Source organism: Lepus europaeus, chromosome 3 (assembly GCF_033115175.1).
Source record: "Lepus europaeus isolate LE1 chromosome 3, mLepTim1.pri, whole genome shotgun sequence".
In the NCBI taxonomy this organism is placed as follows: Eukaryota; Metazoa; Chordata; class Mammalia; order Lagomorpha; family Leporidae; genus Lepus; species Lepus europaeus.
In genome coordinates, this window is record NC_084829.1 from 49,522,083 (window position 1) to 49,594,171 (window position 72,089).

General features: G+C 37.2%; 1 protein-coding gene across 1 annotated transcript; it reads right to left on the bottom strand.

The window, feature by feature from the left end:
* Positions 1-10,184: 10,184 nt before the first annotated feature.
* CRISP1 (cysteine rich secretory protein 1) lies at positions 10,185-37,240 on the bottom strand. Its single transcript, XM_062187525.1, has 7 exons — positions 37,175-37,240; positions 28,414-28,542; positions 24,833-24,923; positions 23,233-23,378; positions 17,646-17,743; positions 13,831-13,919; positions 10,185-10,312 (listed from the first exon to the last, which is right to left on the bottom strand). Exons 1-7 carry the CDS (start codon positions 37,238-37,240, stop codon positions 10,185-10,187), a joined length of 747 nt encoding a protein of 248 aa, XP_062043509.1.
* Positions 37,241-72,089: the final 34,849 nt, after the last annotated feature.

The window sequence follows — 72,089 nt, forward strand, 5'->3', positions numbered from 1 at the left end:
CTCTGTAATGGCTTTCCTATCACTTCTCATTCACAGAAATTTGGTTACCTGAAACAATCCACGTAGAATATTATAGTCAACTCAAGAATCTTAAATACCCACATGGACAACTCCAATCAATTGTCACAGTCCCTTGAATTTTTCCTGTTTTAAGCTTTTCCTAATAATCTTTAACTTCCCCACTCTCATGGTCACCTGCTCAATAGCAGGATCACTCTAAACATCATAATAACTGGGCCAATTATTTCTTTGCCTGAACAGCATTTTCTGTATAACCAGGTTGCTAAGGTCATTAATCCTCACTCAACATAAGCTAAGCGTCTTTGGTCCTGGTACATTCACCCTATTCATCAGGTCTCTCTCCCTAAACAACATTATGGGAGTCAATTCAGGACTCCCACTGTTTGAACCATCACCTGCTACCTTTCAGGGTGCACATTAGTAGGAAGCTGGAATTGGGAGTGTAACCAGTACCAGAACTCAGGTGCTCTGATAAGGAATGTGGGCACCCCAACTGCTAGACCAAATGCCCACCCCTAATTTGATCTGTTTCACTTAGCATTTGAAAATGTAAGTACCACCACTTTCCTATTTTCCTCTGGCTTCAGCATTCCTTAAATTTTTTCTTCTTAATTATAGTCGGTTTACTAGTATATCAGGCCACTTCAATTACCTGGTGAATTTAGAATGAATTATATATGAGTCACATGCTATTAAGTTCTCTTGTGGAATATTTGCTGGTGTTTATCTGGAAAGCTTGTAATGGTTGTATCTGCTGGGCTATTGAAAAGATGAGATTTCTTTCTGTCTTTGCAATCTCTTAATGAATTATTGATGAGGCATTTAAATAAAATGCTTATTTAATTATTAAACACTTTAATTTTTTTATAAAAATGTTTATTATAAAATAAATGTTTTATTTAAAAAGTTTTGTTTTATTAAAAAATAAAGATAGCTGTTGTTCTAGAGGTATGGAGTTTGGCAAAATGAAAATGTTCTGGAGAGATGTTGCACAACAATGTGATAATAATTAACAACACTGTACATTTAAAATGATTTAGATGATAAACTTTATATTGCATTTAAAAATTATTTACTTGAAAGACAGAGACACATGGAGAGAGATAGAATGAAATCTCCCTTCTGTTGGTTGGCTTCCCAAATACTCACAGTAGCCACAATAGCCAGGGCTGGGCTGGGCCAAAATTAACAGCTAGTAACTCAATCCAGGTCTCCCATGTTAATGGCAAGGACCCAACGACCTGAGCGATTATCTGCTGGCTCTCAGAGTGCACGTTAGCAGGAGGCTGGAATCAGAAGCAGAACTCAGACTCAAACCCAAATACTCACTATGGGATGTGGATGTCCTAAGCTGTATCTTAATCACTAAATCAAATACCTGCCCCTGTGTTGTGTTTTACACCACAATTAAAAATTAAATTAATATGTGATGTAAAGTTAAATAATTTTTCAATTATAAAAATGTTTCTTTTTATATCACCTAGATTTTAAAGTGATATTATTGAATTACAATGTTATCAGAGGCATACTCATTTGAATCCCATTAGTATACCATTTAGCATTTTACTTCTGCTTTGTGATAATTGATGCTCTAGTCTTTAACAAGTGTTGAGATACAGACCCTACATGCCAACAGCATTGCTAACTGCCTCCCATATCTCCGTCTGGGACAACTTCCCATTTTGTATTTAAATTTGATATACATTCTAATATACTAAATATTCTACAGAATTCCAAGCACTTGAAGATAATTATTATTTGAAAAGTAATTTCTTTGTTTCACATCCTCAAATCAGAAACATAAGAGCTCGAAACATAATCTTTTGCAACTGAGATCTGCAGAAATGAAATAATTTCCATGTCTTTTCAGAAATCATGAATTTGTATATTTTTTCAGAAATCTTCTATCATCTACTTCTACCAGTCAATAAAATTTTTCACACACCTGAGTAATTAGATAAATTAATCATCAAAAATTTTGTAGGGTAGCATACAGACTTGAACTCAAATGATTTCTTCCAAAAGGAGTACTAAATGTAATGTGTGTATCCTGCCATCTTGTGGTCTTATTTTGGAATTACTTTTCTGGAAGATTTTGTTTTAAGCGTTAAGAATTCTGAACTTCAGGTTCAGGAAAGACTGAGCAAAAGTTTCTTTTCCATTTCTACATGAAGCCAATGGCTTCCAAGAGTAAAATCTCTGTGTTGCTTAACCATTTTCCTTTTCATAAAAATACTCAGAATCTTTAGGCTGATCTAAGTGTAGACGCACCACGTCTCTTAGTACCATTCCGTGGTTTGGGATATAGGATCTCAGAGTTGCTCTGTTATCATCTTTCCCTTAGCAGTGAGGGAATAGTAGCGTCCTTCCATGTTATGGAAAGCATGGTGTTTGGCATGTGGTCCCAACTATCTAGGCTTGGAACACATTTTTTAAAATTCAGTTAAACCTGTTGTAGCATTGTTGTCAGTTTGGATACCTTGAAAAAAAAATCTCATTATTTTTGTCTCAGTATAAATTTATATGGAACACCATCTATATGCAATGTCCTTATAATGGAGAGTCTAGAATGTTTTGCCTTTGTCCAGGAATAGTTCTGCCTTTCTTTACATATCCCTGTAATCTAGCTTGTGATTCAACAACCTAATTAGGTTTTTATCAGGAATGTTCTTCTTTTCCAGTTTTGCATCACACGTTCTCTCTCTCTCTCTTTCTCTCTCTCTCTCTCTCACACACACACACACACACACATGCAGTTTTAAGTTCTTGAGTCCCATCACAACAGGCCTCCCATGACAGTGTTCCTGGAACATACTGTGGGATTTTCCATACTGTGAGTAACTGTGCTGCTATATACACACACTTGATAAGTGTGGTCATGGAGGTGATGTTGAGGGGCACTAAAAAAAAGATTTTTTTTCAGTTCTCTTAGAGACATTTATCCTATGAAGCATACTTAGGGCACTCAAACAGGTTTCATCTTTGGAGTAAATTGTGATTTCTATTCCTTCTTATCTGCTACAGACATACCAAATGACAAAAAATTGGGAATTTTCTTTTTTTTTTCTTTTTTGACAGGCAGAGTGGACAGTGAGAGAGACAGAGAGACAGAAAGGTCTTCCTTTTGCCGTTGGTTCACCCTCCAATGGCCGCCGCGGCCAGCACATCGCGCTGATCCAAAGCCAGGAGCCAGGTGCTTCTCCTGGTCTCCAATGCGAGTGCAGGGCACAAGGATTTGGGCCATCCTCCACTGCCCTCCCGGGCCACAGCAGAGGGCTGGCTTGGAAGAGGGGCAACTGGGACAGAATCTGGCGCCCCGACTGGGACTAGAACCTGGTGTGCTGGCGCCGCAGGCGGAGGATTAGCCTATTGAGCCACAGTGCCGGCCAAGGGAATTTTCTTTGATAAAAACTTTTAGAAGACAAGAGTGGATGTATGGATGGGAAAATGAAACCACACAAACTAACATACTGGGTACTGGGCTTTCTGTATCACTATACTCCTGACCATATATTTAATATTCAGATTCACAAATATTCCTGTTGCCATTGGAAATGGAAAATATATGGGATTCTTAATCACTGAATATATTAGGAATACTTTATAACATCAAGGATTTGTCATTTCAAAAATTTTTTCTTCTACTTCCACTTCTTTTCTTACCTAAAACTATATGTTTGTGGATAGAAGGATTTATATTGCAACTTTTCAAATTATGTAATTTAATAAAATGAAAATAAAGGACCAGGTAATTCAAATATCTCACAGCAGCACACAGTGTTTCCAATCATTATATTAGAATCACAAAAATCTGAGAATGCTCAGATTAAAAGGAGGAAACATAGAACAACAGCAGGAAAAGGAGTATGAGAGGACTAGACTTTTTGAGATGGATACACTATGTAATTAAGACTTTGACAACCTATACCTTTCATCAGCAGGCTATGAGAGCTTTAACATTTTTCTAACCACCTGCATAGCATTCCACATTATGCATTATTCATAATTTGCTTAACCATTCCTCCATGTAGCTGTTTTTACTTTTGATTTTCTTATCATAAATAAGACCAAAGTAAATAGTAAACATCTATAGAGGAGCGGATATTTGGCTAGCATTAAGACACCTGTGTCCCATATCAGTATGACTGGATTCAATTTCCAGCTCTGGTTCCTGACTCCAGCTTCCTGTGAATATACATCCTGGAAGGCAGAGGTGGTTGAGTTTCTACATCCTACAAGAAAGAATTGGATTGAGTTCCTGGTTGCTGGCTTTAGCCACAGACTAGCCCTTTAGCCACAGACTAGCCCTAGCCATTATGGGCATATGGGGAATAAATCAAAGGATGGAAGCTCTCTCTTTGTGTCTCTCTCCTTTTCTAGAGACATGTTTTTGAATGTTGGTATTATAGTTAATACATGGTTTCATGAGAAACTGATGGATCAAAGAACATGTTCATTTATACATGACTTGATATTATTAAAGGGGTTTACACAGATTGTCTAATAAATTTTTGGTCCCACCAATGTTGCACAACAATAGCTGTTCATGTGCTGTGCTCAGATGGATAGATTTCATGGTATATTCAGTTTATTCCTAATTGTATCAAAATAGCTAATATCTATGAAGCACATTTGAAATACTACATTTCTCTAATCATTTTTCATATTATCTCATTTAATACTTAGAATAAACTTATAAAATAGATATTAAATTTATATCTGGATTATAGAAGACAAAAGAAAAAGATAACCCAAAGACAAACCAAATTGCTCCAAATCACTGGGCCAGTAAACACTGTATACCGAATCCACACAGTTGAGTGGCATCAATGATTTCCTCTAAGTCTTTAGATGAGTATAATGCACTTAGAAATAATTTATTTACTACTTTTAAGTGACAGATAGAAATTGGATATTATTTCTGCTTCAAAACAATTGGTTAATATTTATTCCATATTTAAAAAAATTTTAAAAAGAGGCATGATTAATTATTAATGAAGAAAGATGCTGCAAGGTAAATAACAGTTTTTCAACTCTTATCTATAATATGAAGTGATCTTTATGATGATTTCCCAAACAATGGTTGTGAGTCTGAATGTCACTGAAATAATAGCAGAAGGGCATACATGAGTGTATACTCCCCTTACCTCATTACAAAGTACTTTTCTTTCTTTTTTTATTTGAAAGTCAGAGCTACACAGAGAGAGAAGGAGGGGCAGAGAGAGAGAGAGAGAGAAGTCTTCCATCTGCTGGTTCACTCCCCAATTGGCCACAATGGTCGCAGCTGCGCTGATGCTAAGCCAGGAGCCAGGAGCTTCTTCTGGGTCTCCTATGTTGGTGCAGGGGTCCGAGGGCTTGGACCATCTTCTACTGCCTCCAAAGGCCATAGCAGAGAGCTGGATCGGAAGTGGAGCAGCCAGGACACAAATCGGCGACCATATGGGATGCTGGCACTACAGGCGGTGGCTTTTACCCACTAAGACAAGCACTGGCCCCTACAAAGTACTTTTCGTGGAGTCAGTGTATTAAGATGTGGGGATTGGGGTACTTTAGTATTTCACAATCTATTATGTGTTAGGAAATAAGCCAACATATTATTTAAAATTTTAGAATTCAAATTTATGACTTTATGACTTGCTTGCTTGAATTTTTTTAACACAAATATATCATTGCACCTCCCTCTTTCACTCACAAGAAATCTGTAAATTTGCTTACTGGCCTGCAAGGTACAAAAAATGTAATTAGAATCCAATTTTGAGAAATGGTAAGTTTATGTGTATAAAAGACATGTTGTAGTGTATGAGAGTTTATTTGGCCAATATATTACAGAAACTAGGATTACATGGCTATCTAGTATAAAAATCTAAGCAGTTGTGGCTGTTATTTAATAACTACAAAATCAAGTGCTAACTTTGTTAGCTAAGATAAGTCAAAATACCTGATAATAAAGAAATGAGCTGATTTCTGATTGTAATATATTTAATTTTATAGGAGTAAATTATTACTATGTTGATTAGCTTTATTGCAATTAATTTAAACTGTAAGTTGCCATCCCAGTTATGGTGTCTCAAGGGTGAATTGCTATTCTCTTTACATTAATATTCTTGATAGCAGTGTTGATAACAATTACTGAAAAGATAAAATAGCTAGTCAAATCCAAAAATACAAAGCAAAGATCATTCACCATAACCAAGTGAGATTTACCCCTGATATGCAAGGATAGTTCAACATACAGAGATCAATAAATGTGATACATCACATTAACAAATTGAAGAATAAAAACCATATGATCATCTCAATAGGTGCAGAGAATGCATTTGATAAAATACAACATCCTTTCATCATAAAAACCTTTAAAAAATTTGGTATAGAAGGAATGCTCCTCAACCCAATCAAGGCAATATATGGCAGATTCACAGTCAGCATCATACTGAATTGGAAAAAGCTAAAATCATTTCCACTAAGATTCAGAATGAGACAAAGATGCCCATTTTTATCACTGTTATTCAATGTAGTTCTGAAAGGTTTAGCCAGAGCCATTAGGCAAGAAAAGGAAATCCAAGAATACAAATTGGAAAAGGGGAAGTCAGATTATCCCTGTTTGCAGATGACATGGTCCTATATACAGGGGAATCAAAAGACTCTACTATGAGACTATTGGAACTCATAGACAGTTTGCAAAAGTTGCAGAATATACAGTCAACACACAAAAGTCAACAGACAAGGCAATGGCTGAGAAAGAAGTTGTAAGATCAGTACCACTCACCATAGCTATAAAATATTTAAATATCTTGAAATAGATGTAATCAAGGAGGTGAAAGATCTCTACAATTAAAATTATAAAACATTATTATTAAAGAAAGAAATAGAGGAAGACACAAAAAATGAGAAAATCTTTCATATTTGTGGATTGGAAGAATTAATATAATCAAAATGTCCGTACTACCAAAAGCCATTTACATATTCAATGCAAATCCAGTCAAAATACCAGGGATATTCTCAGATCTAGAAAATAAATGTTGCTAAAATTGATATGGAAATACAAGAGACCCCAAATAGCTAAAGTAATCTTATACAAAAAAAAAAGAAAAGCTGGAGGCATCACAAAGCCAGATTTGAAGACATACTACATGCAGTTATCAACAAAACAGCCTGTTACTGGCACAAAAATAGCCATATAGACCAATGCATCAGAATAAAAACTCAACTCAAAATGGATCAAGGATCTAAATCTATTATCTGATGCTAACAAATTATAAGAGGAAAATATCAGGGAAATTCTGCAAAATATTGGTGTAGGAAGACATCTTGAAGACCCCAGAAGCACAAATAATTTAAAAAAAAAAAAAAGACAAACGGGATTGCATCAAACTAAGAAGCTACTGCACTGTAAAGGAAACACTCAACAAAGGAAGAGGCAAAGGACAGAAAGAAAATATTTGCAAACTAGGCACCTGAAAAAGGATTAATATTCAGAATCTTTAAAGTGCTTAAGAAACTCAACAATATGGCTGGCGCCATGGATCAACAGGCTAATCCTCCGCCTAGCAGTGCTGGCACACCGGGTTCTAGTCCCGGTCGGGGCACCGATCCTGTCCCAGTTGCCCCTCTTCAAGGCCAGCTCTCTGCTATGGCCCGGGAGTGCAGTGGAGGATGGCCCAAGTGCTTGGGCCCTGCACCCCGTGGGAGACCAGGAGAAGCACCTGGTTCCTGGCTTCAGATCAGCACGGTACACCGGTTGCAGCGCACCAGCCGTGGCGGCCATTGGAGGGTGAACCAACGGCAAAGGAAGACCTTTCTCTCTGTTTCTCTCTCTCACTGTCCACTCTGCCTGTCAAAATTTAAAAAAAAAGAAAGAAACTCAACAACAATAAACAAACAATCCAGTCAAAAAATAGGCAAAGGACATGAATAGGCATTTTTCAAAGGATGAATTTCAAATGCCCAACAGACACATGCATAAATGCTTGGGATCACCATTCATCAGGGAAATGCAAATAAAAACTATAGTTAGGTTTTGCCTCACCCCAGTAGAAATGACTATCATCAAAAAAATCAAACAACAATAAAAGCTAGTGAGGATGTGGGAAAAAGTTACTCTAATCTACTTAGATCTGAATGTAAACCAGAACAACCATTATGGAAGACAGACTCAAAAAAGACAAATATATATTTTCTCTGAAATGTGGCAGCTAATATGGAATAAAAAATGTGTAGGAATTAAATGGTCACTTTGAGATATGATTGCCATTTTTAGCTTGTGTTTAATCTCTTGTGTTACTGTGGTCTTCTGACTTTTTATTTGCTGAGTACTATGATTAGTGGTTGAATTAAGCCTATGAACATAGGGTAGATTAAAATTATGTCCAAAAACTGATTAAGAGAGTGAGGGGAGCAAGGAAGTGAGGGAAGTGTGATTGTCTTCTTGGATCTGTACCAATGGATTGCATGAAATCTGTTCTCTTTATATTATTAAAAAAAGTTTAAAAAAGTATTTGCACTCAGAAAATGATATCCCAGATATGAAATCATTTATAATCCATTGTGTGTTTGTGTGAGCCAAATTGACTTTGCAGTAGGCCATTGTGTGTTCTCCAAATTCATTGAGTTCCCCTAAAAATCATTTACTGTCACCCTGAAACTCCCTATTCTCATCATATTTTATAGAACAAAGAATATATACATTTCTGAGTTAAGTTGCACTTAGTGGGTAATCGCTCCCCTATGATTTTCCCCTATGTGTGATTATTTTTTTCCCATTTGCAGGTTAATAAATTTCTACATTTTATCTCCATTTTAATCTGTTTTGTCAGTTTATTCTAGCAAACCTTTGGGGGAGGGGTGTTCCTCTCTCCTCCTACAATAAATTATACCAATTTGATATACTTAATATATGAAATTCAAATAAAAATTTAGAATGCTCTTGACAGGTTTATATGGGTGTGATACACATGGGATCAAATGGAAGGGCAGGGCTTCACACCAAGAGAACATGATTCTCAAATGGGCTTTTATAATTTGGAGAGAAACAGAATTTTTGAATCTGGAACAAGTACCAATTTATGATGTAGATGGAGACATAGCTTACTTTTAAAAAGTTTATGATATTCATTTTTATAAATGTTGAACTGAAATGAGTAAATTAATGTAAAAATGCAATTAGGGAACCAATTCATCTCAACTTGTTAAATAGTTCTATACTTGATTTCTCCCACATCAGATCCTTTAATATCCCTTAAAGTTTCAATGTACTTGAATACATCGGCCTTTATTTGTACTGTTCCACTACCTTGAAATAATCACAATAGCAATCTTGTTCACTCAAAAACTATACCTCATTCTACTCTTGAGACTTCCTTGAATTTCTAAACAGAATTTACTTATGTTCATTTGGCACCAATAATGTATGATTGATTGGTGTGTCTTCAAAGACTTATTTATTTCTCATATTATGCTATGTATAGTTTCTTTAAAAATGAGGGAGACAATATTTGCTATGTGAAAGCATCATATGTTGAAGGCAAATCAGGGCCAAATATGCATGTGGCTAAATTAATGATACAAAGTATTCTTTCCTGCCATACAAATATGTCTATGGACATGACGATGAAACATGATAAATTTAAACTTCCAATTAGGTAATACTCATTCTGGAAATTGAGACTGGACCCTTGTTTGCTTTGTGGATTTTAATGATTAATTTACAATAAAAACAAAATCAAAAAGTAAAGAATTTAGATATTCAGAGAAACATTGGGATGGAGACAATGGTAAAAGCAGAGAGAGTTAAAATCGGTAAGATGCTCCTTAATAATAGGTTTCTGTTGATGCACTCAATCATAATTCAACCAATCAGTTGAATTATGTCAACCTAGGAATTTTAAATTATATGATTTAAATTTCAATTCAGTGGCAAACTCAACCCTTTATTCCAGCCTTAAAGAAACTTAAAAACAATATTACTTTAGATGTATCAGGACAGGAGTGGCTGGCATTGATGAAAATATGCTAATGTCCATAAATGATTATGAAAAATTGGGATCATCAGCATAAATAAGATGAAGTGAAATTCATCTGAAGCTATTGAGGTAAAATAAGGAAAAGATTATCCAACAGACATCTCCTCATCTCCATGGCACAGTATAATTGCAAAAAACAAAAAGTTATTTTATCTCAGTGTCACAGTTACAAGAAGCTTTGCAGAATAATTGAACTGATGGGTGGCTGCATCCAAGATACTTTATTTGTGTCTCACAGTTGGTGCGTTCATCAAAGAAGAGACATGGGTTAGCTGCAAGAGAACAGTGTCTTTATAAAATATTGTCTTTTAAAAACATCTATTATTTATTTATTTAAAAGATTGTGTGATATATCCTTCTCCCCCTACAACACACACACACACACAGAAAGATCACTTATCAACTGGTTCACTTCTCAAATGCCTGCAACAACCAAGACTGGACTACACTGAAGCCAGGGGCCTAGAACTCAATATGATTCTCCCACATGGGTGGCAAGAACCTAATATTTTAGCCATCATCTCTTGCTTCCCAGGATGCAATTAGCAGAAAGCTGCATTGGACAGCAGTGCCTCAATGTAGAATGCAGGCATCCCTAATAACATGTTAACCACTGTGTCAAATGCCTTCCCTCATAAAGAGCAATTTTATCAAGAATAGTTAATTAGAGGCTAGTGTTGTGGTATAGCAGTTAAGGCTCCTGCCTGCAATGCCAGGATCCCATATGGGTGCCAATTTATGTCCCAGCCACTCCACTTGCTATCCAGTTCCCTGCTAATGGCCTGGGAAAAGCAACAGAAGATGGCCCAAGTGTTTAGGCCATAGCCACCTATATGAGATAGCAGGATAGAGCTCCCTACTCCTGCCTTTGGCCTGGCAAGGCGCTGGCTGTTGTGGCCACCTGGGGCATGAACCAGGGAAGGGAAAATCTCTCTTTCTCTGTCTTTCCCTCTCTCTGTGTAAATAAATAAAAAATATGAATAAATTCAAAAAATAAAATAAAAATAGGCAATTACATTACATCAGTATGAGGTAATTAAATATGAATGTAAAATAGATGATAAGTTAAATGACATCACCTATGAGGGAAAAGATAGAATTCTTATCTTGATAGTTAACAGGCATTTTCATCATAAAATTTTTAGGTATACAACTTAGCACATTAACGATGGATCATCTTTTCAATATACTGTCATTTTGAAACCATCAATGTTATTAGCAATATAAAATAAAGCAATAAGTTTCATTCATTAGTTTTTAGTTTATATAATATTGTATAATTTAATATTAAAAATTTTGCTTTGGATTATTAGAAGTAATATATACTTGATGTAAAAATTGAATGAAAAGCACATATTAAAGTTCATTTTAATTAACCCTAATATGATTTTTTCCAGCTTCTTCTCTTCCATAAACACATGCCTAGGTACATATCAAGTATATTCCAAAGCTGAATTATACACCAAATTTTCCAATTACTATGAAGAGTCCCAATGTATTAAACATTTATTTATTTATTTATTTATTTATTTCATATGAAAGGCAGAGACACAGAGACAGAAGTAGAGAGAGATATCCCAGTCTCTGGTTCACACCCCAAATGGCTTTAACAGCTGAGGCTGGGCCAGGCTGAAGCCAGAAGTTTAGAACTCAACCTGGATCTCCCCTGTGTGAGATAAGTGCCTATCTACTTGAACTTCCTCTTAAGGCGTACATTAGCAAGAAGTTTGGGTGGAGAGTTTAGCAGGGACTCAAACCTGCTAAACCAAGGTACTTTGATAGGGGATGTTGTAGCAAATGTCAGCTCCAAGATATTCAACATTTTAGAATTGTGGTAATGGCTACGAAAAATTCACTAAAGCATCCTTTAATCCAAGTTTCACTTTCAAAACTAATAAATAGATTTTTATATTTGGAAGCAAAGTTAACTAATTTTTCTTCCTCTTTTAGGATATTTTAAAAAATTTATATGAACTCCTGAATCCTGATAATGTGATTGTCAATTAAAAATTTCCCACTATTTCCTTTCTTTTTCGGTTATAAAGGTTGATCACAGTAAGCTCACAACACTTTTATAAGTTTTACACTTACTTTGGTGTGTTTTTCTCTATTATTTTATCCATATTCTTCTGTGACATATGCTTTCCCTTTCCTAAAATATTAAACTGACTTGCAGTTACCCAGATGGTTATAGTATATTTATTAAGGTAGAACTGGTGAGGGGTGAGTGTCATATTACTACCTAAGCCATTGTGTAGCTGATAACTTACACCTGGCTTTTTTCCTTATGATCAATAACTGTCAAGGTTATTACAACTCATTTTCTTTAATCAGCTTGTTGCTATCCCCACTTTATTCTGTTATACAGTATTCTGGGCATAATGATTTTTTTTTCTTTAGAAGTAAAATATTTTTCTTTGAGTCTATAAGATGTTTTACAGCATCTTTTCATTTATATTTTATTTTTACAATTGTCTCAATTTTATGACTAGAATTGTTTCATATATTATATTTGTATTAAATGGATTGTATTTACATAGCCAAGTCTTAAATTTCTATTATAATTTTTGCTCAATATATCTCACACTTGGAGTCATATATTTCCTTAATTTCTCATTTACTTAGCGATGATAAAAGGTACTCCACTTGGGTGCCCATCATATGTCTTCTATGTCATAGATAGGATCTTCCTGAGTAATAGTTCTCTCTTTCTTACTTTCCTTTACTTCTATTACATGACACAGCAGACATTGATTTTTTTCTTCTGGATACAGAAACAAAACAGAAAACAAAGCAAAAATCTACTCACTCCTCATCCTTCTCTCCCAAAGCACAGACGATTATTTGCCTTTTTAAAAAGAGAGATGTCTTTCTCCAAGTACACTTCTCATAAATGGAGTATAAAAAGTAAAATTGAGAGCAAGAGAGAGAATGAGAGGGAGAATTGGTAGTGGGAGAGAAAGAAGGAGGAGGAGGGGGAGGAAGAGGAAGAATGAGAGAAAAAGAAGAGGATAATAATATATTATCTGTACTTTAAAAGCCATAGAGACTCAGTAAGGTTATGGAAAATAAGCCTTCTTGCCTTCCGACTGAAATTCCTGGGATTTTATTTTGTTACAGACTTATGAAATTCTTCTAAATCAACTTTATTCTAGGGATTAAGGTTTTATATTTTCAGGGAGGCTCTTAAAAAGGAACTTTTTCAATCTATTGGAATTAACATGTAAATAGATACCTATTTGGTTAATACTTCACATGAAATGAGCTATACTTATGAAATAAAAGGCAGTCCTGTAAAGGAGCCATGAGCATCAGATAAGTTCTCACCTCACAGGTGTTTCAAAGGAAACAGAAGAATACGGATCCCTCCATTAGAAAAATCAGGGCACAATAAGTGGTTTGGCATTTAGGGGGTCCTAAAGCAGTCTGAGAATACTGATAAGCAAAGCCATGCACCTTATTTATAGACTGCAATAAGTAGAGCTCACAAATGTGTTAAAAGCAGAGACAAACTGCACTTACAGCATTTTATCCAGGTTAACCTTCACTAATCTTTTGAATAGAAACTCGAGTTCTCACACCTGCACATACCATTGCAACAGATTAAATCAATGGTCTGTGGTTACTATGGGGATAGGGGAAAGGTCAGGAGAAATGACATTGATATTTCCTGCAGTAAATTTGAGATAAAAGTTGTAAAAGCAAAAGTGTAAGATTGCCAATGATTAATATAAACATGTTTCCCAAATTAATGGATCAAATTTAAGCAAATTAAATTTATAATACTTACTACAAAGTTTATCATCACAGTGATTTGGACAGTCTCCACAAGGGGGGCCCTCCTTATAAGGCAAATAAATTGTCTCAGGATCGTTTCCCCTTAAAGTAGAAAAAAGTAAAAAGTTGTCTAATCTATCACCATAAAATATAATTAAACATTTACTCACTGCCAAAAACCAATTTTAAAATCTAATTGTGCAAACATACTTATAAATAACTAGTGACATTTTTTAAGATGAGTGCAGTATATCTAAACACAGACACAAACAAACATGATTTTTTAAGTACATACAACCAGCAACTTTGGTGTCAATAAAATATTTTTCAGGCAATGTGCACCTCTCTTTGTACACATTCTTCTTGTACTTAGTAATTTTGGATTGTCAAGTTCTAACAATAGGAGAGCTTTAGAACCAACCACAGTAGGATGCTGTTTTTCATTAACAATGTGTTTGGCAGGCCATTATAAAAAAAAAAAAAACATGGCTCTTTTACTTTTTCATTTTAAAAAATGTTGTTAACATGTAACACTTGTACACTTTATGGATAATAAAACATTTTCAATACATGTGTACAGTGGAAACTATCAAATTATTTGGTATTTTTTCCATTCTCTTATGTTTTCTTTATATTTGAAGCCTTCCAATTCCTGTCTTCTAGTTTTTTATAGAGCATATAATATATTTTTTGCCATCTATAGCCACCCCTCTATACTGTGGAACACTAGAGTATTTTTTTTCTTCTTAAAGTTTTATTTTTTTGAAAGGCATAGTTACAGAGGGCAGGCAGGGGAAGAAATAGAGAGAGATCTTCCATGAGCTGGTTCACTCCCTAAATGACCACAATGGCTTAGACTGGGCCAGGCCTGGAGCCAGGAGCTTAGTCTGGGTCTCCCATAGGGGTACAAGGGCCCAAGGAGCTGGTAATGCCTTCCCAGGTGCATTAGCAGGGAGCTGAAATGGAAGTGGAACAGCTGGCAGCTGGGGCTCAACTGGCACTCATGTGGAATGCAGGTGCTGCAGGCCATAGCTTAACCCATTACTTCACAGCACTGGCTCCAGCACTAGAGATTGTCTATCTGCGTTTGGATACTTGTTGTCCAACTTAACTTTATCCCCATGCCCCTGATCCTTCCCAGCCTCTAGTAAACACTATTGTTAGTTTAGAGTGACTTAAAATTCTACATAGGACATAGTTCCTAAAAATGTTAAGAAAATATCTTAAATTAGTTGAAGATGTTCTAATTTCATGAGAAACTTGATACAGGTTAGTGATTTGTGTAGAAACATACATGGTTTGCATAAAAGAGAAAAGTATATCAGCATGTATAAAATGAAATAAAATACAGGGGTATGGGCAAAAAATAGTAGATGAAAAATTTCCTATTCTGAGCTACTTGACATTTGAGAAAAGACAATTCTTGCCTGCAGCTGTCTAAAAACAAAATGTAGATAATTTTTGGTTCTTAATATTACTTAAACAAAAAAATACATGTTCTAGTTAAAAAATTTTAATCTGATATTTGTACTTTTGACATCTCAGCTGTTAAAATTTCACTTTACAAAATAATCTCTAATTTCAGTAAGAGACTTAATCAGAGGCTTGGATTAAGGTTGGGCTGAGAAAATTCTACATGCACAGCAATCTCTGTGTTTTATTTTTCTTTTTTCAGTATTAATTGAGGTTCACAACAAACCACAAACACCTACAAAATGTGCAAGTGATGTGTTGTAGGTTCAGAGATGTTACTGTATTCAGGATAAATTACATAGACAAAACAATACCAAATTTTTTTTATAATACCAAATTTTTAACTACCAAAATTGGATATAACAAGTCCAGACAATATCTCATATAGACACATGCAGTTATTATTCAAGTAGTCTAGTGAATCTGATAGTAATATTGGAGACCCCATTTGAAATTTAAATATTTTGTCATGTTATCAGATAAATCATGATCACAATTCACGCTGAACAACTTTTTCCTTGATTGTGTTACACACACAAGAGTCAGTCATATCACACAGGCTTATAATACCACAGTATGGAGGAAAGTCTTATACGTTTACCTAGAAAATACATATATCCAAACAAGACATGCAGACCTGTCATCAAGGGTCATCAGCAGAAGTGACATCAAATTGGAATTTTTAGTCAAATATATACTGCTCTGAATAACCTTGCTTTTTTGATAACTATCACTGGGGTCATCAGGTAAGGCCCTGCAGTTATCCTTGTCTTTATTGTGTTTCATAACCAAGTAAAAGGGACAGGGAAGCACTTATTCTACTCACTGAAGCAATCAGAATCACCTCTCTAGGATTTGTAATCAACATCTGTGAGAGAATCTACAACATGCAAATTTAATTTCTAAATGGAAGGCACATGAGAGTGCTCCAAAAAGCTCATGGAAGTGAGAATAAGATGTTTATTTTAGTGAAAAAGAAGTTTGAAGTTCATGTACAGTTTTTTCATAATATGTATTTCCCAGGAACTTTTTTTTTTTTTTTTTTTTGACAGGCAGAGTGGACAGTGAGAGAGAGACAGAGAGAAAGGTCTTCCTTTTCCGTTGGTTCCCCGCCCCCCACAATGGCCGCTGCGGCCGGCGTACCAGGCTGATCCGAAGCCAGGAGCCAGGTGCTTCTCCTGGTCTCTCATGTGGGTACAGGGCCCAAGGACTTGGGCCATCCTCCACTGCACTCCAGGGCCACAGCAGAGAGTTGGACTGGAAGAGGAGCAACCAGGACAGAATCTGGCGCCCCGACTGGGACTAGAACCTGGTGTGCAGGCGCCGTGGGCAGAGGATTAGCCTATTGAGCCGAGGCGCCAGCCTTTCCCAGGAACTTTTAAAAGATACCTCCATATGCTAATTTTGTAGCTGGAAAGCTAAGGGTAGGGAAGAATACTTGGTAGTTTTCTATTTGTTTCCTTTTAAAGACTATACTGTGCTTTGGTCCTTCTTAGTCTCCCTTGTGGGTTGCAGGGGCTCTGCTTTTCCAGGAACGTTACCAGGAAACTGGATCAGAAGCAGAGCAACTCAGCTGGCATTGTGATGTAGCAGGTTAAGCCACTGTCTGCAGCACCAGCATCCCATGTGGGCACCCGTTTAAGTTCCAGCTATTCCACCTCTTATCCAGATCCCTGCCTATGTGCCTGGGAAAACAGTGGAGTATGGCCCAAATGCTTAGGACCCTGTACCTACCCACATAGGAGACCTGGGAGAAGCTTCCGGCTTGAACTTGGCCCTGATATGGCTGTTGTGGTCATTCGGGCAGTGAACCAGTAGATGAAAGACTTCTCCCACCCACTCACCCACCCCTCTCTCTTTCTCTGTAACTCTGCCTTTCAAATAAATAAAGTAAATATTTCTTTAAAAAAAGAGCAGCTTAACCTGCTGTGCCACAATGTCAGTCCCAACATTTCTGCCCTTGAATTCTAAAAATATTGCTGTTTTGTTGAAGTAAATATCATTGTTTCTTTGCTTAAATTTGCTCAAAATAACCTTGCTTCTTTGTATGCATTACATCTTATTGGTTTTCCTTATGTAATAACTCCCTGAAGAATCAATGACAACAGCAAAACTACTGGTAATTCAGTTTGAATGCTTATATTCTACTAATGTGATATTATTTTATTTAGTAAAAATATGCTATAAAAATATAAAGACATGTATGTGTGTTTACATGTATTGCTAAATACCATTTATCCTTAAGATCTACACAATTGAGAAAATTTTTTTTTCCTTTATAACTTTTGAAAAACTAGATTAGGTTTCTTTAGGGGTATACATTTTCAAAAGATGTGCGAATCCAGTAACACATACTCATGGCAATAGTGACAGATGTAGAGATAGTGATATATCCTTTGTTGTCGGCACACTGCAACACCACAGCCAATGAGGTAAGAAGTGGCCCAAACAAGCTGTAAAGACAAAGGGATTATTTTATTACTCATTTTATATTTATTACTTATTTGATATTAAATGCTTAAAATATCAATTTCACCCTAATTAGAAGCGCGCATATTTGCTTTTAGGTTTGCTTTGAGCTTGCTCATTAAGAAGTCCTAGAATCATCAAGAGTCCCCTGTATCTAGAAAATACACAAACACATACATGTACATGGTTACCAATGACAGAAACCATGTGGGATAAACCAAACCATGTGGACAGAATAGGGTGGGTTGAAAATAGGTGTGTCTTCTCTATTTATTAACAGTTTATTTGTCTTTGGAAATACGTTGGATACTTCTAATTTAAAACACTCCATATCCCTTTTTTGTGGGGTACGTCTACCATACACCCTACACAACAAACAACTCAAAATGGATCTGGGATCTAATTCTAAGACCTGAAACCATAAAATTACTTGAAGAAAACGTTGGGGAAACATTGCAAGCTATTGACAAAGACTTCTTTGATAAGACCCCAATGGCACTGATAATAAAAGTAGAAATAAGCAGGATTACATCAAAGAAGATTCTGCACTGCAAAGGAAACTCAGCAATGTGAAGAGACAACCAGCAGAATGGGAGAAAATATTTGCAAACTACATATCTGATAAAGGATTAATATTCAGAATATATAAGGAGCTCAAGAAACCCAATAACAACAAAACAAGCAATCCAGGTAAGAAATGGGCTAAGGATATAAACAGGCATTTTTCAATGATGAAATAGACACATGAAAAAATTCTCAGGAGCACTATCAGGGAAATGCCAATAAAAATCCCAATGAGGGTTTAAGTTTACCCCTGTTAAAATGGTTTTCACACAGAAGTCAACAAACAACAAATGCTGGTAAGGATGTGGGGAAAAAGGTACTCTAATCCGCTGTTGGCAGGAATATAAACCAGTACAACCACTGTGGAAGACAGTATGGAAATATATCAGAAATCTGAGTTTAGACCTACCATATGACCCAGTAAATTCCCACTCCTGGGAATTTACCCAGAGGAAATGAAATCAGAATATGAGGGTTATCTGTACCTCCACGTTTATAGCAGCTTAACTCACAATAGCTAGGTTATGGCATCAACCCAGATGTCCATTAATTGATGACTGGGTAAAAAAATATGGTATTGTATACACGATGGAAGATGAAGATGGAAGAATGAAATCCTGTATTTCTCAACAAAATGAATGCAACTAGAGATCACTGTGCTTCGTGAAACAAGCCAGTCCCCAAAAGACAAATATCATATATTATCCCTGATCTGTGGTAACTAATATGCAGAGTACAAAAAGTGTAATGTATATGAACAAAATTGACATTTTGAAGTTTGATTATTATTTATAGCCCTTGCCTGTACTCTTGAGGAACAGTGATCTTTCTACTTACTACTTGTTGAATTCCTTATTTATTGGAGAGTTAAGCTTGGGACTGTAAAGAAAATTTGAAGCATGTCATTGTGAAGATTACAAGAAAAACAAGGAAAGAAAGAAGGGTGGGAGAGAGAGAAGGAGGGAGGGGAGGTTGTAAGTATCATTATGTCCTTAAGACTGTATATCTGAAATGCATGAAGCTTGTTTCCTTTTTATAAAAAAATTAAAATAAAAATTAAAGAATAGGATGATGTTCAAAATGAATAAAAATATTGCCATTTTATACATGAAATGTATATACACATTCTACTCATTTTTCAGATCACATTATCAAGTCTTTTCTGAAATCATTACAAGTCTATGTCAACCATCCATAGCTCAATGTGTTATTGGATTTAGTTGATTTATTAGATCTCACTAAGAAACATGAATGGCTAACATGAGCTCTAGCTCATTCTCTCCTCCTTGCCAACGGTATGTGGAAAATTAATTAACATAAAGAAGGCTGTTTGGTCATTACATGAAATCAAACCATGGAGGGACTTTTCTTACTAAACAGAAAATATGCATAGTGTAGGATGAGTTGGCTTTCAAGGCAAAGTGACCCAGGCTGAGTTCCATCTCTGCCATTTTCGCTGGATGGTACTTAGCAGTTTGTGCCTTGGAGTTTCATTTTCTCATTGGCAAAATGGGATGAAATTAGGCTGCACTCAAGTGATTGGAAGAGGAAATGCTTTCAGTAAGTGTGGTCACTCCTTCTCCCCACTCCTCGACCCTGCATAATACTGGATGGGCTTTCTCTCAGCTAGTCCTGGAGATTTTGCTCATTTTCTTTTCCTGTTCTTAATAAGGGTAGTTTTTTGTGTGATTCCCTTTAACAATTTTTTTTTCTACACAGAGAAAAGCTTTCACGGGTGCCAGTCTCTCTCCTTACCATATGGCTTTTAATTGCCTGCTAGTAAAAGTAGGTCTTTGCTTATAAACATTTTATGGGGTAGACTCAATGTTTGTAGTTTCCTCCTTCATTCTTCTAATAAATATATATTTCCCATATGAAACCCTGTTAAACACAAACTAAGGGAGCACATAATTAGAAAGATACTTTGATGATGAAAATACAGTAGAACATTTTTTGTCATGGCCTTCCTATACGTTAATTGGTAATGAAATGATTAAAATTAACCTATTCATTCACTCTTTCAATTCATATTCAAGAGAAAACTTGAAGATAGAACTTTTAGAATTAGGTCTAGAAGCACAAATAGTTTCAGAAAATTGGTTTTTATTGTATGAAATTTTTCTATGGACATATTAATTCATTCACACAGAGCTACAGACAATTGAAAAATGTAACTATTTAATAGTCTTAGATTATGACCAGATAAAGATGAGTTTATTTGATTGTTTTCTTAATTTCTTAGAAGCAGGCAGTGGAAAAAATCATTTGTATAAAATATGCTTTATTTTTAAAGCAGCATTGATTGGGTTTGAAGGAAGCAAATCAACATTGAAGATGATGGAATTCTGTTACTATGTCTGGTGACAGGGCTAATATTTTTGTGATGTATTTAGTAAATCTAGTTAACCTTTGTATGTATAGAAGATAACAATAGAAGTCATAAATGTGTCAGATTTTTACCTTTGTATATGTTTATTTTGTTTGTATCCTCTGATCACTTGTAAGAGTACATTATGATTAAATAATGTAATATTAATATTAATACTAATATTAATAGCTCCAGGGTTCCTGGCTCATACATTTTATGTTCAAAAGTATCAATATTATAAAGAAGAAAGCTACTTGCTAAAGTTTTATTTAGGATATCTCCATTGATATCTACAAGTGATTAAGTCTATAATTCTTTTTTTTTTATCTTTGTCAACTTTTGCCATCAATTTTAAGTAGGTTTCATGTCAAATATATTTTATTTTAAAATTTGTGAAACTTAACAGTGAACATATCTGAGTTTATGTCTTTGGGAACAACGGCTGTGGGTGACCCTGTGCCTGGCTGGGAAACTGCCTGCCTAGCACATGCAGGAGGTTAAGAGGGCATGTCACACCATGCCTACTGGGAAGGACCCTATGACCTGACTGCTGGTATGCAGGAGGAGCCCCAGGTGCATTTCCCCCACCCCTGCTTCATGTTACAGGGCCTTGTAATTGTCAACCAAGTAAACAGCTCCTGGTGTGGCCCAGACCCATAAGGACCACCTGGTAGGCTACATAGGCTACGTGACCTTTAGGCTGATGGAAGTGTAGAGGTGCCTGTATCGGCTTTATCCTAAAGAATTAGTATTGCCCTGAACTAGCTACTCCCTCTTTGCATGCCATTTAAAAGTCTGGACCTGATTGTTAATAAATGGACATGTTCACTGAAACTTGTCTCCTGTGCTTCTTGTCGAAGAAGGCCATTGCCCCACTGTCCCGACACTGCGGGCCTCACAGGACAAGTCCCAAAATGGCTGCTTTCCATTTTATTTTTATAATTATTTTTAAATAAGCTGTTTCATTCTCCATTAAGAGCTGGGACTGGTCCAAGCTAATGTGAGCAGCTCAGAAATTTTTAAAGGTCTTCTACGTGGGTGGCAGAGGTACGACTACATGATCTACTACCTGCTGCCTAGTAGAGTGCATATCAGAAGGATGTTAGTAATGAAGCTGAAATCCAGGCACTCTGCCATGTGATGTATCCCAAGTGGCATTTTAATCACTTTGACAAACTACTCACCAGTTTATCCATGTTAAGTGTTTAAATCTTTAGAATATTTGGCTAATTCATATTCTATTAGAAAATAATGGATTTTTTGAAGCAGGGATTACATTAAGTCACTCCTTCATGACTTCTCACTTCTCACAGGGTCTACTTTTAAGGCCTGATTTTATTTCTGTTCTGAACTCTTTCCACTCTACTATTAACCATGTTCTTGCCTTCTCTCATATCAATAATAGGTAATCTTAAAGTGAAATTCAGAATGCCTCTTTTTAAAAAATCTTAAAAAGAATAAAATACATAGAGATAAACTTAACCAATGACCTGAAATACCTGTATACTTGAGATTTAGAAAATATGTGTGAGAGCAATCAAAAAAGGAAGCAGAGCAAGATGGCAGCTAAGATGTCCAAGTGTTCCTCTTGCCACAAAGGTAGCAATTTGAAAAGCTGTGCATACCAAATACCTTCCCAAGAGCTAGAAAATGGAGGTGGAAGACCACAGTGCCTTGTATTCATATAATAATAGGAAAAAGACATATGAAAGAAGACACAAGGAAAGAGTTATTCAAAACATAGTTGCTACAACTCCAAAGAATATAAAATAGAGATACCTCCCACTTGGAGGATGGAGAGGATACTAAATGCAGACCTTAGACTTAACATCCAGTATTAGGCCCACCAGGATACCTGGTGATGGACAGAGTCCCACGGCCCTTACTTCTAAGAGTGATCCTGGATGCTATTTTGCCTTAAAAAGAATGAAATCCTAACACATTATAGAACATGGATGAACATGGATTTAAAATATGCTAAATGGAATAAGGCAGGCATAAAATGGTAGCTATCATATGACTCCATTTATCTGAAAATAGAATGATCATTGCCAGAATCATGGGGGAGGGAAGAATGGAGCAACACTGTTGAATGCAGAGAGAGTTTCAATTTGAGGAAGATTAAATTGTTCTTCTGGGAATGGTTGCACACCTATTAGAACATATGTAACACTACTGGCCAATAATCATGCATAATTTTAAAATGGTTACAATGACAACATTGTTACATACATTTCACCACAATAAAAATAAAGTTGAAAATGAGGAGATGCTCTGTATTACAAGGAACTCTCATTTCTAGCTGACAAATGAGTGTATATTTTATGACTTTGTGATTTTTCTGAAATATCATATGAATAAATAAGGAAACTAAGGGATTAAGCATCTTATCTCATTCTGTTCAAAATAATATCAGGAACTAGGTAAGTTTAGTCAATATTGCAATAAGAGGTAGGATGATTTTCAATTGTTTCTTTCTCACCATTCCCCCACATGATTATAGTTATTTAACCAATGTGCGTTCTTGCCTTCACAGGTTACCTGAGTGTAATGCCGAGTTACTACTTCATCTTGTGATATATATTCTCCATATTTGAAATTTTTAGACTCATTGTACCAGATTTCAATTACGTGGGACCATGAGTAAGGAAAAGGTGCCAGATGAATATTTTCTCCACAAAAGGTATCTGAAAGGAAGGAATTGGACTAGGTCATATTCTTAAAAAAATTGGAATTATTATACCAGGATATTTTTCTTATTTTTATTCTATGAAGTCTCCACTGATTAGCTAAGCAAATCTTATAAAAAGAGGTAAAATTGATTGTACCCCTGTCGACAATCTTCTTTCTCCTTGAGAATGAGCAGGTGGTGCTCAATTTGTTGAATAGTAACCGTAGAAGATGATGAGCAATCTTTGAAATCACATGAATCAACACTGCAGGGTTTGCTACCTTTTTTATTTTATTTTATTTTATTTATTTTTTTGACAGGCAGAGTGGACAGTGAGAGAGAGAGAAAGACAGAGAGAAAGGTCTTCCTTTGCTGTTGGGTCACCCTCCAATGGCCGCCGCAGCTGGAGCACTGCGGCCAGCGCACCGTGCTGTCTGAAGGCAGGAGCCAGGTGCTAATCCTGGTCTCCCATGGGGTGCAGGGCCCAAGCACTTGGGCCATCCTCCACTGCATTCCTGGGACACAGCAGAGAGCTGGCCTGGAAGAGGGGCAGCCAGGACAGAATCCGGTGCCCCGACCGGGACTAGAACCCAGTGTGCTGGCGCCGCAAGGCGGAGGATTAGCCAATTAAGCCGTGTTGCCGGCCCACGGGTTTGCTACTTTAAAGCTTAAACCTATGAAATAGAACGGGTTCTATGGCTGGAAAGCAGCCACACACTGATTTCATTATGCATGGACATTGCAATAAACATTTGTTGATTTAAGCATCAACTGATTGTATGGGTTCTTGATTGAACATGCATTTTGAGAATAATCTTTCTTTCTCTGGGTCAGGGAAGACCCACGTTACTAATTCACTGCTCAAGAATATTAAGCAACAATTCCCAATAATCTGTAGCTATGGATGATACATGAGTACTTATTAATTATTTTATAATAAAAATATTCTTAGAAATTAGATATAGTGATATCTAATTGTATAGAAACAACTAATTGTTTTTTAAACTAGTATGATTAATCTAATTCTCTATCATAAAGTAGGCTCATTTTTAAGTACCTAACAGTATTCCTCTAGGCAGCACATCGGAGTTGTATATGATACATTTCCTAGATATAAACACTGGCATTCCAAAATTAAAGCAATTCCAATGGTGATATAGTGGGTAACTATATGTAAGAAAAAGATTCTAATTATCTAGTTGTACCTAACACTTCTAAAACTCTGAGAGCCTTGATTATTTTCTCGTGATGGTAAAAGAATTTAAAATTTCACATATTCAGATTTTAAATGTTAATTACAATGGGACAATTATCTTTATACACAATTCAGTGCCACTCATGGGCAAGCGCAAATACAGACTAGATGACTCAGTTTACTCTTTCTGGATTACTTCACAATCCCTGTTTTCACTGCGTGTGTGTGTGTGTGTATGTGTTGAGGTAAAATAAGTTCTATTGACATATACCTACTTGCAAGTCTCCTGTCAACCACATCACTTTCTACAGTATCACAATACTTAGACACAGTTCTGGCATTTTTTGCAGGCTCTTCACCCCAACTCTGCAATAGGAAAAGAAAAAACATATTATTTAATTACCATTCCATGGTAAAATTCTAGTTTGTTATTTCAAAAAATACAAGAATTGGAAAGATATTCCAATTCTAGAACTGCATTAACTATGCATTAACTAAACATTTGAGATACATACATACTAAAAGTGAAAGAATAGAAAAAGATATTTCATGCAAATGGAAATCAAAAGAAAGTAGGAGTAGCTGTACTCATATCAGACAAAATTGACTTTATGACAAAAACTGCTAAAAAAGATTAAGAAGGTCATTATGTAAGGATTAGGGAATCAACACAACAATAAGATGTGACTATTGTAAATGTACATACACCCAATTTTAGAGAATCCAATTTTATAAAATAAATGCTAACATATACAAGGAAACATGAACTCAAATACAGTATTACTGAGGGACTTCAACACCCCTACTTTCATCAACAGGCAGATGAACGAGACAACAAGTAAACAGCAGAGCTAATCTATACTACAGACCAATAAACATATACAGATGCAGAATAAACATATTTTCATCAGTGCATGGAACATTCTATAGGATAGACAATATACTAGGTATAAAACAGGTTTCAACAAATTAAAAATATTTAAATCATATCATGTTATATTTTCTGATCATAGTGAAAGGAGGCTGGCAATTAAAAACAAATGAAACGCTAGAAATCATACAAATAAATGGAGACTGCACATTATGCTCTGAAATTAACAGTGAGTCATAGAAGAAACCAAAAAATTCCTTGAAATGAATTAAAATTAAAATACAATCTATCAAAACTTATGGGATGGAGCTAATGCAATATGAAGAGGAAAGGTATAGTAATACATATCTACATAAAAAAAGATATCAAAAGGACAATCTAACAATGCATCTCAAATCGATAAAAAAAAATCCAAAATTAGGAGGGGGAAAGAAATATTAAAAATTAGAGGAAAAATAAGCAAAATAGAAATTTAAAGACTGTACAAAAGATCAATGAGATGAAGAACTAATTTTTTGAAAAAATAAACAAAATTGATGAACCAATGGCACAACTAACCAAGAAAAGTGAGAAAATATTCAAATTAATAAAATCAGAGATGAAAAAGTAGATATTACAACTGATGCCCCAGAAATATAAAAAATTATGAATTCTTATGAATATGTATTTGCCAAAAAATTGGAAAATCTAGAAGAAATGGACAGATTTCTGGACATATATAATAAAACAAAACTGAAGCATGAAGGCATAGAAAGCTTGAACATACTAATAATCAAGAATGAGATTAAACTGGTAAGAAAAAGTCTCTCAACAAGAGTTAAGTACTGATGGCTTCACTGCTGAATTTTACTTACTTTAAAGAACTAACATCAATTATTCTCAATCCAATCAAAACAACTGAAAGGGGGGGAACCCTTACAAACTCTGTATATTGCCAGCATTACCTTAATTTCAAAACCCAAGAAATATGCAATCAGAGAGAGAGAGAGAAAGGGAGAGAGAGAAGATACTATAGACCAATATTCAATGAATACAGATGCAAAAATTCTCAACAAAATATTAGCAAATCAAATCCAACAGCACATCAAAATGATTATCTACCCTGAATAAGTGGGATTCATCCCAGGGCTCAACAGATGCAGAACAATAAATGTGAAATATAATATCAACAAAGTGAAGCATAAAAGACATAGTATTGACTCAATAAATGAAGAGAAAATACTTGGTAAAGTGCAATTGCCTTTCATAATAAAATTGTAAAAAACATGTGCTTGGAAGGAACATACATCACCATATCAAAGTTAATATGTGACAAACCTACAACAGACATCATATCGAAAGAAGAAAAGCTGGCATCATTTCTTCTAATATCTGAAACTGGACAAGAATGTCCACTCTCACAGTATTATTGAATATAGTTTTAGAAGTTTTAGCTGGAGCCATCAGGCAATCAATCAATCAATCAATCAAACACAGATAGGAAAGGAAAAGCTCAAATAATCCCTGTTTGCAGATGACATAGTTCTTCATTTAGGGGAACCAAAAGACTCCACCAAGAGACTACTAAAACAGGTGAGAGAATTCAGCAAATTTGTAGGACTCAAAATCAACACACAAAAATCAATAATATTGTTATACACCAACAACGATCTGACTGAGAAAGAATTTATAAGGTCTGTCGCATTCAAAATAGCTACAAAAATTTAAATACCTTGGAATGAATTTAACCAAGGAAGTGAAAGATCTATGCAGTGAAAATTGCAAAATATCAATGACATAAATATAAAAAGACAAAAAAAAAAATGGGAAAATTCTTCCTTGTCCATTGATTGGTAGAATTAATGTTACCAAATTGTCTATGTTACCCAAAGCCATTTTCATTTTGAATGCAATTTCCATGAAAATCCCAAGGATATTCTTCATAGAAGTAGAAAAAAAAATCCTAAACTCAATAATTTGTAAATTGGGAAAGACTGTATTAGAAGAATTAAATGAATTAATGTAACAACAAAGTGCTAGAAGAATGTCTGTAGAAAAATTATATGCATGTAAGCTATGGCATAAGAATGTCCATGACTTATTGATTTTATTATTTTGTTCAGACAATGTTTTGGATTTTAAGGTGGCTAAGACAAGAATTTCAAAATCGCTTTACAAGTCCCTTATTTTCTCCCATCCATCATTTGCAGGAGAAAGTTTTCCACTGGCGTCTCCCTCCAGAACCTACACTGTTTCCAACCCTTGCTACTCTGGGCCAGTCCAGGGTTCAGGGAAGTAGGCTGAGGTTGCCCATAAACAAGAGAGCTGTTGCTGGATAATAAATGTAAGGCTTATCAGCTCATATGCTTAGGTCTTCCCTAAAGTTATATTGTAGAAGAACACCCTGAGTTTATAGTAGAAAGGCCATTTCTCTAAGATTTTATGGATTTCAAAGACTAGAAAATAGATTTGCCTGTGTTTTTTTTTTTTTTTAAACTTAGATGCACGAACTGGCTTATAATATGGACATCTTAACTCTCAGATGAGTGTCTTAGCATTTGCCCATTGCAGACAACCATGAAAAGCCTAGTAACTTGTTAATACAGGTCTTCTGTGTGTACTATCAGCACCTGCATCATCTGGGAGCTTGTGATGCAACTGCATCAGCTGGAACCTATGCCAGATTCTTGGAGAATAAGGCGTAGAAAAGTGTGCTGTCTCGTGGTTCTTCAGGTGCTTCTCAAGCAGGGTAAAGCTGGAGAAGCCCTGTTCTAAGGCATATGAGTGAAGCTAGACTGCCTGGGTCAGTACTGTTTCTCTGTTGCTGGCTGTATGATTGTGGGGAAATTACTTACCTCCTACAAGCCTCTGTTTCTTCTGCTGCTGCCGTTGGTCTGCCATGACCACACGAATGTCCTCAGATGGAAAGTGCACAGAACTGAATAGAAACTCAGTGAACACCATTACTATCATTGTAATCACTCATGCACTGTTGTGTTTGCTTACCATCTTCACCATGTTGCTGGCTGAAGGAACTACTTCTCTCCTTATCTTGTTGTGCAGATTCACGATCTGTTCTTGGATAATTGGTGATTCAGTCAAAAGGCTTTTAAATCGGGCTCTAGCTGCTTTGTACTGTTATTAGAAAATTATCAATTATTGATACTTCTTTTGAGAGGATTTTGTCACATATATATATATATTTTTTAACTTTTATTTAATGAATATAAATTTCCAAAGTACAGCTTATGGATTACAATGGCTTTCCCCCTCCCATAACTTCCCTCCCACCTGCAACCCTCCCCTTTCCCACTCCCTCTCCCCTTCCATTCACATCAAGATTCATTTTCAATTCTCTTTATATACAGAAGATCAGTTTAGTATATATTAGGTAAAGATTTCAACAGTTTGCCCCCACATAGCAACACAAATGTCACATATATTTTTTTAAAGATTTATTTATTTATTTGGAAGTCAGAGTTACACAGAGAGAGGAGAGGCAGAGAGAGGAAAGAGAGTGATCTTCCATCCAATGGTTCACTCTCCAGATGACCACAACAGCTGAAGCTGCGCCGTTCCGAAGCCAGGAGCCAGGAGCTTCTTCCAGGTCTCCCACGAGGATTCAGGGGCCCAAGGACTTGGGCCATCTTCTAATGCTATCCCAGGCCACAGCAGAGAGCTGGATAGGAAGAGGAGCAGCCGGGACTAGAACCGGTGCCCATATGGGGTGCTTGCGCTTTAGGCCAGGGCATTAACTCATTGAGCCACAGTGCCAACCCCTTGTCACATATATTTTTTAAAGGCCCACAGACAATGTGAACTTACTGTTTGAATGAACATTGATCTTCAGTATTTTCAAATTTACATTTCTCAGTGTATTAGATTCCATTTTCCCATGGTCAGTTTTGAATATTTTAAAAGTTATTTATTCAAAAGGCAGAGTGACAGAAAGAAGGAGAGACAGAGAAATAAAAGATCTTCCATCTACTGGTTCACTCCCCAAATGACTGCAACTGCCATGGCTGGGACAGTCCAAAGCTAGGAGCCTGAAACTCCACTCAGGTCTCCCACATGGCTTATAGGGATCTAGGTACTTAAGCCACATTCTGCTATCTCCCAGGCTGCATTAATAGGAAGCTGGATTAGAAGCAGAGTTTGAACCAGCATTCTGGGGTGGGGGCATCCCAAGTGGTAGCTTAACAAAATGCCCACTCATAGTGTTTTTGTTTTTTGTTTAAAGGCACAGTGATGCGGGGGGCGGGGGAGAGTGAGAAAGAAGGAGGAGGAGGAAGGAAGGAAGATGAAGAAGAAGAAGGAGGAGGAGGAGGAGGAGGAGGGAGGAGGAGGAGGAGAAGGAGGAGGAGGAGGAGGAGGGAGGAGGAGGAGGTAGGAGGAAGAGGAGAGGGAGGGGGGGGAGGAGGAGGAGGAGGAGAAGGAGAACTTCTATCCACTAGTTCACTCCCCAGATGGCTGTAAAGGCCAGGGCTGGACCAGGCCCAAGCCAGGAACTTAGATCTCCATGTAGATCGCCATGTAGGTGGGCCATAATCTGCTGTTTTCTCTGATACATTAGAAAAAAACTGGATTGGAAGTGGAACAACCAGGACTTGAAATGGCTCTCATAAGTGATACCAGAATTAAGAGCAGTGGCCTAACCCACTGTGCCACAATGCTAGAACCCGTTCCTAATTTTGAGGATTTCTGAGTGTCACATTGATATTATACTAGTCTTCAGAATAAGAAGCTGATATGTCTGTGACCAGGGTTTTTAAAACCTAGAATTTATATTCTGGGCCATGTTGAAGCGTGTTTTATTGGGCAATAGGAACCACAATGGAGTATATCTTGAAATCACACATTTTACTGAATGACTTCCCTTCCTTGGCTCATTCTTCACCCCACTAGCCTCCAAGCAAGACTGCACTTGCTTTTCAAATAAGCCACTTGCACTTGAATCCTTGTCTAATGGTATGTGTCTGGGAAAATCGATAATCAGAAGTTCATTATTCTGTATAAAGCCTCAAATATTATTCACTCAAGGCTTTTTTTTTCTTTCTCTTGCTTGTATGGGAAAACATCAGTATCTGCAGGTGTGTATGTAAGAAAATATTAAAGAAAATAGAAATTCACCTAGAATTGTTATTTTTAATTTGTTAACATTTTACCCTAATGCTCACTAAGAAGAAAAATATATAACCCAAACTCTCTAGGTTAGCACTGTTTCTGAAACATTTTTGTTTGTGAAACATAACATGTATCCTATACTTTTTTAAGTGACAAAACTGACATAATATAATTTGCCTGATATATGCTCATTCCCCAGTTACTACAGGACTGTCAGAAAAATTCATGAACGGATACAATTCCAAATTATACCTTGATCAAATATAGAAATAGTTATTTGCCACTTGTTTATTATTTTCATAAATTCACTTATTTATAAGAGATGGAAAGAGACTGAGAGGAAAAGGGAGAGGGAGAAGGAGGGGAGAGGGGGACGAGGGGAGAGAGAGAGAGAGAGAGAGAGAGAGAGAGAGAGAGAGAGAGAGAGAGAGAATCCCATCTACTAATTCACTTGCCAAATGCTTGTATTGGACTGCTGCTGAGACCAAAGTTGAGAGCCAGGAATTCAATCCAGTCCTCCCACTTGGAGGCAGGGACCCAATTACTTGAGCCATCAGTTCTGGCTCCTAAATTCTGTATTATCAGGAAGCTAGAGTCAGGATCCAAAGGCAGGTATGCAACACAGGCATTCTAGTGTCTAAACTGCTAGGCTAGATACACACACCTGTCACTAATTTTACAAAAGTTTTAGAGTGTTGAGAGGGCATAAACAGGGACTCCAGAAGACCTCTCTAGAGACGGTAGCTTTGGATGTAATTTCCTAAAAACATTTTCTTTTTTTGACAGGCAGAGTGCACAGTGAGAGAGAGAGACAGAAAGAAAGGTCTTCCTTTTCCGTTGGTTCACCCCTCAATGGCCGCTGCGGCCAGCGTACCGCGCTGATCCGAAGCCAGGAGCCAGGTGCTTCTCCTGGTCTCCCATGCAGGTGCAGGCCTCAAGGACTTGGGCCATCCTCCACTGTACTCCCAGGCCACAGCAGAGAGCTGGACTGAGAGAGGAGCAACCGCGACAGAATCCAGCGCCCTGACCAGGTCTAGAACCCAGGGTGCCAGTGCCGCAGGTGGAGGATTAGCTTAGTGAGCTGCGGCACCGGCCCCTAAAAACATTTTCATATGGTGCCATTTTCTACTCAGTAAGTAGCTCTGGGCTAGATTAGAGAAGAGATTTGAGATTCAAAACAATCTACATGTTATTTTGGATTATAACTCATCTTACTCTTCTGAAAACCCTTGCTCTACTGAAAGTCATGTCATTTACTTCTGTCTCCTCATCCTTGTCCATTTATTTATAATTTCCCATTGTGATTTCTCTGTGATTTCCTCTTATGTATGGAAATTGGGTCTCCTGAAAAATTCATCCAGATTTCTGCTCTCCAAGCTGCTGTCTTTAGCCATTGAACTCTTCCTCCTTTAAGTTTCACCTTCGATCCCTTTCAGCTTCTCATTTCTATGGTCATCAACTATATTTCATGATCATTTCAAAATACCACAGCTCTCCCAGATAACTAGGTCAAATATTCCTCTGCTCAAAATTTCCTATCTTCTAAGTTGCTAAAATCAACCCCTCTGTCTTCAACATAAGCTAGTTTTCTAGCTCATTCTGCATTTTCTTTTTTAGTTCCATCTGGTCTTTTCTTTGTGCTATAATATGTCCTTTTATACCAACAACTTTTTCTAGAATTCTGATCCATCATCTCTCCACTCACTTCTAGAAATATTTAACCTGGGAACATGTCAACTTTGGAGAAGAGAACCAATTCTCCTGGGAGCACTGTCAGTTGAGCACTGTAAGTAAAATACTCCACAAAATGAGAAACATTGATTATCACTCCAAATTAGCATGATTACCCTCAAATTTTTCCTTCCCTTTACTGTTCAATTCTACTAAATAACCTGGTAAGTGCATTTACTTTTTCTAAAACACTATTATAATACTTATGTACTCTCTCCTATTCACATCTGTTTCTCTCAACAGATTGATAAATACCCTACTCTCCACAGTAAGTTGAAGCTATTAAGGGACAGCAGCTTCATCTTCTCTTGCCTAGCCCACCAGGCTACGTGTATCTGCCCATGTTCTTTTTTCTATTTTTGGGGTACTAGAGAATGGTTCATTTTTTCTAAAGTTCAGTTTCCCACAATCATTTGTATCATTCCATTCTTTTCTACCTTTCATAATCTCATATTACTCTTTTTTGTTCACATTAGGTTTATCTTCAATAACCCACTCTTCTTAGGTAATTCTAATAGTGTCTAATCATGATCATGATACTTATGTCTTAAAATAAACACCTCTTCCTTTACCTCCTTTTCCATTCAACTACTGTGCCATTTCTCTGTTGCCTCACCCTATTAAAATTCCTGTGATGATTGTTGACCTTAGCTTTCTACAATTGGCCACTGTCTACATGACAAAGTTTTGTACTCACCCTCCTCCCATTATTCCATTACAATAATAATTATATATCAGAATTGATCAGATCTTCCTACCAATCCCCTGCCCTCTGCCCCAAAGGAAATAAGCAATGTTTGGAGAAATTTTTGGTCATTGTGATGAGAGAAGAATGCTCCTGCCACCATGTAGAAAGATGCTAGGGGGCCGTGGCACACTAGGTTAATCCTCCACCTGCGGCTCCGGCATCCCATATGGACTCTGGGTTCTAGTCTCGGTTGTTCCTCTTCCTGTTCAGCTCTCTGCTGTGGCCTGCGAAAGCAGTGGAGGATGGCCCAAGTGCTTGGGCCCCTGTACCCTCATGGGAGACCAGGAGGAAGCACTTAGCCCCTGGCTTTGGATTGGTGCAGCGCCAGCCATTGCAGCCACTTGGGGAGTGAACCAACAGAGGGAAGACCTTTTTCTCCGTCTTTCTTACTCTCTGTATCTCTGTCTGTCAAGTAAATAAATAAAAAAAAAAAAAAGAGGCTAGGGATGTTGCTGCCCAACTTCTGTAGGGCCAAAACACCCCACCACAACAAAGACTTATCTCATGCAAAATGTCAGCAGATCTGCATTGAGAAACTCTGCATTTAAACAATTCCTAGTTAGATGACTGGCCAAGCTCAATTTGTATTTACAATATTTTTTAATGCCTGTATCCTGCCTGGTCTATTGACAGCTGGATCCTTTACCAAAGTTCCAGTGGAGACATACACTTTTTCGTGGTATGAGGGACATCATTTTTTCTTCACTGTCCTCTTGCCTATCAGACTTCTCTTCCTTCATCTGAAGAGACATGCTTACTTCTTGACTTCCACCAGCCTCTCAGAATTCATTAATACTTACTGCCTTTACACTCTCTCTCCCATCCCTTATCCAACTCTTCATAATCCATTCTACAGTCATCAATCAGAGTAAAGACTTCCAAAGACAGCACAATGGAATCACTTTTCTGTGGGAAGTCTTTAACAGAATATAGCTGTTAGAAGACACTTTATTTTCCGACTTCTGTTTAGGATATGCTTCCATATTTTTCTCTGTCTTAGTCACTGGGTTTTTCTTTCAGTTATCTCAATGTGCCAACTTCCATCATGCCTTAGAACATTGGCCTTCACATGTCCTTTTGATCATATGCACTGTTAAAGCTTGTAAGGCCAACATATCCTTTGGATTTCAGATCCACTATTTAGGCCTAAGGAAGATCTCTAATCACCTCAGATAAGACCAGTTGTGCCTGTTAACTGATCACAACATTGCCTTCAAAGACCTATTTGTGTATCATCTACCAGTTTCTTTTAGAAAACTATGTATCTTGGGAGCCTACCAATTTCCATTCAATGAGACACCCTGTTTTCTTGAAAACTTTAAAACTGTAGGACATTTAAAATAAGATTCAAGTCTGGTAGCCAGTCCATATATTTTTGACATGGAATATAGAAACATTAAAGCATAGAAATATTTTTATCATCAAATTGGAACATCTGACTATTTATTTTACATCAGATTCATGTTTAAGATTTGTGAAATAAATTAATGTTTGAGTTCAATGTATTTTTTTAATTAAAAATTCTCATGCCTTTATGCTATGAGTAAATTGTTTACAAAATGTTATGCAAATATCTCAATAATTCTCTGTTTATAGAATGTACAATATACAATGCCTTCCATTTTTTCATATTTATGTTTTGGATTCTTGGTTAGTAAATCAATCAGGTTTTGTTCCCTTGAATGAGCGGATTCCTAGCAATCTACATTTTGCTATGGGCTTTTAATGAGTGATACTGATTCCCTCTTATTCATGGCAGTCTACCATAGGCTGTCTCCTAGAACTTGAGCTAAGTGGTCTTCACTCCCTGTTTGTAGGTTTTATAGGCAAAGATATGTTTCTGACTATCTGCCTTTCTACTTTTCCTCTGGAATGGTGGAGATGCGTCAGGTTAGCTTTTTCATTCTGTGATGCCTGATTGCCCTTTCACATTGGATGGAGGTGGGGAATAGGAAGAGAATCTGAGGGAAGGAAGGGGAAGTTCTTGTCAAGACTCTAATTCCAGCTTGTCAGAGGTTGCTAGGTGATGGACAAGAATTCCATCTGGTCTATCTTTGGGGAACAGCTATGAGCAACATCATCCAATCACAAAAACACCAACCCTATAGCCTAAGGCATTTGGTGTTTCTTTCATCAATAAAATTAAGTGCCTTCCACCTTTACTTCTCTTACCTGACCTATGAAACTATTCATAAAAATGAAACCAATAATTTTCTATACCAAAGCCATTAACTTTGGCTTGTCATAAAAGCATTCTGGGTAAATTTATATGTATACACACACACAGAGACACACACACACACATATATATCTATATCTTTATGTTATTGAGATTATTTAAAGGTAAATAATATTGGCTGATCATAAAATATTAGGGAGCTACACCATTCAGTATTTTGCTTCAATTTTGTGATTCTTTTGGTCCTTATGTTACTAAGTTGTGTTATTCAGGACTCATATTTTGATTCCCTTGCTAGAAGTACCTCTCACCACTGTCTTTTTTAAAGATTGCATTTATTTATTTGAAAGTCAGAATTGGAGGGAGAGAGGAAGAGACAGAGAGAGAGATTCTCAATTTGTTGGTTTACTCCCCAGATGGTCACAGTGGGCAGGGCTGAGCTAGGCCAAAGCCAGGAGCCAGGAGCTTTATCTGGATCTCCATATGGGTGGCAGTGGTCTAACTACTTGAGTTTTCCCCAGGCCATTAGCAGGGAGCTGGATCAGAAGTGGAGCAGACATCGGGCTGGCGGTGCGGCTCACTAGGCTAATCCTCCGCCTGCGGCGCTGGCACCCCAGGTTCTAATCCTGGTTGGGGCGCCACATTCTGTCCCGGTTGCTCCTCTTCCAGTCCAGCTCTCTGCTGTGGCCCAGGAGTGCAGTGGAGGATGGCCCAAGTGCTTGGGCCCTGCACCTGTATGGAAGACCAGGAGGAAGCACCTGGCTCCTGGCTTTGGATTGGCGCAGTGCCTCAGCCGTAGCAGCCATTAGGGTAATGAACCAATGGAAGGAAGATCTTTCTCTCTGTCTCTCTCTCTCTCTCACTGTCTAACTCTGCCTGTCAAAAAAAAAAAAAAAGGAAGTGCAGCAGACAGGACACAAACGTGATGCTGGTGTCGCACACAGTGGTTTTATCTGCCACATCACTATACCGGCCACTACTCTGTCTTTAAAGTTGGAATTTTTCCTTTCTGTTAATTTCGATGCATTAGTTCTTGTTATAGTGAAGAATCTTATAGTGCCATTGAAGTATTCTGAGAATACTGACTGCCATGATTTGATCATGATTTGACCCTGATCTCATGCAGGAATATAAAACCCAAAGTCAAATTAATGGTAGTAAGAGAGTGGAAACTTAATCAAAATTTGGTATAGTTGAGACTTTTGGGGGACTGATTAAGATTGGATTAGATCATCAAAATGGAACACTCACGATTGAATTCCTGATGAGAATTTCATAATGAGAGAGTGAAGGAGACAGATCACAGATGATAGTGACAGACGGACACATCCATGCACTGTCTCTTGCCCTATGAAGCACTGCACACATTGGGACTTTGCCAACAGGATCGCTGTTTCCAGAGGCTGAACCAATGTGACCCATCCAATCTTGGATTTAGTACCTCCATATCTGTGAGGCAAAATAGCCTCTCTTCTTTATAAGATAACCTGCCTCAGGTATTTTGTTATGGTACTAAAGGGCTTGACTAATACATTTAACTTGTCCGGGAACTAACAAACAAAAAAACTAAAAAAAAAAAAAAACGTTGTTTCCTGCATGTATGAGTTATGAATAGACCATAATGAAGTAGTTCTTATGCTACATTATTGGTGTTTCAGTTTTTATTTTCTTATTATTATTATTCACCAGAGGAGTTATAACTAAACAGGCATGGTCCCATGAAACTATGCACTAATTAAATTTGCTTTAAAGTCTTCCTATTTCCTCATCATCTAACATTGACTACATGCCTTTACGTCACTATAATTTTATTCTTTACTCTGTTATATGGTATTAAGAATGGCACTTGTGTAATAGGGCTATTGTGAGAAATAGAGGAGTAATTGATGAATCATTGTTATAACTGTGCTTATAGCCCTTTTCTTATAAAGGGTTATATCTTATCCTTATCTATAAAGTAATTTTGAAACATAATTATTTCATACTCTTAAAGTCAAAACAGGCAGGAACCCAGAAGCAGCAGCCAAAAACAGGATGTATTTCATTGCCATCCCTGAAAAAGAAAAAGTTACACAATCTTATATTAATCTCAACTCAAGGGATGATATTTTGCAACAAACATTTTAAAACCACTCTTACACATGTTCTGTGAAAATGAACCCACAGGATTAGAACAAAGAAACACATACATTAGTTATTATTAGAGGGAAATATGGAACTATGGTGGGAAGGATAATGAGCTCCACACAATGTAAATTCCTTAATTTTTAGAATCCTTGAATATGTTACATCATGTGTCAAAGTAGTAGATGCAATCCCAAATGCAAATCAAGTAACTGAGATGGAAGTAGGAAGATTATTTTAAATTACACAGGGACACAACGTAAACTCCAAGGTGAACTGTGGAAGACTAAGTCAGAAGGGTAAATGCCAGCGATGCAGGATGAAAAGGACTACCCATCATGGCTGGGTGTTGAGTAGGAGAGGGCCACGAGCTATGGAAAGCAGTCCCTGTAAGTAGGGATTCAAAGAAACCGATTTCTCTCTAGAGTTTCCCTGTGGACACCTTGATTTTAACGCAGTGAGACATAATCTGAACTTCTCATCTTCAAAATTATAAAATAAAAGATTTGTGTTTTAAGAAACTGAGTTTAAGATAATTTGTGCAAGAGGAAATTTTTTTTAATTTTATTTTTTATTATTTTTTGACAGGCAGAGTGGACAGTGAGAGAGAGAGAGAGAGGCAGAGAGAAAGGTCTTCCTTTGCCGTTGGTTCACCCTCCAATGGCCGCCGCGGCCAGTGCGCTGCGGCAGGCGCATCGCGCTGATCTGAAGGCAGGAGCCAGGTGCTTCTCCTGGTCTCCCATGGGGTGCAGGGCCCAAGCACTTGGGCCATCCTCCACTGCACTCCCGGGCCACAGCAGAGAGCTGGCCTGGAAGGGGGGCAACCGGGACAGAATCCGGCGCCCCGACCGGGACTAGAACCTGGTGTGCCAGCGCTGCAAGGCGGAGGATTAGCCTGTTGATCCACGGCACCGGCCTGAAGGAGGAAGTTCATATCAGATCACTGCAAGATAAGATTTGAATTATCCATGGCTGACAGAGAAGAAATGTGATCTTGGTGCTAGTAATTTGTGTATGTGACTTAGAGTTGCATTATACTATTTGATCAGTCTGTTGTGAACGATTATCACCGTGAATCAGGAAAATCAGAGTAACATACTTTCTCCTTTCTTTTCTATTCTCTTTTTAAGGATTTATTTATTTATTTGAAAGGCAGAGTTACACAAAGGGAGAAGGAGAGGCAGAGAGAGAAAGAGAGAGAGAGAGAGTGAGAGAGTCTTCCATCCGCTTGTTGACTCCCCAATTGACTGCAACTGCTGGAGCTGCGCTGATCCAAAGCTGGGAGCCAGGAGTCTCTTCTGGGTCTTCCACGTGGGTTCAGGGTCCCAAGCACTTTGGCTATCTCCTACTGATTCCCCAGGCCATAGCCCAGAGCTGTATCAGAATCGGAGCAGCCAGGGCTCAAACCGTTGCCCATAGGGCATGCCAGCACTGCAGGCAGCGGCTTTACCCACTAAGTCATAGAGCCGGCCCCTCTCCTTTATTTTCATTTGCTATAGTTAGCTAACTCCAAGGTGATAATAAGTTTAGGTTTTACAATTAAGTGGCACCCTCTTTTCACAATCTACCAACTTATTTCTGAATCCACCCTGCTGCTTTAAAGGCAGAAAAGGCTAATCATTTTGTCCTTATTTTACACAAGCAAACACTTTATGGATCAAGGTAAATGATTTGTACAGAATTTTTTTTTCATGCAATAAGATGGTTTACCATTGCTTACAAGTTTCCCCTGCCCTCTGTTGATTATGTTGGATATGAGAGGAATTCTTTAAACCAATACTTTCAGGGAACATACACATGCAAACAGTCTCACTTTATTGCTCTTTTTTCGTGTGCAAACTTCTCCAAACGTTCATAGACTGTTATACCCTAAAAGTCACAATAATGTAGTGACGTAGATGATTACATGTGTATCCCATTCTTGTACTTAATTTTCACAAAATTTAGTAAAGCAGATGATTTAGAACTTGTTAGTTGAAAAAAAATAAACATATGCTTCTGAAATAGTCCAGGTTAATATATCCCCATACATTAATATATATAACATGCCATACTACATATACACATATATGCAAATGCATATATTAAACTCTATTAAATATATTTTGTGTGCATGAATTGTGTATATACAATGTATATACTATATAAATATGTTCACTGAAATATTATTCAGGTTTGCCCGAATCAAGAGGCTGTCGATAACTTCTTTTTTTTTTTTTTTAAATTTTATGTATTTATTTAGGTGGCAGAGTTACAGACAGAGAGAGGCAGAGACAGAGAGAAAGGTCTTCCATTTGCTGGTTCCCAAATGGCCGCAATGGCTGAAGCTGGTCAGGCGGAAGCCAGGAACTTGGAGATTCTTTCAGGTTTCCCACGTGAATGCAGGGCCCTAAGCGCTTTGACCATCTTCCACTGCTCTTCCAGGAGACAAGCAGAGAGCTGGATTGGAAGAGGAGAAGCTGGGAAATGAACCAATGCCCACAGGTGGAGGCTTAACCTACTATGCCATAGTGCTGGACCCTTTCTGTAACTTATAGCAATACATTTTCTGCAGAAATTTTTGGTGGTGATGCATACTCATGATCTTAACTATTACGGTATTTTCATGGCTTTCTACCAATGCAAACTTCAATTGTGCTTCAAAATATATAAGGTCTAAGAAATACCAAAAAAATCTATTTGACAATAGTCTAACAACTGGTGTTGACAATTGAAGCTTTGCCTTTTAGTCTTTTTCCCTAGTACAAATTCAGTACTAAATTGGATTTACATATAGAAACATATAGAAACATATATTTTTATATGTAAACATAAAACAAGTTATATAAAGTGTTTCATTATTTATACTATAATATCTACTGTTATATTTTCATTATCAGCAATATTTTGACAATATGAATGATCTACAATTTGCCTAAAATTTCATGTTTCATTTTTATTTTATTTTTATTTTTTATTTTTTTGACAGACAGAGTGGATAGTGAGAGAGAGAGAGAGAGATAAAGAGAAAGGTCTTCCTTTTTGCCATTGGTTCACCCTCCAATGGCCGCCGCGGCTGGCGTGCTGCGGCCGGCACATCGCGCTGATCTGAAGCCAGGAGCCAGGTGCTTCTCCTGGTCTCCCATGGGGTGCAGGGCCCAAGCACTTGGGCCATCCTCTACTGCACTCCCAGGCCACAGCAGAGAGCTGGCCTAGAAGAGGGGCAACCGGGACAGAATCCGGTGCCCCAACCGGGACTAGAACCAGTGTCCAGGCGCCGCAGGCGGATTATTAGCCTATTGAGCCATGGCACTGGCCTGATTTTTATTTTTTTATTTTTAATTTTTTAAAAAGTTTTTTGACAGGCAGAGTGGACAGTGACAGAGAGAGAGAGACAGAGATAAAGGTCTTCCTTTTGCCGTTGGTTCACCCTCCAATGGCCGCTGCGGCCGGCACATCGCGCTGATCCGAAGCCAGGAGCCAGGTGCTTCTCCTGGTCTCCCATGGGGTGCAGGGCCAAGGACTTGGGCCATCCTCCACTGCACTCCCGGGCCACAGCAGAGAGCTGGCCTGGAAGGGGGGCAACCGGGACAGAATCCGGCGCCCCGACCGGGACTAGAACCCGCTGTGCCGGCACCGCAGGTAGAGGATTAACCTATTGAGCTGCGGCGCTGGCTCACATTTGATTTTTTAACTGTTCATACTTCTGTACTATAAATAGTATAATGATATTATGCACACATATTTCTACCATTTTTAGGCCTTTTTGTCATGAAGTTCAATAGAGTTTGATCCCCAGAATTAAAAATCTGTTGAAATCTGTGTTTTTACTCTTCTGAGATTATGCAAACATAATTTTACCTCTGAATACACCCAATACATAATAGATGTTCAACAAATATTTAGGAAATAAATTTATTTCTGTACAGTTGAAATAACTGATTATTTAAGATTTCAACACATACACAGAGTTAATTCAGTAGAATAAGATATGCTGAAAATCATAAATCTGGAAGTTAAAAAAAAAACCTTAGTGGTTTGCCCTAGGTTATCCTCTTCCTTATGACACTACAAAATCTACAAGTTCTCTGAAAATCAATTCTTTTTCAGAAAGAAATCCAACATGTTGTGAAGATACAGATGGTGTTCAAATCCATAGGACTTTATGAGACAATCAACTCTTTAAGTTAATCATGTTGTTTTCATATTGTTGTAATCTGCTACACAGAAAACAGGCCATTTTTGTTGTTTTAAGGGTCACGTAGCTGTGTGGGGCAACAGAGTCAAAGCATGAAGATAAAAGATAAAAACAGTAGAACATAAGAAGTATATGAAGAAGTTTAGGAAGAGGACTGAATCCAAGTAATTATAAATTACTTCTGTAACCCAGAATTATTGAAGTATAGACTTTGAGCTCTTAGATAATCTTAGGAGACACAATTCACAATTGGAGTCAGAGGGTAGAGCTGAAGGAATAGAAACTGGCAAGCAATAAGCAGAGGCAGCCGTTTTAGGCAAACACTGACTTGTTGATGTAACAATGAGGCAGATACAGAGATTAGAATTGGAAAGCATGACTCAGAGGATGAACAGTGTTGTTGGGGATGTGCTGGGGTAACACATCTGAGGGTCTCTGGTTCCATACTAAGATTATTCACCAGAGCCTTGCATAGGATACCTCCCAGGGGCTGGTCTAGGGTTAACCTCCAGGATGGGCTGCGTGATTCTCCATTGCTTGGAGGATTCCAAACCTAAAAATTAAGGCAGCCTTTTCAACAACACAATTAAACAGTGTCTTGAACACAGGCAAAGGCACAGAAGTATTACAGAAAGCAGAGGAATCACTTCATTAGGTACCACTTCATTGGCTTGAGCATCAATTCCTTCTTAAAGCGATTTCATGACAAAAGGCCAATATGAGGGTACATAAGAAAGTTCATAGAAAATGGAATTAAAATATAATTTATTTTGGTGCAAAAATTTTGAAATCCATGCATAGTTTTTTGTACTCATTTTCATGAACTTTTTGAATACTCCTCGTAGTCTTAAATATTTTAATGTCACAAATCAAATTGATATACTATTTAAATTTATTTTCTTTAACTTTTAGATTGAACCATTGAAAGCTAATGTTTAGTGGGAGGAAACATCAAGGGTAAGGGCAAACACGGAGAGGAATGAGGTGTTGCCTCACAGCACGTCCTCAGGAGTACACCCTCATCCATGAAGCTGTTAGAACAAGAGATCACTTACACAAAGAACAATCCATTCCTTGCCTTAACCCCCCAAAACTGATAAGGTTGAACTGTACAAGGAGCCTATCTTTTTTTCTCTTCTTTGCCTCTGTGAATCTACTGATCCTCTAATCTACTGAAATCAAGTACACAGTCTAATAAATTCATATTTGCAAGTACATACTTCATACACTTGTGCAACTGCTACCAAAATAAATATATATCTGTAGAAAATTTTCAGCTCCCAACAAAGACCCTCATGCACCACTTCCAGTCATTAGCCGCTATAATAAAAATTACCCTTTGATAACTAAGGGTTAGATTTATTAATTTTCATATTTTGTATAACTGAATAAGTAACTAATAAGTAATTTTAATGCCTAACCTCTTTCACTCAATATTGTGCTGTTGAGGCTCATCCAAGTTGCCTATGAAGAAGTTTGTCATTAATAGCTATGTAAATTTCCATATATGCATACCATGTACTTTATTTACTTTTCTATTGTTCCTAAGTATTTTGATTGTTGTTAGTTTAGAGACATTATGAAAAATTTCTATGAATATTTTCTCCATATATTTTTTGATACACAGTGCTGTTACTACTCTGCTTTTGGTAAATGCTGTATACTTCAAGGTTTGATTAACGGAGCACATGGTATACATGGGCTATATTTACTAAGTGTTATCAAATGTTTTTCCAAAGGAGTCTTATCAGTTTACACTTCTAACAGCTTCATGTCCAAACCCATATCCTCACTCATATTGATAAATATCAGTCTTTCAAAAATGTATCCATTGTTTGTATAATATTACTCATTACAGTGTAAATTTATATTTGTCTAGTGGCTAATAATATTGAGCACATTTTCTTATGTTTATCAGCTACTTTTATATCATCTTTTGTATAGTCTTTGGCAAATTTTTTTGTTCATGACTGTAATTTTCTTGCCTTTTATTATTGGTCTGTATTAATTATTTTTTTAAAAAAATTCATTTATTTATTTGTAAGGTAGAGTTACAAACAGAGAGGGGGAGAAACAGAGAAAGCTCTTCCATCCGCTGGTTCATTCCCCAAATGGCCACAATGAGTGGAGCTGAGCTGATCCAAATCCAAGAGCCAGGAGCTTCTTCTGGGTCTCCCATATGGGTTCAGGGGCCCAAGTGCCTGGGCCATCTTCTACTGCTTTCCCAGGCCATAGCAGAGAGCTGGATTGGAAGAGGAGCAGCCAGGACCTGAAATGGCACCCATATGGGTTGCTGGCGCCACAGGCAGAGGATTAACCTGCACCACAGTGCCGGCCCCGTAAAAGTTAATTTTTAAAATATTTATTTACATACAGAAGGATAGAGAAGGAGAGTGAAAGTGAGAGCGATGGAGAGAGAAAGAGAGAGAGAGAGAGAGAGAGAGAGAGAGAGAGAGATTCCATCTACTGATTCAATCTCCAGATGGCTGCAATGTCTGGGTTAGGGCCAGGCAAAAGCCAGGAACTCAGAACTCCATTCAGGTCTCTCACTTAAGTGGCAAAGACCCAAGTACTTGAGACATCTTCTGCTGCCTTCTCACACACATTAGCAGATAGCTGGACAGGAAGTGGAGCAGCTGAGATTTGAACCAGTGCTACAATTTTGGATGCTGATGTCTCAAGCTATAGCTTGACCCACTGAGCCACAACAGGGGCCCCTAAAAATATTTTTATGTAAGCCATAAATTTAAATGTGAATCCTATTTTATTTGTCACAGATGTAAATGTTGAAACTATCTTATATTTCTACGACATAAATTATAAACTCTTTTTGAAACTCTGATATGTTTGAGGTTTGCAGTTACATCTTTTCCGGAGAAATTCTCTGGCTGACTTTTCTTCTTGAATTGACCTCAGGGTCAATTTGCTTCATTGCATTATGTATAAAAAGATCCCTGTGAAAATGAGAGGAGGGATGCTGGTGCTATCCTTGGGGATAGATTGCAGAAAGCAAAACTTTCTAAAAGCAGACCCTTAATGAACGGTTCACAGATTGGGGACCATTGATGGAATGGCAATGGGAATTGGAAAGGAAGTGAGGAAGAAAGAAAAGTTCAGAGGGAAGACATTGCTGAAAAGAGTTGCTGAAGAAAGTGTGGTTTATGGAGTCCAACACTAATGTGAACACCAGAGTATTCAAGCAGGACTGGAGGCTGACAGGAAGAGAAAAGGTTGCAGAAAGGAGTTTGGAAAGCTCAAAATATCCTCCCTCCACATTCTCAATCTTTCTTTTTTGCTGACCTGGTTCTGCCTGAGGCTACTTTATAGTCTTTGTAAACCATAAAGTTTTATCCCATTATCCATGAAGTACATAATAACTCCTCAGGGTCAAAGGTAACACCAGTCTGCCTTTAGTTATAAGAGAGATGCAGGCTTACTACCCATATGGGTATGAATACCTTCTGCTGGCTAATTTTTTGGCTGCAGTTGCACACAGTTCATGAAATTAAATACTCCTGTCTTGGCACTTTCAAATCTAGATAATTATAGTGAATGGTGTTTCATGAAATATGTTTCTGTTGATCTCTGTCCCAAGTAGTTATCAACAGATAATCTTACTTGACATTTATGTATTAGTTTATGAAGTCCTCCATTAAAAGTTGGAGGTAACTAACATTTATTTTCAGATTACAGTTCTTGAGCATAAGACTTTACATGTAATCTGCTATTTAACATTATAAGAATGCTCTTGGGTGGCATTTATTTATTTCATTTTCAAATAATGAAACTGACAAAGGCACTATATAACAGCCAAATCCACAAAGTTTACAAATCTGCATCCTGAAAATAACCAAATCTTTGACTCTACTGCATATGCTTGCCTTAAAATGACATTGCATTGTGGTAAATTTGCTCAATGAGTTTGTTTGTTTGATGGAAATGCTTACAACAGATCAAGTGATTTACAGCAGATAGAAAGAACATGTATGTGATAATTAAAACTAACCTAGAGTCCGTGAAGATTAATTCATGATTGTAGATGCATTTTTATTTTATAACCCAGGACAACATCATCAAGAGAATTGAACAGGGTCAAATTTTTACAATAGAAACAGACTGCGGTTGGCACCACGGCTCACTTGGCTAATCCTCCACCTGCGGTGCCGGCACCCTGGGTTCTAGTCCTGGTTGGGGCGCCAGAGTCTGTTCCGGTTGCTCCTCTTCCAGTCCAGCTCTCTGGGCCTGGGAGTGCAGTGGAGGATGGCCCAAGTCTTTGGGCCCTGCACCCACATGGGAGACCAGGAGGAAGCACCTGACTCCTGGCTTCGGATCAGCATTGCGCGCCGGCTGTGGCGGCCATTGGAGGGTGAACCAACGGAAGGAAGACCTTTCTCTCCGTCTCTCTTTCTCTCACTGTCTAACTATGCCTGTCCAAAAAAAAAAAAAAAGGAAAGAAAGAAAGAAACAGACTGCAAGTATTACCTGCATGAATCATTGGAGCTATGATTATATAGCAAGAACACTGAAAGAACAAGTGACCTAATGATACAGAAAAAGAGAAACAATTTATCAGCTTTATTTCATTCATTCAACTAATTTTAGTAAGATCCTAATAGGAGCCATAATCTCTTTTGTTTCTCTATGTATTTTTGGCATCTAGAGGAAAGTTACTGAAATCTTTTTTTTCTTTGTTACTTTTTTTTTTCATTATTGATTAAGTGTTGCTCTTTGGAAGAAAGATATCATTTAATAAAAATATTTTCCTGGAAGGGGCTTTTGGCTCAGTGGCTAAGATGCTGCTTAGATGTCCATTCCTCAGAGCCTGGGTTTAAATCCTGGCTCTGCTTTTGATTACAGCTTCCTGTTACTGTGCACGTTGAGAGGCAGTAGATGATGACTCAAGTACTTGGGTCCCTTCCTCCATCCATTAGTTCCAAGCTTCTGGCTTGGCTGACTCAGACCCAGGTAGACATTTAGGGAAGTGAATCAGCAGACAGATATCTCTCTTCCCTCTCCCCATTTCAAATAAAAATAAATATATATTTTAAAGATTATAAAAATATTTGTAATATATATGTACCTCAGCTATTTCCTGAGAAAGGTCAGTTGAATATCTATAAGAGAAGAAATTCAGGTAAAAATTATGCTTTCATGTGTTATTCTGTGATAATGTTGAAGTAAGGCTTAGGAAATAAAAACAGAACTATTATAGCATTTTAAGAAAGAATTCCCTTGCCTTGCTAATAAGTTCACAATGAGTGATCAGAAATTATGCAGTAAAGGAAAACTATCACTAAAAATTGCTTAAATGTAGCCAGATTTTTTTTATTTTTATTTTGGTTGAGGGGGATGTTGTGAAACCAAAAACATACCAAAGTTTATCTGTTAATTTTTTAACATTTTGCCAACAGAGAATTTCACACGATATCTGAAATAAAACTCACAAATTACTGAGTAAGTTTTTTTTTTTCCCACATTGTAAGGAAAAAGCTGGAAAGAATTCTGTTTCTTCACCAAATCAACATGGTTTATATATTGGAAATGTATGATTGTCATTTATTTCTTGCTACACTGCTGTTTATAAAAATGAATGTTGATTCAACACCAAGTCAAGTGTTTATGGAAACTTAATTGCTTTGGTTTTTATCTGTTGGTCCTGTCATTTCCTGGCATTGCTCTACCCAACACAATGCTGTCTGTATTTATATCAGTGATGACTTCATATAGAGTTGCTATCCAGATTCAAATATGGTTTTAAAAGAATTTGGGAAGTGTTGGAAAGCAAAGAATAAGTTGATTTGCATGTGAGCCCCAAATATGTGTGCCAGTTGGCTGCTTCTGTTCATCTCTCTATTTTCATAGATTGTTCTCTTTCTGCTTAAGCTTTTTAAGCAGTGAAGGAAATGATCTGTGCTTACTTTCTTCCCTAAGACAAAACATCATAATATGCTGATCTAATATGTGGTACCAGGATACCTCAAAAAGTTTGTGAAAATGGAACTTAAAGATATTTATGTAAAAAAATTTAAAATCCATTCATTGTTGTATAACAGCACAATAGAATATTTTCAATTGTATTTACCTCAGGTAACCATCAGGAGATAGATGAAGAGTACAGTTTATTAGTATATCATGTTTGTTTAAATATATGCATTAATTTAAAACTTTTTATAAGTCAATAATTCGCTTAAGAGTGGCTACCAAAAATTTTAGAAAACAGGAACATATAAAGTAAAAAATAAAAATAAGCAGCATCTATGTGTTAAATATGATTTTAAAAAATATTTGTGCCAAAAGATTTACATATATTTTAAGGCTGTGATATTCCCACGACATGATTCACCCTAATCTCCAGTGAGACTCCCACACAGATACATACACACGAGGATACTTCAAAAAGCTTGTGAAAAACTAGAATTAAAAGTATGAGTTTGTTTTGGCACAAAATTGTTGAAGTCCATGCATAATTTTTCCATAATATTCTCCATATATTATGGAAAAAACTTCACACCCTCATATGTATCATATATTCATATCAACACCTATATGCATATGTATTTTTCTTTTTTTCCTAATTCAGTTAATTTATTCACATTCTCCTCTGGTCCAGATACCTTCTCTTATTTTTCTTTACTATGACTGTATTCTGACTGAGGACGTCCAATTGCAGGCTGGATGCTGCTTCACAACACTTGATAAAATTATTCTTAAGCTTCAAAATCCTCCATGTTGCAATATCGTCTGTGTCAATAACTCTTGACTTGCCCAGAAACTTAAGCTCACATACCTAGACCCCATCAAATCCAAATACCTGTCTCACAAATAACAAAGGAAGCCATTATTTAAAAATTTGTATTCTAAGTCACCTTTATGAGATTCTTGACCCTTTGAACTTTTTTCCTTTCTTGTTCTATAATATGGCTTTCATAACCAACTAAGCAAGTTAATACCCATTCATCCTTATATTCAACTTTTAGTTATCGACTTCTTGTAACAATAATTGCAAGGTTTAATGGTTTAAAATAATAAATACAATTGCTCACAATTTCTGAAGGTCAGTAGTTCAGGAACGTTTTGACTGAGCAGACTTGGGTTATGATATCTCATCAGTTAAATCATGTTAGTGCTGTAAGCATTCTCCTCTCTGAGAGCTTAACTGCTTCCAAGCTGATGCACTCAAATGACTACAAGTTACTTCTGTTGGCTGGTGAGAAGATTTAGTTGCCCTCCCAAGTGTCCTCTCCACAAGGCTGTTTGGATAGCTTAGGAACACATCATCTTTCTATGCCTGAGGAGTAACCCAACAGTGCAGGGAGAAGAAGCAATACCTTTTATGGTACAGATCAAGAAGTTGCATGTTATAGTATTCTGTCGATTGTGGAGATAATCTCTGATTTAGTTAAAAAAGAGATTACACGAGGGCATAAATATTATAAGACCAAGATTATTATAGACATCCTAGAAATTGCTGTCATAAATCCCTGCCTTCTTAACTCTGAAACCAGCTTTTCCTACTTGTTACTTGAAGAATGTCTTGCAATTCCTCTCATTTGTCAGGAGGACACCAGTAAGAAGTTAATGTTTCTCTGGGTTAAGTGTGTTTAGACATCATGTCTAAAACTTAAATGGAAAAGAAACATGTGATGGACTGAATGTCAGTATTCTTCCAAAATTCATGTATTGGAACCTAAAACCCAATGTGAGTAGATCAGGATATGGGGCCTTCTAGGAAATTATTACATCATGAAAGTTCTGCCCTTATGGACGTAATTATCATCCTTATAAAAGTGGTTGAAGGATGTGCCTTTACCCTTCCACCATTTGAGGACATAGCTATAAAGAGTTGGGCCCTCACCAGACTTTGAATATGCCAGTTCCTCTGTATTGGACTCCCCAGTATCCAGAACTATGGTAAATAAATTTCTGTTATTTATAAATTACCCAGTCTAAGGTACTATTGTTGTGTAGCCTTAATGGACTAAGACAGGACAGAAAAATAAAATAAAATGAAGCTATACCAAAAATGTCTCAACCAATGCTAAGTACAACAATCACATGTATCTTCTCCCTTAAAAGATACTGGAGAGATTTCGAGTACATTTGAAATTTGAATCAGAAAGGCAGCCAATAAGAAATAGATGACATATGCAAATTGGGTAATTAGAGGAGATTCTAAAATGTAAATTTCCTAAAGTGTGAGTATGGCATAAGGAAACTAGTATGGATAATGCAAAAACTAGAAATAGTAAGTACATTTATCACCTCTAGCCTAAATGGGTAGGGGAAAGATTAGATGCTGAAGGTAAGACGGCATGAGAGCTGTGTGGAAATGTTGCTTAAAGGAAGCTGTGGCTTTGGGTTTAGGAACATAGCTAACACATAGTAATATTTCAGGATAAATACTCCTGACCTTGGTCACACTCAACCCAGAGCGAAGATCTAGAGAGCCTTTTGATAAAATTATGTAAATGTGTGTTTGAATTTATCATCTCCAATTGTCTGTGAGATCCAGCTATATTTCCTGCCCTTGAGTTATGAAGTTATTTGAACTTATTCAGATTAATCCCCAAATTTTAAGAGAGTTTGTACAAACTTTAATTTGTGTTTATAACAACAAATTCACCTGTGACCAAACACTTCTCAATGACTGTGTTTTTCTGTGATCCAAGTTGTCTGAAACCAGACAAAAACCATAATACAAACAGTTGAGTTGACAATCGCAAAGCCTTTCAGATGTGTGACCAAAATCAGCAAGGCTGTGTTGGCTTCCATGGGGAAATAAAAACAAAACCAAAAAAAAGTTCTGCCAAAGATCAAATGTTTGAGGAGGGAAATCATTGAATGATACTAGCTGAACCTAAAAGCTAAGAGTTTTCTGAAGCAGGTATAGGTGCTCAAACTAATAGACTAGATTGATTAAGAGTAGACTCAGTCTTAGTAGACACTAGAGGTGTCAAAAAGCCTGGCTCCCAGAGTCGGCCAGCGCCGCAGCTCAATAGGCTAATCCTCCGCCTTGCGGCGCCTGGACACTGGTTCTAGTCCCAGTTGGGGCGCCGGATTCTGTCCCGGTTGCCCCTCTTCCAGGCCAGCTCTCTGCTGTGGCCTGGGAGTGCAGTGGAGGATGGCCCAAGTGCTTGGGCCCTGCACCCCATGGGAGACCAGGAGAAGCACCAACGGCAAAGGAAGACCTTTCTCTCTGTCTCTCTCTCTCACTGTCCACTCTGCCTGTCAAAAGAACAAACAAACAAACAAAAAAAGCCTGAGTCCAAATTTGCTGCTGCTTACTGGGATGATTTCCACTTAATATCGCTGTGTCGCAATTTCTTTTTCTGCAGAATAAGTAGTAATAATACTGTCTCCCTGCATTGCAGTAATGATAAAATGATTTTAATGTGTCTGCAGGATCTAGATAGTTCCACAAAAAAAAAATTCTGGCTATGTTCATCATCATCATTGCAGTAAATCTAAAACCTGTTGGAGGAATAGACAACCCAAAAAGAAAGATATCAGAAAGAATACAGGAATGTTTGATTTGAAGTGATGATCGAGTCCTATGAATCAAGAACACAACATATGTATTCATTAGCAAGGAAAGTGTATGTTTGCTTTTCTTCTAACATGATACACTAATTTGTTTGAAAATGTTTATTAAATGTCAATATTTTGCCAGGTGATGTAGAAGATAAAGAAGACACAATTTTGAACAAAATAGTTTCCAAACTAGGGTGGAGTCTTCATTACCATGAATGCATGGATTAAGCAAATGGATACAGTAATAATGACAAAGAGATTGATCTTTCAAAAAGTTGATAAAATAGGGCAATAATTCACATTGAATGAGATGAAGTGGAGTTAGATCACTAGTATGTCCTGCAAATATCAGTGAGGGGCAGAATGTTGATTTCGAGGCAATGGACAGGCTCTCATAGGATATAAGTTGAACACAAACAGTCAAAGCCAAGGTCACATTCTTCCAAAACCTGCCTACCAGAAATGAGTATTTGAAGAATATATGGCAATGGATTAGATAACTACTAATTGAAAGAGCCCCGAAAAATGTTTTTACCCAGGAGTACAGCTCTCCTTTTCCTATTGGGGAACATTTTCCAAAAAATATTTCTTCAGAAGCAGTTACACAAAGAAGCAACAGTAAATAAGATAGAAGAGAGATCTCAGGATATACTGTTTAACTTTTAAAATAAGCATATTTTTAATTGGATTAATGGTCAACAACTGTTTAGTCAATATCTAACTAATCTTCACAAATATTTTTTACATTTTGGTAGCAAGACTCCACCCTAAAGCAAGCAAATTAAAGTCTACTATGCCTTGGAGTCAAGCAGTTTTTCCTACTAAGAAAGTAATGCCTGAAATAGTTTCTCAGCATACATATTCAGAATTTTGATACTTAGGAATGAAGTTTGCACAATTTCCAATGAAATAAAGAGGAAATAAGAAAAACATACTGTGTTCTTTGTGGAACAAGTTATATTAAATTTAAAATATTCCAAGATTATATTAAATTTAAAAGATTTTGATATCGTTTCTTGCTAGTGTTATTTATATTAATGATGTTTACTTATGTTGCTGGTATTAAAACTATATATATATATATATAATATAATAAGAATACATGGAAATTTAAAGTTTATTTTTAAGATTCATTTATTTATTTGAAAATCAGAGTTACAGAGAGACAAGAAGAGACAGAAATATATTTTTCACTCACTAGTTCACTCCCCAGATGATCACAACAGCTGGTGCTGGTCCAGGTTAAAACCAAGAGCTTCATCAGGGTTTCTCACATGGGTGGCAGAGGCCCAAGTACTTGGGTCATCTTCCAGTGCTTTTTCCAGGTCACTATCAGGGAGCCGGATCAGACTTGGAGTAGCTAGAACCCAAACCAGTGCCCAAATGGGATGCCGGCATCACAGGTGGTGGCTTTACCTGCTACACTACAATGCTGGCTCCTTAAAGTTGTTTTTAAAGCTTAGTACATGTATTTGATAAAATATTAAATTTTCAGCTAATGTGAGCTCCAGATTTTACTTCTCTACATACTTTCATTTCAGTGAATATGAACAATTAATGTGGTATAAATATATTAATATTATAGCATCAATAATCTACTAGTATATTAATATTGTGTTCATTAACTGTAAATTGAGTGTTAGACTGAGAATAATTTATGACAAAACTCTAGTTATTTAGACTAAATATATAGTTTAATTCTCTGAGACTTCCATTTCAGTTTTTTTAATTTTAATTTTATTTGAAGGGGTGGAGAAACAGAGGGCTGGAGATGAGATGTGGTATGGAGAGAGAGAGAGACAAAAAGAGAGAATTCCATTCATTGTTTAACTCCCAATATATCCACAATGCCCAGTGTGTGGCCTAGCTAACCCAGGAGCCTGGAACTCAAATGGGACCTCCCACATGGATGGCTGGGTCCCAGATAGTTGAGTCATTACTTGCTACCTCCTAGGGTGGAACCATAACAGAAATAAAGCACTCAGATATGGGTTGTTGTCAAACAGAATCTTACCTGCTTCACAAAATATCTACCATTTCCTTATTTTTAAAGTAAAGGAGCCATGTCTTCTTAAAGGAGCAGGCATGTTGGGTTTTTCTGTTTTGCTGCAGTTCCAAATTTACGTCTTGTCAGAAAAGAAAAAGCAAATGAAGAAGCATTTTTGGTCAATGATAAAATTTCAACAAGTCAGAAACTAATGTAGATATTTTACTATCAATGAAAGATCATCATTCACTAATTATTCAACAATAAATATGGTAATTCTAAATAATATTAGAGCCAAAAATGCTAGTTTCCTATTGTAAGTACTGATGTCTGAGGTTATAAGAATTTTTAAAGTAACGCAGTTGAGTTCAGATGACTGGAAACTCTCACAAAAATATTTTTTCTTTATATTCTTTCAGAGAAATTCAAGTTTAACTGATGACATACAGAGCAATGGTATTTGATTTTTATTTACTTATTGCACTTTAAACAAATCCAAGCTCTTTTAAAAGTCACTTCTTGCCTTTGGCCTAAATTTATTTAAAATAAAATCTGTAGAATCCCAGTCTCATGTTATGGACTTGGTGTCCAAAGATTCCTTCTGGTCTAGAAATTCCACACGAGTCTGAGAAGGCAAATGTACGAGAGCAAATCCGATTATTTTGGATTCATACTCACAGTAGGCTCACACAGTTCTTTCTCCACAATGAAGGGTTTGCAGACAATACAAATAAAAAGCCATGACCTTGATTAAGTTTGGGAGCCACTTTTAATTCATGCCATAAGCAAAAAAGAGGGTTCTTCATGGAATCACATTAAAATAATTTCCATTAACACAATCTAGATAAAAAGTCCAATAATCAAAAAGATAAAAAGCACTGATATTCATTGGTATAATTAAACAAGTAAATGGCATAATGCACGTGTCAGCCAGAGTTTCCTACATATTGCTCCAATGTTTTTATAAAGCAAGCAAACTTAACTTTAGGGAGAAAAGGAAGCCTCTATAATTCATTTGCAATCCTTCCTAAATCCAGCTAGAAAAGTGACACCATTTCAGTGCAGTGAGAGCCATTTTGAATATCTTTTTCAAATGAGTAGATTACATATCTGAGATGTAATTTTACTAAAATGTCAGAATTATTAAGTGACAGAACTGGAATTCAGGCATTGTAGCATTAAATTATAGTTTTTAGAAATTGCCCTCTATTGTTTCACACATTTTTAAAGCAGATAAATAAAACAAAAATGCCATTTTGCTCCAGTGTATTTCTAGAGAGGGTAATATTTCTAGCTAATCCACAAATTTGTCACCAGGAATAAACAATGGGCTCAGTAATATCTTTAGCAGACTAGGAAGGCATTCTGCCCAGAGAAATAACCAGTGGAAAACAGATAAAATAATCTTGAGTATGGATAACTTAATTCATGGTTGCTCAATGTGTTATGCTATTACCCTCTCTAAAACCTTGAAAACTGAATCAACTTGGCCTCTCTCTAGATGAAACTGCTTTCAGGCATCCATTTCAAGAACAGAGAGGTTTCATTTATGTTGATGATTTCCTCTGACAAGTAATTTTTGTTCACTATTAGTCTATCTAAAGTTTCCAGACATTCTCCTACTGTCTTCATATCAGCAACTGCAGACTCACCACTCACTCTCATATAATATAATGAGTAACAATTCCTGAATCATTTAGACCATGCAGAGCTAGTCATAAATGCAATACCTTAGTACTGATCTAGCCTTTTCTTTTACCATCACAAAACATTTTGCTTTGGCCTCAGTAACCAAGGTGATGAGGAATATACTTCTCTCTAGCCTTCAATCCATGTCATTATATGGGAGAGACTTGTATACAAATTTCTCTGTGTTTACACTCTTCCTGAACTTTTATAAGCTCTATCGTGTGCAAGAAGTATAACAGTCTGCATCACTTTGTTCTTGTTCTTTGAGATTGTAGATGTGGTGCAATGCCGACTCTGCTTCTGACCCAGGTTCCTGGTAACCTGTACCTCGAGAGACAGCAGATGATAGCTCAAGTCCTTCCCACTGAGAGTGATGGTCCAGCACTGGCTATTGTGGGCATTTAAGGAGTGAACCAGATAATGGAAGATCTCTCTCTGGCTCTCAAAGGGAAGTATTGTTATATTCTTAGAGAATTATATCTATGAACTATGTTGAAATTGTTTTCTTTGTGTTTATATCACATTAACATGGGAATTGATGAGAATCAGGTTGTAGTAATTATCATTCATTTGCTCTGACCCTGAGAATTTAATGTATTAATAAATCCCTTAAAAAAGAAAAAATAAAATTGTAATTGAGTACAGTACATTAAATACATAAATCAGTAGCATAGCAATTTATTATCATTGTGGGTGAGTCTGTGAAACTGCCTGCTTATCCCAGGCTGGAGGTTAGCCTGACTGCTGACAGGTGGCAGGAGCCCCAAGCACATTTCCCCCCATATCCACCTTCTGTTGCCAATCAGGTAAACTGCTCTTTGGTGTGGCCTAAGCCCACCTGGGAGGCTTCCATAGCCTACGTGACCTTCAGACTGATTGGAGAAGCATAGCGTCTCCAACATCGGCTTCATCCTATAGAATTAGTGTTGCCTTGAATTAGCTACTCTCCCCTCTGCCTGCCCTTTAAAAGCTTATGCTTGATTGTTAATAAACAGACATGTTCACCGAAAACTTGTCTCTGGTGCTTCTTGTTGAAGAACACGGTTGCCCCACCATCCCGGCAGTGCCTGGACCTCGCAGCACGAGCCCGCGTATGTCCATCAAGTATCTTACACTGTGCATGGATTTATGTGCTATACTTTTATGGGACTGGCAGTGCAGACTTATACCAACACCATCACAGACATGTGAGTGTTATATAGAACTACATAAACACAGCAAATATATCAATAGTTGACAGAAACTTTTCAGTTATGTTTTAATTTTTTTTGTAAATGATGTATCTATTTATTTATTTGAAAGAGTTACAGAGAGAGAGAGAGAGAGAGAGAGAGAGATCCTGTTTCTTCCAGCCCACTCCCCAGATGGCCGCCAACAGCAGGGACTGGGCCAGGCTGAAGACAGGAGCCAGGAACCTGACCTGGGAGCAGGAACATCTTGGTCTCCAAATACCTGGGCCATCTTCCATTGCTTTTACGTTACTGGATCATAAGTGGAGCAGATGAGACTCAAACTGTTACCCATGTGGGATGCTAGCATTACAGGCAGTGGGCTAACCCACTTTGCCTTGTCACCAGTTCCTGCTGTATTTTAGTCTTATTTGACCACTGTTGTATACATAGTCCTTAATTGACTGGAAATGTTATTACGTGGGGCAAAAATATTTGGTACATTTCATGGTCAGAAAAGCATAACAAGCACACACACACATACACACACACACTTATATACTTTGTGATGTATATTTAGATTAGGTTGTTGACTAAGTTCCTCTGCTTAAGGAAGTGTCTGTCCCAGTTCTTGATTGCATATCCCTTTATATTTCATAATTGTGCTTAGATTGACTGTCATGCAAAGCAAGGCAATTCACTGTACTGTTGTCAGCAGTGATTGAATTGCATAGGGTTGGGGAAAGAGTTTAATGCCAAAATGCAAAAGTAGTTTCAAAGTGTCACATAGTATTATCATTGTTCTTCCCATAATTCTTATTTTCTTGCTGTGATTTGTATGGCTTTTCCTGTTTATAATTGTTGATTTCTATGGTACTAAATATTGTCATCTTGTTTTATTTAGGAGATCTCTGTTAAACATAAAAGGAGAATATATATTATGCTATAAATCTGATTAAGGATTTTCTCTAGTCTATCGATAAAAAATGAGGGGGTCATAAGGTAGCAATTATTTTCTCCCCATTTTAATGTTCAATATATGCCAAATCATACAAGATTTGCATAACTAGAATGCTTATAAAATGGAGAGGCATTAATTATTTTTTCTTTTTTAAAGATTTATTTATTTATTTATTTGAGAGACAGAGTTACATACAGCGAGAGGGAGAGACAGAGAGAGAGATCTTCCATTCATTGGTTCACTCCACAAATGACCACAATGCCTGGAGCTGGGCCGATCCAAAGTCAGGAGCCAGGAGTTTCTTCCAGGTCTCCCACGTGGGTGCTGTGGCCCAAGCACTTGGGCCATCCTCTGCTGCTTTCCCAGACCATTAGCAGGGAGCTGGATCTGAAATGCAGCAGCCGGGACACAAACTGGTGCCCATATGGAATGCCAGCACCACAGGCAGAGGCTTAACCTACTAAGCCACAGTGCTTGACCTAAGCTCTAACCCTCAATCATTTCTCATAATTTTTTCAATAAGTAGAATCTCTAAAGAGAAAGGCACATAAATCTTAAGTATGCAGTTAAATGTATATTTACAAAATGAACAGTTTCACATGTAGTGAGCTCGGTGATAGCCTTAAGAAGTAAAGTCTAGGCCGGCGCCACGGCTCACTAGGCTAATCCTCCGCCTTGCGGCGCCGGCACACCGGGTTCTAGTCCCGGTCGGGGTGCAGGATTCTGTCCCGGTTGCCCCTCTTCCAGGCCAGCTCTCTGCTATGGCCAGGGAGTGCAGTGGAGGAAGACCCAAGTCCTTGGGCCCTGCACCCCATGGGAGACCAGGATAAGCACCTGGCTCCTGCCATCGGCTTAGCGTGCTGCGCTGGCCGCAGTGCGCCAACCGCGGCAGCCATTAGAGGGTGAACCAACGGCAAAAGGAAGACCTTTCTCTCTGTCTCTCTCTCTCACTGTCCACTCTGCCTGTCAAAAAAAAAAAAAAAAAAAAAAAAAAAAAAAGAAGTAAAGTCTACATCCTAATGTCTGGAAACTGGATATAACTTTATTTGGGAAAGGAGGATTTGCAAATGTAATTAAGAGTCTTGAACTGATAATATCACAGATTATCTGGTTGGAACCTAAATTCAGTGACAAGTCTAAGAGAAGAGGAAAAGACACTGACTGAAAAAGAAAGCCATGTAAAAACAGACAGGGATAGGAGTCATGCAAACACTGGCCGAGGCACAGTTGGAGTTGTGGAGGAAGGATTCCATCCTAAAAATTTCTGAGGGAGCACGACCCTTTCTATACCTTTCACACTTCTGGTCTCCAGAACTGTTGTGGGAGGGATTGCACTTTTAAAATCTACTTAGCGTGTAGTATTTGCTATGGCAGGCCTTGGATACTAACACAGCCCATAACCACCCAGGTTAGGAAGTAGACTATCCCTAGCACTGAAGAATCCCTCTTCGTGTATCCACAGTCTTCTGCCAAACAGCACAATTATTTTGCATGATTTTGAATTCTCTAGAAGTGAAGTCATACAGCATTTTTATGCCTTGTTTCTTTTGCTCAATCCTATATATATATATATATGATTTTTGCTTATTTGGATGTATATAACAGTATGCCACTTATTCTGTTTAGAATAATACATTTTATAAATATGCAATTTTTTATTAACTGCCAATAGACATTTTGATTACTTTTTTGTCAATTTTGAATAACTCTTCAATTTTTGGTAATACCATTACAAATTACTGAACAGCTTTTAGGATTCATATGCGTATTCAATTGCTTTTTTTAAAAAATTGTAAATTATAATTATCATTCACCTACTATCAAAAGTTTTTCTCTGCAAAGTATGTTTAATTATTTTGATTAAAGGCAGTGAGTTAATAGGATACTCCAAAAAATTGTTGGAGAATGGAATTTAAATGTTTATTTTGATACAAAAATGGTGCAGAATTTTTATCATACCTGGAAATGCACATTATTTAAAAAACTGCATAGATCTCAATTTTAATTTTTCACCAGAATAAACATATATTTTTAATTCTGTTTTTTTTTTCCAAGAACTTTTTGAAGTATTCTCATATTGCTGGAGTAGTATATATAAGAACAGCAGTGATAGAAATACATGCAATTGTCCTTTTATTCAAGGGGAAATAAAATAACCTTGTCTTAAAACATCAATTTTTCTAGTATGTAAAAATGTTTACAGTAACTCATGTATAAAGATAAGCAGAACTATTCTCTGGTAGTCGAATCTGAAAAGAAGTCATGACATACATTAATTTTGTTTCCAAATTTTCCTGTGTTTTATTAAGTAATGCCTTCTCCCACAACATGAAATATTATATTTTTCCTTATGTGTAGTGTGCTTAGGTAGCAAAGATTCCTTTTCCAAATCTCCCATAGTAGTAATCCTATCCCTTGGCCATAACCACTGATTTCTGGAATCTACATAAACAGGAAGTTGAATTCAGAAACCAAAGCAGAAGCCAAGAATGAAACCCAAGCACTTCCATGTAGGATCACGTATAACTACTAGATCAAATGCTCACCTTAAGAAAGGGATTTTTAATGTGTGCCCTCTAGTTGTTTTGCAAAGGAATTTCCTAAATCTACAGGAGAAATGACTCTGGAATTCTTCTGTTTAGGAGTAGAAGGTGAAATGTAGTGCAATTTTAGCAGTGACAATAAGTAGTGCAGATGGGAGTCTGAGATAACCAGACAGACGGTGCCAAGACAAGAAAGGCAGCTGCTGGAGTGAGAGCTGAGCAGATGGTGCAATGACACAGGCCATAGCAGTCTTCAGCAGAAAGAGGTATAAGTTCATGTGAAAAGACCCTCGAACAGCTGTCCTGAACCTAGTACAATATGAGGTCATTAATTCGAAGGATCATTTGTTAGTGTGCACTGGTATTGGTTGTTAGGTAAAGACAAACAGAGATTATTGAGTAGAAGGGAGCCTCTGTAAAAATGCCATCATATTTTTAGTATTGTAGTTGGGAAAAGCAAATATTAGTCATTTTATGTATTACTGTAAGTGTAAGAAGATCTAGTATCTGCATCAGGCATTATGGTGGAAATTTTTCAAGTACTACCAACGCATAATGTCTTAATCCTTTTGTTAAGTTTTCTGGATGGTATGAAAACCTTCAGATGCATAAGAAACATGGGATAGTTTCTTAAAAAATGTTTCAATTTTTTCCCTTCAAAACTGTAAAAATAAAAATTCTAGAGTGAGGCTATACATTTGACATTAATAAAATTTTCCAGCAAATATTTTGAACACTAAATTTAGACTTCTTATTTTTTAAGAGCATTGTGAGAAAATTGGAAAAATGTAAAGTCTATGTGAGTAGCATAGTTGTAAATTTAAAAATCTTGTTTTGACTACTATATTTGGAAAATTAGATGGGATAGTTTTGAATTCAAGTACTCAATGCATTTTTCCTTATTGTTTTCCATTGCTCAAGTCTGCTTCTCTCTAGTGGGTCTCTCTCAAGAGAGCAGGAAGCTTTGCCTTCAAAACTTCTCTGTTTGTCTCTAAAAAGGACTCTGTCCTCCATGTTGGGAAATAGTAATCTCAAACAGACTCAAAATGGGAAAGTTTTTTCTGGCCTGAAAATATAACTGAATATGGATGATTTAGGAAATTAAACATAGCTTGATGTAACTCAGACTAGAACAGGATGGGACTGAGCTTGAAAAGTAAAAAAGAACAGATCAGAACAGTCACACTAAAAGAATAGAAACCTTATTCTGCTAGAAATTTTTAAAAATATTTATTCAGGCATTTGGAATTTTTTGATAATCATTTTAGAAAGATCATCTTAATTATCTCGCTTATTCTCAGGTACAGAAACTTCCTAAAATTTAAGGAATCTGGGCGGCTCAATAGGCTAATCCTCCACTTGCGGCGCCGGCACACCAGGTTCTAGTCCCGGCCGGGGCACCAGATTCTGTCCCGGTTGCCCCTCTTCCAGGCCAACAATCTGCTGTGGCCAGGGAGTGCAGTGGAGGATGGCCCAAGTGCTTGGGCCCTGCACCCGCATGGGAGACCAGGAGAAGCACCTGGCTCCTGCCTTTGGATCAGCTCGGCATGCCGCCCGCGGCGGCCATTGGAGGGTGAACCAACGGCAAAAGGAAGACCTTTCCCTCTGCCTGTCTCTCTCTCACTGTCCACTCTGCCTGTCCAAAAAAAAAAAAAAAAAAAAAAAAAAAAAGGAATCTTAACAATAGAATCCCCTCACACTTCCATAACTCTGCCCCAAAATATGTTCCTTTCAAAATTGGCAAAGGAAAAAAGTCAAACATTTTCTGAGTATATTAGCATGGGTCCCTGAATTTACAATTCTATGATGCTATAATTTTATGATAAGATTGATAGAGTTGTTACTTAAACTTAAAACAAAATGAACCAAAGAATGGTATTCATGTAAGGAATTTGTATCTTTATGCTATTCTGGAAAACTTGATTGACATATGAAAATAGCCCACCAGGGCCAGTGCTGTGGCATAGTGGGTAAAGCTGCCGCCTGCAGTGCCAGCATCCCCTAAGGGAACCGGTTCTGGTCTCAGCTGTTCCACTTCCAATATAATTCTCTGCTATGGCCTGGGAAAGCAGTAGAAGATGGCTCAAGTCTTGGGCCCCTGCACCCGCATGGGAGACCCAGAAGAATCTCCTGTCTTCTGGCTTCGGCTGGGCACAGCTCCCGCCATTGCGGCCAAATTGGAGAGTAAAACATCCGATGGAAGACCTCTCTCTCTCTCTCTCTCTCTCTCTCTTTCTGTCTTTCCTTCTCTCTGTGTGTTACTCTTTCAAATAAATAAATAAATATTAAAAATTAAAGAAAATGGACCTCCTCAAAACTTATTTTTCATGTTTTCTGATGAAACCATTTAAAAATAGTTTTAAGGATTTAAAAACATCAAATAGTCTCTAGGTTTGTGACCATGTAAGAAACATAGCTCTCCAATACTGAGGGTTTACAAAATGCTTTGGAGCTCAAGATATAGTCTTGTCACTTAAATTTCACTGATACCCTCCTAGGAAGTATAGTAGTTATTCTGAGTTTTTCAGATGAGAGATCCAGGATCAAGAAATTAAATAGGGCTGGTGCTGTGGCATAGCAGGTAAAGCTGAAACCTGCCACACTGGCATCCTATATGGACACCAGTTCAAATCCCGGCTTCTCCTTTTCTGATCCAGCTCTCTACTATGGCTTGGAAAAGCAGTAGAAAATGGCCAAAGTCCTTGGGCCCCTGTACCATTGTAGAATACCCAGAAGAAGCTCCAGGCTCCTGGCTTCAGATCAGCGCTACACCGGCCATTGCGGCCAATTAGGGAGTGAAACAATGGATGGAAGAGCTCTTTCTTTGTCTCTCCCTGTCTCTGTCTATAACTCTGCCTCTCAACTAAATAAATAAATATTGAAAAAAGATATTAGATAACCCCAATTAGCAGCAAGATGGCGGAATAGGCAGGGAGCAAACTATTAGTCTGGGGGAGAGACAGTTTAATATAAGTGGAGATACTGCAGGGTCAAGGAAGAGTAGGGGATGAAACAACAGAGGAAACTCTTCCAGAACTAGTGATTCACAGTGGACCTGCATGGAGAGCGTGGGAGCCCAAGTTCGGGACACCAGCGGCAGACTCAACACACCAGCGCTGGAACGCGAGGTGAGCCGAACCTCAATAGCCCAAGACACCAGCGGGCAAGCGGAAAGAGGAGGCTAGAGGGAACGAGGCTTGAAACTCCGTGGGGAAAAATTCACCAGGCTAACTAGAAGAGAGAGAGGAAAAAAATAAAAAAAGTGACCGATACGGACACAAGTTTCTCTCTCTCCGATCACCCCTCAAAGGTGAGCAAGACAGAGCAGGCGCCATTTTGGACATACGTCACAAGCAGGGCGACCTCAGGTCTGCACCGGCCCTGAGCCTAGCAGAAAAACCTGACTCTGGGGGGAGAGGTGAAATAACAGGAGATTAGCATCTAACTTGGCAATCCAGTGGGAGACTGCAGGAGAATTGGAGCCCACACTGAGGGCAGCACAGATTCCCTGTGTGGTCCTTGGGAAAGAGCTTCCGATCTCTGGCTCCTGTGGGTATATCATTTGCCTGCTAACTACCTCCAATTACATTCAGCTGTGCGGAATTACTTCCCTTTTGAATCAAAAAAAGAGAGATTTACCACGCCTAACCTGGGAGTGTCATCTTTGACACACCCTCAACCCTGAGGAACCAAACACAGCTCTCAGTCCACACTCATCTCAACCCTCTAAGGCTCCACTGAAAGCAGACAGTCCACTTAATATAGAGCCATGGTGTAACAAGAAAAAACACCACAGTGAAGAAACCAAATATCTCCAACATGCCAAACAACAAACGCAAAAACCAAGCTAACAAGAACAAGGAAGAAACTATGACGCCCCCAAATGAAAAAGACACCCCAATTCAAGATTATGAAGATGATGAGATCGAAGAAATGCAAGAAGCGGATCTCAAAAAATTGATAAGAACATTAAGAAGTTCTCAAAAACAAATTCTTGAACTACAGAAATCCTTAATGGACAAGATAGAAAATCTCTCTCCTGAAAATGAAATATTAAGGAGGAATCAAAATGAAATGAAACAACTAGTGGAACAAGAAACTGTGATAGTGACGAGAAATCATAATGAAATGAAGAATTCAATAGATCAAATGACAAACACATTAGAGAGCCTTAAAAACAGAATGGGCGAAGCAGAAGAGAGAATATCAGACTTAGAAGACAGAGAACAGAAAAGGAAACAGGCAAACCAAAGAAAAGAAGAAGAAATTAGAAATCTAAAAAATATTGTCGGGAATCTACAGGATACTATTAAAAAACCCAACATTCGGGTTCTAGGAGTTCCTGAAGGCATGGAGAGGGAGAAAGGATTAGAAGGCATTTTCAGTGAGATACTAGCAGAAAATTTCCCAGGTTTGGAGAAGGACAGAGGCATCTTAGTACAGGAAGCTTATAGAACCCCTAATAAACATGACCAAAAGAGATCCTCACCACGACATGTTGTAATCAAACTCACCACAGTGAAACATAAAGAAAAGATCCTAAAATGTGCAAGAGAGAAACGTCAGATTACTCTTAGAGGATCTCCAATTAGACTCACAGCAGACTTCTCATCAGAAACCCTACAAGCTAGAAGGGAATGGCGAGACATAGCCCCGGTACTAAGAGAGAAAAACTGCCAGCCCAGAATATTATATCCTGCAAAGCTCTCATTTGTGAATGAAGGTGAAATTAAGACTTTTCATAGCAAACAGAATCTGAAAGAATTTGTTGCCACTCATCCTGCCCTGCAAAAGATGCTTAAAGATGTGTTACACACAGAAACACAGAAACATGGCCATCTATATGAAAGATGGTAAAGGAAGGAAACCTCACAGCAAAAGATCACAGGAAGCTCAATTTCTCTTTGACATAGAATTAAACTCTGATGCTCTGTTAAAGCAATGTGTTAAAGTAATCTATTATGTTCTCTTGATGTCTGTTAAATTCTAATTGTTCAAAAACAGCTGAATTTTTATTAAGAGCTATGGGTTATTGAAATATGTGCTTATTTTCAAAGATTTGAATAATCAGCTTGTAACAATGATCAAATTTGGTCTATGTTATGTCATGATTTTAAGGAATCTTATTTCAACCAGATATTTTGGATTTTGAGCCTTCTTGGCATTCTTGACAGGCATTCAAAAAATCAAAGTTTCAAACAATCTGGTCTCTAAAATGTCCAGTAAATCCTGGACTTTGGTTTTTCCAGTTTGGGCCCAACTGAAAAAATCGAAGGACCTATGTCTCTCATCTTATAGAGACACCAACTAATCAGTCTATTTGGATTATATTAGAAGGACTGTCAAGATGTGATGTGGTACCAGACTTTAAGTTTCTATAATGGAAAATGCTATTAATACAAATGTTTGAGAATTAAAAAGTCTAATGATCTTGTGTTACTAGACATCATAGTTATCTTAATGAGAAAGCCCCAGAAGCCTAAAGGGTTAAATACTTGTAAAATCCTACAGGTGCTTTCAAAAATACTGTGAAGTAAGCAAGTGCCTCTTGTTGGTTGATGAGTTTATAATTTTAAACATGGCAACTTAAAGTCTTTTGTCATCCACAGTTATATATGATGTGCTGCTCATAAAACTAAAGCGTTGTTGGTTCTGTGTTTAGCTGTCCTCCTATAGGTTCCTATGGACTTTTCCCAGCCACTTCTATTGTATTCAGTACTGTGGGATGGCTCTGTAAACAGATGAGAGAAAGTATGGTTAACTGAGGTTACTAAAAACAAAAAGCAATTCAAATCAATTGGCAATCTACAAAAAGAGTTAAAGATTTTAAAAGCTATTATTAAAATTGCTATATTGGTCTATTATGCTATGTTATATGTGTGTACATATTGTATGTCCACATGGAGAAATTTTATTAAGAGTTTTATTTTAATTGGCTTGTAGATAAGATTGTCCATAAATTTAAGCTGCTAAAATCAATCAAAGATACATTTTAATTTGTGTGACCTGAATCTGTGTATCATATGTTTTAAACGTGTTGGTAGAAAGAAACTAAAAACATTTTAGATGGTTGTGCTTAAGTTTACTGGCTAAACAAACTACACCATGTTAGATATTTAAGAGGTGTTTTCAAATACATGATTCTTAAAATTTATAGAAAGCATTGGACCTTCTGGTAAATGTTTTCTTAAGTTGTTATCTAATGGTTGAAACTGTTTGCTAAGTATTCATGTAATATTGCCATTGTCAGCAAGCGATCTAGGACTTGCTCCCTCATTTCTCTATTCTAAGCCCAACTTGTTCTTTCATTTCTCTATTCTCTTCAAGGTAGGAAACTAATTCTATTATAAAGGAATATGTAGGACGCACAATTTAATCTTTAGACCTTATAAAAGAGATGGCTAACATTTTTCTGTAATAGCATAGCCAAAATAAGAACTTAAATAATAATCTCATAGCTAGATTCACTTCACCATCAGCGAAGTATACAGTAAGTAGAAAAAAACCTCCCTTTCAGGCCAAAGGGAAAGAAAGTTTTAAAGTGAGAATATAATTTTCCTCATGGGCATTGTCTACCTTAGAAAAACTACTACAGAACATGCCTGTGACTATACACTTGTAGTTCAGGCCACCGAAGATTAGAGATGGGACTTGGGCACTCCCTTGACTTGCATCCTCTGGTCTGCTTTAACACAATCCAGGAGGAAAAGAAAGCTAGGCATCAGAAGCAATGGGTGGCAGGCCTATTAATGACTGATCTGTACAGTGATCTGCCCTCAAGGAGACCCAACAGGCCAGTCCACTGCAGTGGCTTTCAATGTGGTAAGCCTGGGCTTCAGCAGAAGTCAGCTTGTGAAGAGCCCTGGCAGCTCTGCCAAGAGTTGGATCACTGGAAATGGACCTGCCCTGGAGTCGAAGGATGCCCAGGTCAGAGCCACAGATCTTATTGGCTCTAAGCTGAAAAGCCCTTCACTCAGCCCAACTTCTAAAGTGACCACTGCCGCTGAGGGTATGGTCAAGTAGGGTCAGCAACATTGCAGGCAGAACTGTAAATTTCTTGTTAGAGATGCCCCCTGCCTTTACCTGGCCAGCTCTCCTCCCAGGCCAGCCAAGTAATGAAAGTCAACAGAGTGCCTTCCCCTAGGAGGTTCACACCTCCCTTAGGATATACCCCATGTGAAGAGATAGATAGGTCTGGGCCTCTTAACTTACAAGGCCTAAAGCCCAACAGATTATTATCAAGCCCCTTCTATCAGGTTCTATTTGCCTCTCAATCAGAAAAATTACTTGTAGCTTAGACAGCACCTTTCTTAGCTCCTCTAATAATTACTCTGTCCTTTGTTCTAGGCCCTGTCTAGTACACTTGGGCCTCATTCCTTTGTAATCATAACCTCTACTCTACCACCAATGGCTCTACTCCCAACCTGTGTGTACTGATGGTCCTCTTCCCCACTTAATGCTGTATAATTGTTCAAACCTGGTGAATGCCACTCTTAGGATCATGGGTTACTATCCTCACTCTGTCTTTTATGGCCTTGTCTAAATATGATCAGAGTCGGCAAACTTGGAAGGCTTCCATAGCCTTGGCAACTCATGACGACAGCCTAGGATGGTTACTGGCGCCATAAACTAGAGTGTCAATTTGTTGGGTCAACAACAGGAGCCACTGTGCACTTGCTCCTCATGTGGGATCTCTGTCCTTAATGTGCTGTACATTTTGATTTAATGCTATAACTAGTACTCAAACAGTATGTTTCACTTTGTGTTTCTATGTGGGTGCAAACTGTTGAAATCTTTATACCAAATTGATCTTCTGTATATAAAGAGGATTGAAAATGAATCTTGATGCAAATAGAAGGGGAGAGGGAGCGGGAGAGGGGAGGGTTGCGGGTGGGAGGGAAGTTATGGGAGGGGGAAGCCATTGTAATCCATAAGGTGTACACTGGAAATTTATATTCATTAAATAAAAGTTAAAAAAATGATATTAGATAACCTGGCCAAGATTACTTAGTAAGTGGTAGAGGTAGGACTTAAATGTTTTTCTGTCTGATCTCAGAACATATTAGGGCACTTCAAAGAGTTTGTGGGAAAAGATAATTAAAAGATAAGTCTATTTTGGAGCAAAACTTTTGAAATTCATGTGTAGTTTTCCATAACATGCATCTTCCATGAACTTTTTGAAGATGCCTTATATATTCTTGACTCCATCATGCCAGTGACTTAATGAACTCTTTTTCAACTCTTTTTAAAACTTTTTTAAATATGAACCAATTTCATCTACTTCATATTTACAGATTTAGGAGCATAGTAATACTTTTCACCCTACCGTCCCTCCAGCCCATGCTCCCACTCTCCTTCCCCCATCCTTTCCCATTCCTTCTTTTAATTTTTACAATGATCTACTCTCAATCTGTTTTTTATGCATAAGATTAACCCTACACTTAGTGAAGAATTCAACAAATAATAAGAAGGAAAAAATACTGTTTCTCAACAGTATTGACAAGGGCTGTAAACAACCATCAGATCTCAAAATATCAATTTCACTCCTATACATTACATTTTTTTGTTATGCTATTAGTTACAAAAGATTAAGGAAAACATATATTTGTCTTTTTTGGACTGGATTATTTAACTAAGTATAATAATTTCCAGTTTGTCCATTTTGTTGCAAATATGATTTCATTCATTTTTATGGCTGAGTAGTATCCCATAATATCTGTATCTATATCTATGTCTCTGCCTCTATCTCCATCTCTATCTCTATCTCTATCTCTATCTCTCTATCTCTATTTCTACCTCTCTTTCTCTGTCTCCTTCTCTGTCTCTATCTCTTTCTCTATATATTGGTTATCTATCTATGCCACAATTTCCTTATCCAGATATCAGTTGATGGACATCTGGGTTGATTCCATATCTTAGCTATTGTGAATTGTTCTCAATTCTTATCCTATAAAATGTGTATAAAAATACTACTCAAAAGGATATTTGAGAGTATTAAATGAAACACACACACACATAAAGAGGATAAGGCCATTGATCTAGATTCATCATTTGCAGGCTCTTGAATCACTGTGGATTGGAAGAAATAGCTTAGTACTGTTTACTGGTTTCATTGTAGGCCCAGAAGCAACATGTATCATATTTGCTCATAGCTTGATAGTCCTAGATGTTACTGCTCCAACTAACTTTAAGGGGGAGAAGAGGTATGGAGGAGCAGTTGGACTATTTTTTTCAGCCAAATTGTTACAGATATATAAGTCACAAAAGTAGTTTAATTTCAAGAAAGAGTTATTGTGGAATAAATCTTAATTTTGCCACAAATGTAAGTATAATTATAGAAGTTTTAAACTGAGGCTGAAGATTTAACCCAACTTATTAGATATTTAAGCTATGTAATTCAATCCTTTATAGTCTAATTTTTTTGCAAGAGTTCCCATTTTCTAAGTGGTCCACAAATCAATGGTTTTACTAAGAAATTCTGACATTTATATATTTTTATTTTTATGGATAACTATAAAATTCTCTCCCTTGCATATAATATGAATATAATAAATTTTTTTATATTCCTGATTTAAAAATATGAACAATTGAACTGAACAACTTAGGTGGTGGAAATATCCACCTCTTCTCTTTTTTTTAAGAACCAGATTTTAAACTCATCATGGCTCATAATTAACAAAGCACCACTAGAATCCCCTTTTTAGACAAGGTCCAAATGAAGAATATTCAAGATCAACTATAAACTATCTAAATAATACAGTCACGCAAGGCAATTTTTTCCTTTACCTCTTACTTATACTATAATTCTTCTGAGCTTTCTTTTCTCATGATTTCAAGAGTACATTATAAAATCATTGTTAATGTTTTACAAATATTCAATTAATAATAGCTTACTTTGCCTGCAAATTTTCTTGCTTTATTACCTTCTGTCAGTACATAATAATCATAACTAGGGAAATAATTAATTTCCATTCTAAGAATTCCTATAGGAATAACTGATATTTTTCTGGCAGTGTTCATGAATACTTGAAGATATGCCAAAAATAAATCATGAGGAAGCACTATGTGTTAGGATGCTTAGCCCCAAATAGGTTATTGTCAGCATCTAGCAGATGCGAAGTGGTGACACAGTGGCAGGTCACATTCTCAACTAGATTTGGCAGTCCTTTGAGTAATAGAAGCCAAGGCATGTTAACCTTGACTTGCGCTAGAATACCCCAGTAAAAATTTCTTTTTCCTCACTAACATACAGCAGCCAAAGCTTCATCTTAGGCTAATGAGCACATTTGGTCCTAAAGGTAAATACCCAAATGAGTAAATTATATTGCATACCTGTGTTTTATATAAAATGCCTCTTCAGGGGATTTATAGTCAAAGATCTATTGGACTTGGTGAACGTGACGTTAATTCCAGACAGAAGATATACACTTTATAATTTCTTACAGTTCCTTTTTGCCTCTGAGAATCTATTGCTATTATCTTGACCAGGTAACCTAGAACCTATTTATGAGAATCTTCTTATAAATATAGGCATGGTTTTTGCAAGCCCACTAGTTGTAAGCAGACTAGCTCTAAAATACATTTCCTAAAACATGATATTTTTGCACACATGCAAAATGAACTAAATTGACTGTTTAAATATATTTTTTATTTGCTCCTTGTTTCACAGGTATTTGTGAAAGAATTGAAACCAATCTACTCCTATTTACTGAGTAGAAAGTTCCAAAATGTCATTGCAGATTTATTTTCAACTAAACAACAGGAAAAAATTATGTTACTTTCATTCTTGTTGTCATCAATCAAACTTTTCTCAGTCTTTTCAGAAAGGTTTTCTTAGTTAAAAAATTTCTAGCATTCTTTTTACTTCTCATTATAGAGAAGGAAAAAGTAAATTTTTCTGTTTGAATTTAGATGTAAGATGGAGACTATTTTACCTTTAGTGTTAAGTATCCATCTTGATTATTATAACTACAGTGTAAAAGCCTTGTTCTTTAATCTTAAATATGTAACAACTTTGCAAAACTTTTATAAGCAAAGTTTATAGGAGGCTGTTTCATAAAGTTTATGAAAAAACGTAATTGAAAGGTAAGTTTATTTTGGTCTGAAAACTATTGAAACTCATGCATGATTTTTTCATAATACACATTTTCTATGAACTGTTTGAAAAACCCTTGAATAGTTTAGTACTCAAGCACTGATTGAAGGCACTGAGAAATAACATACACAATTAGAATAATTTTTATGATAGCAATAATGAGTATGATGTAAAATATCATGTGAATGTTTTAGTGTCAGTTGCTCATCTAGTTACTTTACCTTTATTATAATAGGTCAGTGAGTTCACTTTACAAAAGACAAAGAGGTTAAGTACTTATTTCAGGTCAGAAAGCTATGAAATTCTTGAGGTGGGATTCAAACCCATTGCTTTTTCATTGTTGCTCATGACCATTTTACTGCACAATACTGATCTTTTAGAAACATTTTTTTCTCAGTATTAGATTTGTTTTCCATCTAGACACTGACATTTTAATGGCAGACACGACCCATACTTTCATTTAATAAATAAGAGATTGACATGTAAACCAAAATATATAAAGTTGAAGAGTCAATGTTAATTGTGTTTATTGCCAGAATGTTGAATATCTTGCACCGAAGGGAGTTTCCCCCTTTAGTGAATAGAAAGTTTATAAAACCCCTTGACACATAAGGTATTTAACCTGTCAGTTGTGATGTGGATTATTGAGTGTCCAAACTGACTATGTAAGCATTAACATTTCACATCATTTTGTGCATCTGACTTTTAATATTCTTTGATTTTGTTTTTTATAATTATTACAGTACTAATTAAGTCACATTATTTCCTAACAGAGTATTTGAAAGTTGGTCATCCTAGTGACAAATTTGCATGCAATTTTAAGACGTTTCCTGCATTGCAGTAACTAAAAGTGAAAGAAATACCAGGAAAATGAATTAGTAAGTGTTTAAAAAAGAAGGTACTTATCAAAATGGTATTTTAATAAGATCGATCATTATAAGAAGATATAATTGTGCAGTGTAACTGGAAATGAATTAAATCTAACTTTTGAAAACTTATTCACTTTTGAAACATATCTTCAAAGTATAATAGCCTTAATCATAAGCCAAAAAAATCCCACTGTCATCAACTCAGTAATTCCCTTTTTTTTTTTTTTTTAAAGATTTGTTTATTTTGGGCCAGCGCCATGGCTCAATAGGCTAATCCTCTGCCTGCGGCGCTGGCACACCGGGTTCTAGTCCCAGTCGGGGCTCCGGATTCTGTCCCAGTTGCCCCCCTTCCAGGCCAGCTCTCTGCTATGGCCCAGGAAGGCAGTGGAGGAAGGCCCAAAAGCTTGGGCCCTGCACCCGCATGGGAGACCATGAGGAAGTACCTGGCTCCTGGCTTTGGATCAGCGCAGTGCGCCAGCAGCAGCCATAGTGGCCATTTGAGGCGTAAACCAACGGAAGGAAGACCTTTTTTTCTGTCTGTCTCTCTCTCACTGTCCACTCTGCCTGTCACAAAAAAAAAAAAAAAAAAAAGGAAAGATTTGTTTATTTTTTATTTGAAAGTCAGAGTTACACACAGAGAAAAGGAGAGGCAGAGAGAGAGAGAGGCCTTCCATCCGATTGTTCACTCCCCAACTAGCTGCAATGGCCTGACCTGCTCCAATCTGAAGCCAGGAGCCAGGAACTTCTTCCAGATC

Excerpts from the sequence above, each read along its gene's own strand:
- CRISP1 (XM_062187525.1), bottom strand. The coding sequence starts at position 37,240 with ATGGCAATGAAATACATCCTGTTTTTGGCTGCTGCTTCTGGGTTCCTG. Across the intron at positions 23,379-24,832 it reads GGTTGACAGGAGACTTGCAA|ATACCTTTTGTGGAGAAAAT; the intron begins GTAGGTATATGT and ends CCTTCCTTTCAG. Across the intron at positions 13,920-17,645 it reads ATCTGTCACTATTGCCATGA|GGGAAACGATCCTGAGACAA; the intron begins GTATGTGTTACT and ends TTCTACTTTAAG.